We start from the raw sequence: 72,089 nt of genomic DNA, 5'->3' as shown, positions 1-72,089 counted from the left end.
GTTGATATACTTAATTCACTATAAACAATGCTTTGATACCAAGCTGTCACACCCCAAAACCGAGGACGGCGGAAACGTTCTGGGGCGGAGGACGTCATGTACAGTATCACAACAATGTAAAGTAGTAAACAAGCAAGAACATCATCCATTGCATTAATAATATAGTTATTATACAAATGTGTTCTGTCAAATTTTGATAAACACTAAAGCATAAATCAAAATGAAATATGGGTCTTCAACGAGTTCAATCTTCCCAAATCCTTGCATCTGTACCTGTCTATGATGACCGGGTTCTAAGTTTGTTCACATGACGATGCGATTACTCATAGGCTTAGGCAGTTCTCCATCCTGAAGTTCATATTAGAATTCATACATGTTTTCACAATCACAATCTCGTGTATACGAGTCGTATATAATCAAGATTGAAAAGGTATTCGAATAACTGATTCTTCTTTAAGCTCACATCCCATCGGGGAAAAAGAGGTTAAAGTGGAATCATCAATTCTAAACCTGTAGAACCTTGATTATATATCACTCTTATACATGCATTCCTCAGTGATAGATCAATCGTATGAATCCTTGGATTGAACTTGACGTACTGCACGAGTGGTAGAATAAGAAGACTAAGTTTCTCACCCTGGAGAACCCCCAGTATTATTCTCCCATAGATCGACGGATTGCATCGTATGTGCCTCGGATATCGAGGACTCCGTCAAGATTTTTCTTTAAGAATCGTTATCTCTGCCTCGCATATATGAAATGGTTGAGCAAACGCAAGGAAAGAATTACTTTCAGAAATGGATCGGAGATCCGAATATCACTAGTTCGAGTGTTAGGGAAGGATGTCCGAAAGACTATCTTCTGAACTCAATATGGACACTTCATATCCGTAGTGATACCCTTCCGATAGGACCAACGCACCCATAGCTTTCATGAGCTAAATGAGTAGGGTACGTTTTTCTTACTTGGATCAGTTCGTCATTTCCCCATGTAATGACTTACTTATCGACCCTCGTGGTAACAATGAACCTCTGGAAACATTACCTTCGGAGATACTTTTCGCAAAGATCTATGAACTCGAGTTTTGGAATTGAAGAGTCAAAAATTCCTAAAGACACACTATTAGTGATGTGGAAATTCTTGAGTACTCTGGCAATTATCCGAAATCGTTGAGAGTTTGTCGACACCGGAGTCGCCGACAGAAATTCACCAAAATTCTAGGTCTTACAGATCTACTGTCATAGTTCATCCAGAACTCCTCGTAAATCACAGAAACCTTTTCGACTCTTACCCATCAAGGGGTCGCCTTTGACTGGGAAGTTAAACAAGAAAAAGAAACCTTGGAGATTCCAAGTGAGTGACCAAGTTCGTTAGGAGAACTCACTCTGGGAATGGCTTAATACGCTTCGTATCGCGTGAAAAGCTAAATCCAATATAGTTAGGACCTCCGAGATTCTTATCAAAATCGATCCTGTGCCTCCCACAAACTAGACCTACTCCGTGAACTCAGTAGCGTACATTCTACTCTTCACGTCTCGATCGTGAAACCGTACCTTTCTGTTAGGACTCTTATAAGTCCACTTGTCGAGATCCACGCCTTCGTATATGAACCGTAGTGACCCTCAACCGAGAGGTCAAGCGGACGAAGCATCGCCACCGCCCGTTAGTGAAGGTTCGTTGGGATACCAACCGAGAACCCTATTTCACTTAGGAGCGCTAGAACTAATCGATTAGAAAGTTCCGTGCTCATGACTCGATCATTCGTACCTACTCCTTGTCTAAATTCTAATTTCGGGACGAAATTCCCTTTAACGGGGGGATGATGTGACAACCCGAAAATTTCTAGCTTGCATTCTTCCTTTCTTATCAATAATAGACTCGTTTTACTATATTGTAGTACCATTTAGGGTCTATTGGAGCATTCTAAACGTGTTATAATCAAGGTAGGAGGGTGGAAATGGGTTAACTCAAAGTGTAGGATTCAAAAAGAGGCCAAACACTCCAACACATGGAGTGTGCGGCCACACACATGTTTTTGCGACCTCACACCCTTCCCAACCGCACACTCCACCTTTATATACCACACTTAGTCATTTTTGAACACTTCTTTCACCTCTTCAAGCATAGAACTCGAAATCCTCTCAAGTATCATTCAAATCTCCTTGAAGATCTTCATAAAAGGTACCAAGAACACCAAGAACACCAAGAACACCATCTGGTCGTAAACATGGCAGCACACACCACATGGCCGTACACATGTGCTGGCAGCACACTAGGCCGCACACCTGGCCGCACACACACATATAGTGTGTATTTTGGCCATACACTCCTTTGTAAAGCCTTATACCCCTTCATACAATCATATATGGTTGTAACACTTCAATATAAGTATTTACTAGTCCCTAAGGTGGCCCCAATTCATTAATTAGTTGTTCATATCACTAATTGTATTCATATATGTGTCAATATATGCTAAATAGGATTCGCGTGTGTACTCAAATCACCACTTGATACTTAGCAACTGATCCAACATTTTCATCAGAACCAATCACTATAGGTGAGTTCATACCCCTTAAATAATGTTTTAAACTACTTTAAATTTTTTATGGGGTGGGATACAAGTAGAATTATGCTAGTTATTATATCAATCACATGTGATTAATAAGCAGCATTCAAATGATTGGCTACTCATTAGCCGTTTTACTAAACATTTTCCTTCAAATGTCTTTCATAAACACTATATGTGTTTAAAACTCCTTATTTCTCTGTACATTTTACTCTGTATATTACTTTTCAAACTTATTTACAATTGTGTTTCAAACAAACGTTTCTTGATGCTAAACTGCTTTATCAAACCCATGCCTTCAAAACCATTTTATAGATCGACACCAAGTCGGTCTTTTCTTAGAAAATATTTATGTTCAAAGGTTTTACAAATCTTATTTTATGCCTTTAAATTATAAATTGCATGCCTCTATATGTATAGTTATATAAGAAATGTTTAAAAGACTTAGGAAGGCTATCCACCCTATTTCCTTTTTCTCGATTTGGATGTGGTCTGGTGGGATATCGGGTATTCGTCCGAAGGTCGTTTAAACATTAGTTATATATCACATGTACATATAAAGTCATAAAGGTCCTTCCATTTCATCCCATGCCCTTGGGTAACTAGGGTATACATCCATGTCCATACGTACCAGTTAGAGTACTAGTAAACTACCATGCGGGTAGTTTAGGAAGATACTAGAACTATTACTAGAATATGATACCATACAATGAGTCAGTTCAGTCATGAGTCAATACTTGCTAGAACATTACAGTACATTACTATACTTGCTAGATAGAGAGCACGTACACTACAGCTAGAACATTACAGTACATTACTATACTTACTAGATAAAGAGCACGTACACTACATATAGAACATTACAGTACATTACTATATTATTAAATAGATAAGTTTTCATGGTCACACTTACATGAGTACAATTACATGGTCACGTTTACACGAGTACAATTACATGATCACACTTACACGAGTACACTTACATATACATAGAACAGATGTCACTAGGTGCTATAGCATGGACCCAGTTCAGGATCTAACTATATTGATGAATCACAACACAATTGTGATATTTATATCGAGTATACATGATCATAGAAATACGGATGCTCACGGCTTGCAGATATGCAGGGGTCGTAGGTAGGTCCCAAAATCCCTTTGATAGGGGAGCGTACAACCTGGGATCTAGACAGCACATTATACCTTATCCCTCAAATAAGGCAGCTGAGTACCGATGTAGTTATTTTCTATGATAATGAAGGAGCGGTTGCCTTGACCAAGGAACCGAGGGATCATGGTAGAGCTCGTCATATCGACAGAAAATATCACTTTATTAGACATTGTGTAGAAGAAGGACACCTCGTGGTTAGGAGGATATCATTAGAAGATAACCCAACAGATCCGCTTACGAAGGGATTGAGTAGGGTTAAGCATTTGCAGCATGCTAGGAGTATTGGACTGAGAGATGATATTAGATTAGATTAGATAATTTTTGAAACTTGTAATAGATAAATGTAATTGACATTTGATGATTAAATAAAGGAGTATTATTTATAAGAAAAGTTACTGTCATATGTTGATTGTTTAACTATTGTTTCACTTTTCATGTTTTGACTTCCAGAATAATTGAGTTTATTAAGAATAATCGAATTATTCAAATAGTCCACAATCGTTCATATGTTGGAAGTAGGTATGAATAAAGATTGTCGTGAATCGGTGTGTAGATTGTCTAAATGGTGTTAGACATAGCAAAAGTTTGTTGCAACTTTCATGAGTGCTTATGAACTAGTTTTGAGCATTGGAACAAACCCACGCTTGCTGGAATCACCTTATGGAATGTGACAAAACGGTGATCGCAAGACGATAATATCATATGGTCTTAAAACCTAGATATATGGTTTGTTATTTGTTAATTGGTTGTACATTGATAATGCGAAACTACATCAGTAAATTGATGTAATAAAACACATTGTTGTGTATAATTGATTAATGAATAAGTAAATGCATATAAGTCGAAGTTTATCTGTTACTTTTATCCTAAGAGGGTAAAAGCAATATCTCGGCCGCTCGATGATTTGATTTGACTTATGTGCCGGGCCTGGTCAGAACTAAATTGATGTGTTTGATTAAGTTCTATGTCGAATAAATCTAAGATCGAGAAAGCAACTACTGGACAATTGATTCCATAGAATTGCCCGCGTAATATCTAAACAAAGGACTATACGATCCCTTATCTAAAGGACAGGACTGATAAGATCAGAGTTTGACAACGTCTTTGAGAGCTACGATTGCTAACCGGATTATGCTTATATAGTTACTAGACTTATCCAAGTGGGAGACCGTTGGAGTAGTGTCTAAGGCTCCAACTATATTTAGCAAGTATTTGACCCGATTGTGCATGGTCCTTTTGGGTTGCCTTTACCATAGCGACTTGATAGGATGTTTTATAATGAGAGAAGAAATATTATTAATATATTATGAGTATAATATAAGGAATAATAATATTGTTATTTGATTAATATAAGTCATAAATTAATTAGGAATTAATTTGGTGACTTAAAGAGATTAATTGAATAAAGGGGCATAAACTGTCAAATGTGTGATAGTTATGTTTTAGGCTATGAATCCTTAAGGATAAGAGGGTGGACGATTTTAGGGTTTGGAAGAGCCTAGAAATCATCCAAGGCCTAGTCCATAAGGATCATTGGATTGCTTAGGGCATAAGTTATTCAATTAGGGTTTAAGGTGTAACCCTAGTAGCCAATAGTATATATAGACCCTTTGGGAGGAGGAAATCGGCACTCTTGCATCTCAAAAAACCCTAGAGCCGATTTTCTCATCCTTTTCTCTCCCTTTCTCTCTCTATTATCATCCTCTTGCTAGTTGGTGTTTGTGAGCCATTAGAGGAGTGATAATTGTGAGTCTAAGCTCCAAGGACAAGAAGATTCAAGCAAGCAACTCAAGGTAATCCTTTAGATCTGTTTTCATATGTTATGATAGATTGCATGTTCAATTAGAGAAACCTAGATCCAAGAATTAGGGTTTGTATGTGCACCTAGGAATATTCTTATGGATAAAACCCATCAGATACATCTTATCAGAACCTGGGTAGACGGACTATCGAGTATTGTGTGCTTCTTCCATGACTAAGTCTCTGAACCCACCATGTTTCGATGTCCATATCTGATCCATGAGATATAAGGCTCCGCCACCTTTGACTTCCAAGTTCTTATCCATCCCTCTCACGAATTCATCCGACACATTTTCAGATTTTAAGGCTTCGAGCAGAGCCTCCTTAATTTGTGTGGACAGATGTGAATGGATAGTCATAGTCAATGATTTGACTCTACGACCAGAGTATTCTTTCCGACTTAAGGCGTCAGCTACTATGTTGGCTTTACTGGGATGATAACGAATTTCACAATCGTAGTCATTGAGTAGCTCGATCCACCGTCTTTGTTTCATATTGAGCTCTTTCTGGTCGAATATATGTTGTAGGCTCTTGTGGCTTGTAAAGATAGTGCTTTTTGTTCCATACAGGTAGTGTCTCCAGATCTTCAGAGCAAACATAACTGCTCCTAACTCAAGATCATGCATGGTGTAGTTGACCTAGTGTGTCTGTAGCTGCCTTGAGGCATAGACGATGAACTTACGGCGTTGCATGAGAACACAACCGAGTCCTTGGTTGGATGCATCACAATAAACTACGAAGTGTTCTATCCCTTCTGGGCGGGATAGTATCGGTGCGGTACATGAGGCTCGTTTTAGCGTTTGGAATGCCTTATCTTGTTTCTCTTCCCAGTCAAAGGTCACGCCTTTCTGGGTTAATGTAGTAAGCGGCTTCGCAATCCTAGAGAAGTTCTGAATGAACCTACGCTAATAGCCAACGAGGCCTTGAAATTGGCGAATTTCTGTAGGCGTCTCCGGTACTAACCAGTTCTCAATGGGCTTTATTTTTTTAATGGTCCACATGAATTCCCTCTCTACTAACAATGTTGTAACGCCCGCAAATCTGGGCTAGTCAAATTAGAGGCAATAGGGGTCGAAAACGACTTTTCGACAAAAGATTATTTAGAATAAATAATCTTAACCAAGTTGTAGAGTATGTTACAAGGTTTTCGTACATATAAAGAACGCCGAAAACCGAGTTATAACGAAAAAGTTATGACCCGTTGAAGTTTCGCGATAGAACCGGCACGATACCGGGAAGCGTAAATAGTGAATTTACGATAGATCGAGATTTAGCCAACGAGGTCTAAATGAGAGTTGAAGATCTCATTAATAGGAACTCAATGGTAAAAAGACAGACAAAAATGGAGCTCGTATGCGAAAGTTATGGACGAAGCTTAGTCCCTACTTTTCGAGCGCGGCGAATTCGATACAGTTTTGTAAATACGAGATAGAATGAGAATTAGCCAACGAGGTCTAAATGAGAGTTGAAGATCTCATTAATAGGAACTCAACAGTAAAAAGACAGACAAAAATGGAGCTCGTATGCGAAAGTTATGGACGAAGCTTAGTCCCTACTTTTCGAGCGCGGCGAATTCGATACAGTTTTGTAAATACGAGATAGAATGAGAATTAGCCAACGAGGTCTAAATGAGAGTTGAAGATCTCATTAATAGGAACTCAACGGTAAAAGGACAAACAAAAATGGAGCTCGTATGCGAAAGTTATGGACGAAGCTTAGTCCCTACTTTTCGAGCGCGGCAAATTCGATATAGTTTTGTAAATCCGAGATAGAATGAGAATTAGCCAACGAGGTCTAAATGAAAGTTGAAGATCTCATTAATAGGAACTCAACGGTAAAAAGACAGACAAAAACGGAGCTCGTATGCAAAAGTTACGGACGAAGCTTAGAGACTACTTTACTATAAAACTCCTATAAATACAAGGGTGAACTCCTCATATTTTCTTCACACCATAAGCCTCTCTTTCTCTCTCTAACTTCTCTCTAGCCTCCCTAAACCCCTCCCAAGTCTACGGAACCTCCCTAGCACGAGAAGAAAGCCCCGGAGCGCCCGACGACTCCGAGAAGAAAAGCTTTCGGCTTGGAAACGCTACTCCAGCGAAGCCCGATTTTTAATAAAAACTCGCTGTAAGTGAGCTACGCCTATACTATATTTAATATAGATTTTATTTAATTATAGTAACATTATTAGGACCTTAAAATAATTATTTGGGCTATTATTATGAGTTATATTGAGTGTTATTTAACGCTTATATAATAGTAATAATAGCTAGACTATTAATTAGTCGTGGTTAACGTTAAAAACTAAACCCTAGTGGTATTGATACTAGGTTTTGTCAAGGAAAATTGTTTTGAGATAACGAAGTGCTGTCTGAGTTCGGAATCACCACCTAATCAGGTGAGTGCATGGTCTCTTTCATCTTACACATAGATATGAAGTATTTTAATATAAATTACGTGTTATGTGTGCATATTGTCTGAATACTTGTTGTCTATGCTGGTCAAAGATTTTTATACATGTTTTAAATGATGTAAACTGTATAAATTATTTATATCTACAAAATATGTTGGGTAAAACATGGGTAGATGAATGTTGATGGATAAAAGCTGAAATAGAGGAACATTAGTAGTACGGACCTAGTGCCCTATAGGTATACATTGGCAACAGTGGACCTAGTACCCTATAGATGAGCACTGGCAGCTGCGCCACAACCCGTAGATGATTTAGATCTACGGTAAACATCCTAGCAGCTGCGCTCTAAGGATAGTATCGGCAGTTGCGCCTAATAGGGAGCCTTATGACCATGAAAGTAGTGTTTAAAGGTCAGTACCGGCAGAAGCGCCTCATAGAAAATGTCCTAATTCTGGCAGCTGAGCCTAAGTGACAATATTAGCAGCTGCGCTTGACCAATGTGTCATTGGCAACAATGGACTTCATGTTGTTTCCTTAGGATGATCCTTAGGAATGAATGAATGAGAAATAGCTGATTCTTAGGGTAGATCCTTAAGAATAAAGAAGATAATGGGGATGGGTAATTGGGTTGATTGTTTGATTGTTTAAACATAATAATTATATTATTGTGGGTTGAAAACCCTATGTACTCACCAGGTTTCCCAACCTGACCCACTCAGTTTATTTATATCACAGGTGTTGATATGTAGTGACATTACACTGAGAGATTTAAAGAGATGTAGATCACTAGTGTAAATAATTGTAAGTTCTATTTATGCTTATGTTTCTGTATTAACGATGACATCCCAAACGTTTTAAAATGAAATAAATACGTTTCTTCGAAAATGTTTTAATAACGTATTTACCATGTTTTTCTGGGAACAAATTCCGCAACATTTTTATAAAATGAAGTACTCTGATTTTTATAAAGCATAAACAACATCGGTCTTTTTTGGCCGTGAAAATGGGGATGTCACAGTTGGTATCAGAGCATTAGTTTAAGCGAACTAGGAATATGGATTTATTTCTAGACTTAAACTTAGAATGTTAAGCGATGATTGTGAGGTGTGAGCACTAGATTATTTTAGGAATTGTGCCTAAAATGCTTTTATGTGCTAAATGCTTGTGCCTGATACGCTATTATTTGTTCGGATCTATGGTCTGTTGCCGACCGGATCTGGAAAGCTTATGTGTTTAGGATTCTAAGCGTTTAACTACGATATTAGAACTAGCATATAAACGTTTCGGAGTGACAATAATGATTTAAACGTCAATCATAAGTAAAGGTCTAGATTCACCTTATTCGGTGTATAGATCAAGATGGCAAGAACCCGTAGCGGAAACGTGAATGCAAATGGGAACCGAGGTCAACCCCCAGCGATTGAGCAAATACCGGTTGTGGTAGCCGCTGTTGAGCCAATAACGATGGCCGGAGTGCAAGCGATGATCCAAGCGATGTTGGATCGTCAAATGGAGGAAACCAGACGTTTGCTCCAGCAAAATCGAGAGGAAGCGACTATTCAGATCGAACAGCCCAAGTTGAACCGAAGGGAAGACTAAGGAAGGAAACTACAGTGGGACTGTTGGTCAAGTCAACCCACCAATAGTTCGACAAAACAACCAAGATGACGAAGTCGAGAGGAATGGATGCAAGTACAAGGATTTTCTGACTTGCAAGCCATCGACTTTCACTGGAAAAGAGGATCCGATCGGGGTCATGGATTGGATCTCGGAGATGGAATTAGCTTTCATGACGTGCGGTTGCAAGCGAAAACAACAGACCACGTTTGCAGTGCGTCAGTTTCGAGGAGGTGTTGTACGATGGTGGAATACCTTGGGAAAGACGTTGAGCCCCAATGAGCCCCTGCAACTAACATGCGTAGAATTTCTGGTGCATTTCAAACGTAGGTACTGCTCAGCCCAAAATCTGCTCGAGCTAGAAAACCAATTCCTTACCTTAAAGAAAGGAAGCATGTCTATTGATGAATACACCAACAACTTCACAGAGAAGATGGAGTTCGCCTTACGTCTTGTTCCGGATGAGCTGACAAAAATTGACAAGTACGCAAAAGGACTTCCATGGGAATATGCAGTGCCAGTGCGTCAGGCACCTACTTTGGAGGCAGCTATCTGGGCTGCCAAGTCGGTTGAGGAGATGATCAAGGGAAGAGCCGCCAACAAGACCGAGGTTGGCGAAAAGAGGAAGTTTGAGGGGTCTGCGAAGCCCGATGAGAGAAGCAAATCAAGTACCAGGTAGTTTAGAGGAGGAGGGAGTGAAGAAAGATGGTGTGAGAAGTGCAAAAAGAAACACTCTGGAAAATGCAGTGAGGAAGTAACTTGTTTCAAGTGTGGGAAGCATGGGCATTATGCCAACGAGTGTAAATTCAATAAAAGGGTGTGTTACGAATGTAATGAGGAAGGACACTTCAAGCAAGATTGCCCAAAGAGAGAGGGGGCTACAAAGCCAAATGTGCCGCCAAAGCCAAAGGCGAGAGCATTTCAAATGATCCTTGACGAAGCAGATGACAATGCGAGGATTCAGGAGTGACAACTTGACATCCAAAGATCGAGTTATGAAGTAGCCATAGAATCGTATGATGTAGCCTGTTAGAGGCATAGTCTAGGGTGAACTTGAACACCTATGTAATAGTTTCAAGGAATAATAAAAAAAACCTTCGTTTTGATATCTGATGTGTTAAGCTGTTATATGATTTTCTTGTGTGGTGACTTGGAAAACTGTGGGACAATACCTGAGACGAGTATGAGTAGGTGTGAATGGTAGTAGAGGCCTATACTACCGGAAGCACAGGACTTACAATTGGATCAGGGAAAGTCACAAGGTTACCAAGAAGCTAGTAATTGATCTCGTTTTATTCAAGTGTGTTGTTACCATCGTTTCGGTAATGACTAAGAAGATTGTTGATATTCCGACCCTAGTGGTCATATCGAATCAAGTCCGACTACGATGAGTATGTTGTGTGGTTCAGAGAACCAAGTTTGATGTAGCGTCCGACTTAAACCAAACGGTTGAAATCAAAGCGATCAATAGAAGTATCGCACTCGTTGTTAAAGAAGTTGGTGGCTAGAAATGCCTAATGTTAATGTGTGATTATATCACATTAGAACATGAAGGAAGGCATAGTCTGTTTTAGAATTTAACTCTAAGAGACCTAAGTCTAAGTGTTGCAACATACGATGATAGGTCATTAGAATATGATACATCGATCTATATTAGTAATAAAAGAACTTATCTCAAGTCCCTATCCAGCAGGGATCGAGATTGTGACTTGAAGGTCATAATTTGGAGTCTAACCTGAGGTAGAGAGCAGGTGCACGATCGAGTACACTTACAGTCAATGAGTTTAAGAGATAGAATTGAAGGAATGTAGAAGTTATAATTATTACCTAGGATGAAGAGATGACGTATGGAGTCATTATACGACCCTGTTTTGTTGATGATTCCGGGACGTAATCATCCTAAGGGGGAGATAATTGTAACGCCCGCAAATCTGGGCTAGTCAAATTAGAGGCAATAGGGGTCGAAAACGAATTTTCGACAAAAGATTATTTAGAATAAATAATCTTAACCAAGTTGTAGAGTATGTTACAAGGTTTTCGTACATATAAAGAACGCCGAAAACCGAGTTATAACGAAAAAGTTATGACCCGTTGAAGTTTCGCGATAGAACCGGCACGATACCGGGAAGCGTAAATAGTGAATTTACGATAGAGCGAGATTTAGCCAACGAGGTCTAAATGAGAGTTGAAGATCTCATTAATAGGAACTCAACGGTAAAAAGACAGACAAAAATGGAGCTCGTATGCGAAAGTTATGGACGAAGCTTAGTCCCTACTTTTCGAGCGCGGCGAATTCGATACAGTTTAGTAAATACGAGATAGAATGAGAATTAGCCAACGAGGTCTAAATGAGAGTTGAAGATCTCATTAATAGGAACTCAACGGTAAAAAGACAGACAAAAATGGAGCTCGTATGCGAAAGTTATGGACGAAGCTTAGTCCCTACTTTTCGAGCGCGGCGAATTCGATACAGTTTTGTAAATCCGAGATAGAATGAGAATTAGCCAACGAGGTCTAAATGAAAGTTGAAGATCTCATTAATAGGAACTCAACGGTAAAAAGACAGACAAAAACGGAGCTCGTATGCAAAAGTTACGGACGAAGCTTAGAGACTACTTTCTCTCATAAGCCTCTCTTTCTCTCTCTAACTTCTCTCTAGCCTCCCTAAACCCCTCCCAAGTCTACGGAAGCCTCTCTTTCTCTCTCTAACTTCTCTCTAGCCTCCCTAAACCCCTCCCAAGTCTACGGAACCTCCCTAGCACGACAAGAAAGTCCCGGAGCGCCCGACGGCTCCGAGAAGAAAAGCTTTCGGCTTGGAAACGCTACTCCAGCGAAGCCCGATTTTTAATAAAAACTCGTTGTAAGTGAGCTACGCCTATACTATATTTAATATAGATTTTATTTAATTATAGTAACATTATTAGGACCTTAAAATAATTATTTGGGCTATTATTATGAGTTATATTGAGTGTTATTTAACGCTTATATAATAGTAATAATAGCTAGACTATTAATTAGTCGTGGTTAACGTTAAAAACTAAACCCTAGTGCTATTGATACTAGGTTTTGTCAAGGAAAATTGTTTTGAGATAACGAAGTGCTGTCTGAGTTCGGAATCACCACCTAATCAGGTGAGTGCATGGTCTCTTTCATCTTACACATAGATATGAAGTATTTTAATATAAATTACGTGTTATGTGTGCATATTGTCTGAATACTTGTTGTCTATGATGGTGAAAGATTTTTATACATGTTTTAAATGATGTAAACTGTATAAAGTATTTTATATCTACAAAATATGTTGGGTAAAACATGGGTAGATGAATGATGATGGATAAAAGCTGAAATACAGGAACATTAGTAGTACGGACCTAGTGCCCTATAGGTATACATTGGCAGCAGTGGACCTAGTACCCTATAGATGAGCACTGGCAGCTGCGCCACAACCCGTAGATGATTTAGATCTACGGTAAACATCCTAGCAGCTGCGCTCTAAGGATAGTATCGGCAGCTGCGCCTAATAGGGAGCCTTATGACCATGAAAGTAGTGTTTAAAGGTCAGTACCGGCAGAAGCGCCTCATAGAAAATGTCCTAATTCTGGCAGCTGAGCCTAAGTGACAATATTAGCAGTTGCGCTTGACCAATGTGTCATTGGCAACAATGGACTTCATGTTGTTTCCTTAGGATGATCCTTAGGAATGAATGAATGAGAAATAGCTGATTCTTAGGGTAGATCCTTAAGAATAAAGAAGATAATGGGGATGGGTAATTGGGTTGATTGTTTGATTGTTTAAACATAATAATTATATTACTGTGGGTTGAAAACCCTATGTACTCACCAGGTTTCCCAACCTGACCCACTCAGTTTATTTATTTCACAGGTGTTGATATGAAGTGACATTACACTGAGAGATTTAAAGAGATGTAGATCACTAGTGTAAATAATTTTAAGTTCTATTTATGCTTATGTTTCTGTATTAACGATGACATCCCAAACGTTTTAAAATGAAATAAATACGTTTCTTCGAAAATGTTTTAATAACGTATTTACCATGTTTTTCTGGGAACAAATTCCGCAACATTTTTATAAAATGAAGTACTCTGATTTTTATAAAGCATAAACAACATCGGTCTTTTTTGGCCGTGAAAATGGGGATGTCACAAATGTGACCCAGGAATATGAATCTTTGAATCCAAAAATCGCATTTAGAAAACTTCGTGTAGAGCTTCTCTAATTGTAATGTTTCCAAGATGTGATGCAAATGCTTACTATGGTCCTCCTTACTACGAGAGTAGATAATTATGTCATCAATGAATACAATGACGAACTAATCCAAGTAAGGACGACATACCTTATTCATTAAGTCCATGAACACTGTGGGCGCATTAGTCAATCCGAATGGCATCACTACAAACTCATATTGTCCATAACGAGTTCGGAAGGCTGTCTTCGGAACATCCTCCTCAAGCACTCGTAACTGCAGATACCCAGATCTCAGATCTATCTATGAAATGTAACTCTCCCCTTGTAGTTGGTCGAACGAATCGTCTATGCGAGGCAGAGGGTCACGATTCTTGACGGTAAGCTTGTTTAGCTCTCTGTAGTCGATGCACATACGAAACGATCCATCTTTTTTCTTCGCGAATAAGACCGGTGCTCCCCAGGGTGAGAAGCTGGGTCTAATAAAACCCTTGATGAGCAATTCGTTTAGTTAACCATATAGTTCCTGCATCTCAGCTGGTGCTAGATGATAGGGCGATTTGGCTACGGGGGTAGCCCCTGGAACTAAGTCGATTCTGAACTCGACTTGACGTTGTGGGGGTAATCCTGGTAGTTCTTCTGGAAAAATCTCAGGAAAATCGCTTACCACTGGGATGTTCTTTAATTCTTCGCCTCTTGGCTCACATCGACAACATGAGAAAGGAATGTGTGACATTCCTTTCGCAAGTACTTCTGGGCTTCAACACTCGAGATAATATGTAGGTTTGTGTCGGGTTTGTCGCCTTAGAAAACTAGAGTTTTGCTGGACGACAACGACCTTTTCATAACACGTGATGCCGGCACGATGTAGACTCAACCAATCCATGCCGATAATCACGTCGAAACTTTTAATTGAGACCGGCATGAGGTCGATTGAAAATGAATGGCTATCTATATGTAGAGTACATCCTATGTATATACTGTAAGTGCTCTCAGTCTTTCCGTTAGCCATTTCTACAGTGAACGGTTCTTTAAGTGCACATGATTTTTGCTTAAGTAAGTGAGAAAATTTTTGGTTCACGAAACTCCTCTCCGCTCCACTATCAAACAGTATGCATGCATATGAGTTATCGAGGAAAAACATACCAGTGACCACTGTAGGGTCGACAACCGCTTCCACGTGGCCTATAGCCAAAACTCTTCCCATTTCGCCAGTTTACCCTGCCTTCGGGCAATTCCTCTTGTAGTTACCCACCTCTCCAAATCCATAGCAAGCATAGCCCACACCAACGTCGGGGACTTGGTTGATCAGACTTGTTGGAGCTTTGCATAAATTGGCTGTGTAGCCCTTCCTGTTGCAGTTAGTGCACTGCATTTCCCAGTAGGGTCCATTGTGGTGGAAGCTGTACTTGTTGCACTTGGGCAAGCTTCCATGATACTGCTTCATTGGTGCAGTAGCAGTAGGGGTTATCACAGCATGAATGGCTATAACTTCCTGGTTTTGGGAAGAGATCCGCACCGCATTCTTCTTCTTGTTATCCCAGAAATTCCGCTTGTTGCCGGCGGCTTTGGAGGGTTCTGGGATGGCGAGGGTTGTTGTTGTAGTTGGGGCACGGACTGCATGATCAATGATCCGTTGTGCCAATTGCTTGGCACTATCGAAGGTAGTGGGGTTTGAAGCTTAAAAATTCCCCTGAAATGGATGCACCAGCCCCCAGATATGCCTTTCTATCTTCTTTCCCTCAGTACGGACCATTCCCGGACATAGTGCCACCAGATCACTGAATTTGGCAGTATAGGCCACTATATCAGAGCCCTTAATGGTTAGGCTCCAGAGTTCTTGTTCAAGATTCTGAACTTCGCCCCTCGGGAAGTATTCTTCGATCATGAGCTCCTTAAGATCTTCCCAGCCCATAACATTAGCCAATATCAGAGTTAGTGACTTCACATGGCTATTCCACCACGTCAAGGCTCTGTCCGCGAAGGTGCAAGTAGCAAATTTGAATTTGCTTCCTTCTGGACAGGAACAAATCTCGAAGATCGATTCTGTCTTTTCGAACCATTGCGAGAGGGAAATGATTCCGCCAGTTACATTGAAGGACCTGGGCTTGCAGTTAGAAGTCTTTATACGAGCACTCCTAGAGCGCGCTTGAGCATCACCTTGAGTGGAATGCACAGTTGTTCCACTCCTGCTAGTTCCACTAGCACTGAACGGAGCTAGGGCTGCCGTTATAGCGGCATTCACTGGAACTTGGATATTCGCCAGATTGTATTGTGGAGGGGGTGGAGGTTACGTAGGAGTTATCGAAGGGTTACTCCTTGTCACTCTCCGTGGAGGAATAGTTCGACTAAAAGTTTACGATGACGAAGATGATTGTAAGAATCAATTGTAAGTATAATGAGAGTGGTTCATGGACTAACTCTCTAAAGTCTAACAAAGCAAATGAGAGTATGGTTGATATGGAGATCGAGCAGTAGAAATTGAAAGTACTTGGATATGGATTTCTCAAAAGATTTGATGGTTGTCAATAATATTGGCATTGATGATGTAATAAGTTCGGGAGAATGACCTAGAAGTAGGTCTTACATCAAACTATAATAAGAAATTTTGACAACATAGGGACCTAGCAACAGTACTAGATGGATATGAATATTTATAGGTAAAAGTGCTACATAGAGCATAGATACGAAGGCTATTCCTTAACTCTAAAGAAAGGCAGGTGAAGCATCTTCTACCGGCGATGGGTACCCCTTGGGCGAACCCTCAAGTCAGCCAGCTAACGTTCCACATCAAGGAGGTGTTGCTCATAGACCCTTTGGCGTACTCGGAGCTCTATAACTTCAGCCTGAGTTTCAGCCGGTTATTGTTGTAGAGCTTCGTTGTTTCTCTCAGCTCTCTCACGAGCATCTTCCAGATGACGAATGCAGACTATACCAACTGCTGCATTGGCGTCAACCTCCATGATTCGGTGGATGGCTGTCCTACCCTGCTCTTCATTACGAGCAGCTCTGCGAACCAGAATGGGCAGGACCCTATCTGTTCAGCCTCCCTCGCTCAGGTTTAGGGCTGTTCACTATTTGGATAAACCGAATTGTCCAATTGGTCAATTTGGACCAGACTATTTGGTTTGGTTATTCAGATTTATGGATTGGTTTTTAGCAAAACCGAATTATTATTTTGGATTTCGGAATGGTTTTGGTTTACATTATAAAAACCGAATAGTCCAAAAAACCGAATTGCAATTTATTATTTTGTTCTTTCTAATATATATCTTTAATAATTTATAAATTTACAAAATTATTCTATTAGTATATTAAAAATTTTCATCATTTATAATACTTCACTATCTACTTGTTATAAAAAAAATATCTATAAGATAGTAATATATAATATATTTTTCTTGATAGTAATTTATAAGTTTTAATCCAAAACTAATTAAACAATATTTCTTTAGTTTATATTATAGAGTAAGTTAATACTAAAGTTATATATTTGTTGAAATGCCTTGATTCTTGAAAACCGAAATGTAAAAAACCAATCCAACCGAATTATAACTCGGTTGGATCGGATCGGATTTGAATTTAGTTTGGACTATATGGATCTACGTTTTGAAAACTGAAATTATTTTGGATTCACTTGATCGGATCGTATAAACCGATCCATCCAAACGAACACCCCTACTCAGGTTGCAGAAGCTTCGGTCACCATTGTATGGGATAGGCTAACCTTGATCTTCACTGCATGCTCCAAAGTATTCCACCCATAGAGGCGTCGGGCCTTGACAAGCTAGACGAGGGTTAGGATTCGGGATTGGAGCCAATAGAGGTACATCATTTCCTTCTGGTTCGGAGTCGGAATCCTTCGGAAAAGTCTTTGTGAATTCATCATCCAAAGGGATTGGATGATTCTCTTATGGCTCATCGTCGAGCGATCCATCATTGCCTGGGTTGGGGAAGTACGGGTCGCCAGGGAGATTCAATCCAACCATGCTATCTACGCGAGAATAGGGGTAAAAGAAATAATTAATAGACGCACTAATTAAGATAATTATAGGATGATCGTTATCAGTTACTTCAATACTTGCATAGTGCATATCAGTTACATGAAATCAAAACAGGATATACCTTCGAATAAGTGACCCTAACTCCAAATCCACAACCAAACAAGGAATAGGAAATAAAGCAAAGATCACATATTCTAAGTCTATGACACCTTAGTCACATATAACCTTAGCATATCCACCAAGCAACTATTGACCTACTAATAAATACCTTTAGTTCTCAAATAAGTAATTGTAGTAACACAAAATACTCCTATAGTATTTTAAGTTTATGTTATGTTATAATGTTTTCATTGTAGTGGTGTTGGTATGTTTTTAAACTTGCTGCAACACCACAACGATTTCTAGGCACATGCTAATCATTTGTCGGAAAGATATAGTTGATCAAGCTATATCACTCCCAGATCTGATCATATGTCCCTAGGCCTACTTATGTTGTCCAATAACCACAATACTTTGGTTCTGTCCGAATGACACTGATTTTAGTATGAATGCAGGTATGTATACTTCGGTTAAATATTTTATTATTTAAAAGTATAAACTCTTGGTTAGAGTATTTTAATCTCGATGTGTTTATAGTTTATATGTCTTTTATGGGTTGATCTACTCAATTCACTATAAACAAAGCTCTGATATCTATCTGTCACGCCCCAAAACCATAACGGCAGAAACATTCTGGGCGGAGGACGTCATGTACAGTATCATAACAATGCATAACAGTAAACAAGCAACAACATCATCCACTGCATGAATAATATAATTTTAATACAAGTGTGTTCTGTGTATAGTTAATAAGACACCAAAAATAAATAATCAAAATAAAGATGAGTCTTGAAAGCTCCGTCTTCTCAAAAACCTGGTCATCGGTACCTGTCAACTGGTGACCTGAGAATACAAGTTATTTTGAAAGAGTAGATAACCATTAAAGCTGGTGAGCTCATAAGTAATTTAATGTCATGGCATGTATGAAAGTGTTTGAATATGTTTGAGATAAATGTTTATAAGTGTTTGTAGAAAGTGTTTGTATCTCCTAGAAAACTCTATATTTTCTACTAAAAAGGTAGCCTTCTACCAAGGCCCGAATGTTCTGTGTGTTGTTTATTTGTAAAAGTGTGTACCTTTCCCAAGTATGACTATCATTACCAAAATATAGTTCATATTCTCGTTTATGTGTGAAGATCACAATGTGAATGCGAAGGGAAAATAACGATGTACCGTAGTATTGTATATAAGTAACTACCAATGTACTGACTACCTTAAACATGTTTGTTAATTAAGGTAAAATGTGATATGATTGTAACCATACTTGATTGACTAGTAAACCACGATGCTCAAAGACGTCGAAATGTGTGACAACCCAAAATTTGTAGCTTGTGTAAACATTCAAATTTATCAGTGTTAGACTCGTTTTGCTTCCAGTTATCACTGGTGATCTATTGTGAGTGTTCTAACTCTAGTGCATCAAAGGAATTTGTATTTGGAAGTGTCAGTTTAAGTTCTAAACTACCTAACAACCGTAAAGCTCATCAAAAAGGAGTTTACGGTCAAGACCTTGAGTTTAAAGTGAAGGTGCCGTAAACCCATCCATATATATATTGTGGATGATCATTTCGATCATTCTTTTCCCTTTTCAAGCAAACGAGTCGATTTCGCTCTCAAAAATCATAAAATTTAGTCTTCCAAATCATCAAACAAGTAACAAATTCCTTCCTTTGAGTGTTAACCTTCCTATATCCATGAATCACTCTTGATTCATCCATGGATTCATCTTTTTATCTAGATCTTCAAGAATCCTCAAGAACACCTTAGTGTTTTGCACCGAAACACCTTTCTTTGCCTTCAAATCATAAGTATCATCCTATTATACCTATATCTAGTTAGGGTTCTTGTGTTTGGCCTTGAAATCTTCACTTTTCCATAAACAAAAGGTGTTTACGGTCTAGTGTATCTCCTTAGATCGTAAACCCTATGACCGCAAGGTCATTAGACCATAAACACATGTGACCGTGAACCCATGGGACCATAAACACATGGGACCGTGAACCCATGGAACCGTAAACACATGGGACCGTGAACCCATGCAACCGTAAACACATAGGACCGTGAACCACTTTGACCGTAAACCCTTATGGTCATGTCACATGGACCGTAAACTCAATAGGGTGGCCATACACCCTAGTTATGCAATCATATGTGATTGTATCCCTTAAATTTTAGAGTTTCCTAGTCTATAAGGGTTTTACCGTTCTTAATTAGTTGTTTAGACACTAATTACCTACACATTCATGTCTTTATACGTTTATTAGGATCTTTGTGTGCACAACATTACACCTGACACTCTGCAATCATCTTTCAACCATACTCCAGTGTCACTCACTACAGGTGAGTTCATACCCCTTAATCTACCTTTGAAATGATTTTCAAAACGTTTATGAGGGGAATAAAAGTTGAAACACTCTAGTTATTATATCAATCACATGTGATTAATAACTAGAAGAAACAAAAAGATTTTCTATTACTTTCAAGATATTATCAATCTTATAGATTTCAAATACTTCAAAACATTTTATTAAACTCTTTTATGCTAAAACTCTTTATTAAACTCTTTTAAACTTATATATTGTCAAAATTGTGTCTATATAGATATAGTTATATAAATAAGGTTGAAAGGACTTAGGACTGATAGTTTGCTTTATTTCTTGTTCCTTGTTTGGTTGTGGACTTAGAGTATTCGGTTGTTTCTCCGAGTGTCGTTTGAACCTTAGTTGTATATTATGTATATGTATATAGATATAAAAGATTTTATTTCAATTCAATACACATGTGGTCATTCAAACAGTAACACTAGTAAACTATAATAGGTATAGTTTAAGAGATTACTACACACTATTTCTAGTACAATGAAACATACAAGAGTCAGTCCATTTATGAGTGTATACAAACTTACATTTATGAGAAACAAAAAGAACATACTGAGACGAGAAACTAAGAGAGCATACACTATACTATACAAGAAACATACTATATACTAGTACAGTGAGAACATTCAATTCACTATAGCATACCATATAAGGACTAGAATACGATCAATAGAATGTGAACTACTACTTCATGATACAACCATACATTGTTGTATCACATTGTAACCAGAGTCTCCTGGAGGGAGAGCGGGCATCGTGTGTATAGATCTATACGGGACAGACACTCCCACACCTCGACTGCTAGCTACAGTCCCAGCCGGTAAGGCCTAGGGGTGACAAATTGTCGCCTTACTATTTTATGACGCTAGAAGGTCGTCAGGTATTCATCCGTCAATCAACATGGTTACAAACTAATTCACATCTAAACCTGTAATTAACCAAATAGAAATTAAAGTAAATAAGACTCACCAAGGAGTATGCTACATTTAATACGACCTTGAGACTTCATTTTTATCATTTAATACTCAGTAGTGTCACTGTTGAGATAAAATGTTCTATTTTCCCTAATAGATGATAGTGATAAATGGGAGAAAACCTACTTATTACACAGTAACAAAGTACTATTATATTTGTCCTACCATTACAAACACATGTACAAATATTACATTTTTATACACGAACAAACATGTAAAACAGCCGGGCCTCGGGTAGAGGGTTACGTTACGTATAATCAGAATATATAGGATTTTCTATGAAAACATTATAAACTTTTCAAGGTTTTAATACAAACATTTTGTGGCTTTTAACTACTAAATGACACTAAATACTTATGAACTCACCAGCATTTTTATGTTGACACTTTCTTTCAAAATAACTTGTATTCTCAGGGAACCAGTAAGAGAGTTACACCCACGCAACTTTTGAAGGACGGAGTGCATCCAAGACTCGCCTTTATTTTGATTTTACATTTTTGGTGTCATTTAAACCTTACAAAAGAACACACATGTAAATAATTATTCTATTAATGCAATGGATGTTGTTGCTTGTTTTACTATTATGCATTGTTATGATATTGTATGTCACAAAACGACGGAAACGTCCGGGGGCTCGCGTGACTTAAATTGAATACCATCACAATGAATATACATGAATCATAACATAAACATCACCATGAATCAATACATAACAACTGATATTGTTTACATCCAGTACAATGTTTTCAAATATTAAACATTCATAACACAAGTTGTTTCAGAGTTTTCAAAACAAAACATTCTAACGCACTTGGTATTACCCTTCAGCTTATTTGTTACCTGAGAATACAAGTTATTTTGGAAAACGTCAACATATGAAATGTTGGTGAGTTCATAAGCAAGGTTGTGAATAAAATGATTTGTATAGTTTGTAAAACCCAGAAAATCTGATATTTTCTGAAAAGGCATTAGTTTATCAAAGTGTGAAGATCCATACGTTGATGCATGAATTATTTCAAACCATATATATGAAGGGTATTTTGTATTATAGTTATGGAATTTCCGAATGAATAGTATTGATTTCCCCGGAAAACCCGATGTTTTCCGATGTCGAAAGATATACGTGATTACTAACTTTTGTACCGTCATATCGAATAACTATTGATTACTCCACCTTGATTACTATTGAATAACGTCCTAATTCCGTCTACTTTGATTACTCGTAAGCCTTAGCGAACGAAGATAAGAGGAGCACTATGTCCTACTACTATCATAAGTACCTTAGGTTGTCGGGGATGTGAAAGACACGATGGTCCTACTCGCATTTGATTACTTTGACCTTACTAGCAATACTAACTGGCCACTAGGGCCCAAAAGCATATAAAAGCTATTGAATGTCGTTTTATATGGAATTGGGTCATAGGAGGCCCAATAAAATATAAGCGTTATCCCTTCGGGCCCAAATATCACGTTAATGGACTTGCAAGGTCCAACGAGCATGATTTAAAACTTATAAGCCCAAATTTTGAATATCTACTCATCTTAGGTTTCGCATATCTATTGGAGGGTTCGATTTTATGGTTGTTGTAATAGTATCGATTCGAGACCGATCGATTCGTTTGTAACGATATTTGGGGTTATATGTATATTCGTCTTTTGATTTTTCGGCAGTCGTGGTTTTTGTATTTTGACTCAATGATATAATTTGTTTAAAAGTAGACGTTTGACCATTTTCACACTTTTCTTTTTATAAAAATACAAGTTTAGTCCTTTATACAAAGAAAAGACATTTTTAGCCCATTAAGCATTTTCTTGACACTTTTGTATCATAAATTTGTTGAAATGATGGTTTTAACTCAAAATTTATTTTGTTAACTGTTTTACCCCTTTTAGAATACTAATTTTCAGTTCAAACCCAAGTTTTTACAATTTTTACAGTTTTGGCCCGAAATCCAAAAACTTTACATTTTCGATCCTTTTTGGAAATAAAAAGTATTTTTAACCCTTGAAATAGTTTTGTAACAATTTTTATCCCCTGTTTCGAAGAAAGTTTCATTTCAGGCCCTTTAATTGTCATTTTTCGGAATTTTGGAATTATTGGGCCGAAAAGCCCAAAATTAGCGCATAAAGCTAAAACTTTACATTTTTAGTCCTTTGAAAATTTTAATATTCAGAAAAACAATTTATAGAAATTGTTTTGACTCTTTTGACCCTTAAGAAACCGTGATTTGGCAACTTTTATCCCAAGTTTAGTATATTTGTCATTTTAAGCCTAAAAAATGGGTTTTATGTTGAAGTATGTTTAACACAACCTTATAGGTTATTATTCTTGACTTGTTTGGTGTAAAATAACTTAGATCATGTTTTTTTACTTTCTCATGTCATAGATCTCGACATATCACTCCTTTTTGGTTACATGTTCATCACAAAAATACAAAAAATCATAAATACAAACCTAAAATCACACATAACATACACATACACATAGATCTACACATTTTATTGTATTCTCCCCCATAAAATTATTAAAAACCGAAAAGAGAGGGGTATGAAGCTCACCTTGAGTTGTGGGTTCGGTTTTTTAAGAGAGACATGAAGAAGATTTGATCGTAGCAAGTTTTTCTTGAAAGATTTTGAATTACATGTGTTCTAAGATGCAAGATCACGGGTTTGATTAGATTTAGAAGAGAGTTTTGATAAAATGAAGTAGTTAGATCATGGATTAAACATCAACTTACCTTAGATGATGAGTTTTGTGGTTTGATTTCCTTGAAAAGCCTCCTAAATTTCGAGAATTTGATGAAGGATGAAGGGAGTTTCTTTGAGAGAGTTTGATTGAAATGTGTGTGTGAGTTCTTGTTGTTTCGGCCAAGAGAAAAAGAGAGAGGAAGAGAGAGATCTTGATGGGATGTTTGCATGGACATATGAGATGAATGCATTGAGATCTAAGGGGTAAATATGTGCCCCTTTCTCTCTTGGGTTGTTGGGTCGAGAAAGGAGAGGGGAAAAGGAAGAAAATTGGGTTTTTTGCCCTTAGGCCCATCTTGTTCTTTACTTAGATGATTTTTGGCGCAATTAAATCAAAGCATGATTTTTATGACCCATTAGGACTAATTATAATTGGATGTGACCCAATAAGGCCCAGAACATTAAGTTTCATGCATGTGGGTCCATTTTGGGCCCATTTAAGAGTTCTAAGTTCAATATAGTCAAATTGGAAGCTAATAGGTCCATTGGGCCCAATAAGGGAATCCTAGTCCAAAATGGTCTTAAACCGGGATTTCAAGGTTTTCCAATTCTTTATTAACTATTTGTAGTGCTTGAATGAAGTGTTTGATGAAGTTTTGTTGTTATTGAATAAGCATCATACATGCTTTCATACTGTTGGTTCATAATTGATATAATTGTTGTAGTTACAAAGCATCAAAATTTCTAGTTGTGACATTGTACATGATGTCCACCACCAACGAATGTTTCTACCAATTCGGTTTGGGGGTGAGACAAAATGGTATGAAATTTGTCACCCGTAGACCTGTACGAACCACTATAGCTAGCAACAATGTGTAGGACGGTCAGTCCCGTATAGATCTATATACAAACTCACGCTCTCCTTCCAAGAGACTATGGTTACAAAACATGACACAATAGTAGGTTCCCTTGCCATGAAATAGTGCTTCACATTAATGTTATAGTATTATAGTGTAGGTATAGTATGTCCTAGTGTATTGTATGTTTTTTCTGTTGTAGTGTATGGTATGTTCACTTTGTGTATTGTAGTGTATGTTCTCTTAGTTTCTCATCATAGTATGTTCTTTCTGTTTCTCATAATAGTAAGCTTGTATTGACTCATGAATGCACAGACTCTTGTATGTTTCATTGTACTAGAAGGAGTGAGTAGTAAATCCCTAAACTATACCTATTATAGTTTACTAGTAACTTTGTTTGAATGTATAAGCATGTTTGTACACCTTTGCTACTCAAAGGTGCTGAACTAATGGAAGAACTTTCATATCTATGCATATATACATAATATATAACTAAGATTCAAATGACACTCGGAGAAATAACTAGATACTCTAAGTCCACAACCAAACAAGGAACAAGAAATAAAGTGAACTATCAGTCCTAAGTCCTTTCAATCTTACTTATATAACTACATCAATATAGACACGATTTTGACAATATAAATAAGTTTAACAGAGCTTAATAAGGAATCATAAAATATAAAAGATTTTGAACCATTTGAATGGAAACCGATGATTGATGTCAATTTATAAAATGTTTTGAAGAGTTGTTTGATAAAACAGTTTGATGTAGAAGCAAATCCACTTGCTTGATAGTTATTAATCACATGTGAGTGATATAATAACTATAATAGTTCTACTTGTATCCTCCCCCCATAAAATCATATAAAATCATTTAACAGATAAGTTAAGGACTATGAACTCACCTATAGTGAGTGATGTGTATGAAAGATCGGTTATAGGATGTTTAAGTGCTAAGTGAAATCTCGGGCACAAACAGATCCTATAAGGCATATGATGATACATATATGCATATAATTAGTTTTTATACAACTAATCATGCAAGGAAACATCTTAGGGACTCGGAAACGCTTGAATGGAAGTGCAACAATCACATGTGATTGCACTTAAATGGAGTTTACGGCCACACTTGGTGTTCACAACCATGATGTTCACGGCTCAAGGTGTTTACGACCAATGGGTTTACGGCCCTATGAGTTTACGGTCGTAAACTCATGAAGCCTTGTGCCAAAGGTTGTTTTAAGGTCCTATCAAGCATCAAGGAAGTGTTTGTTGGATTAGTGTCTAAGTCCATAACTATTTTGGTATGTACTTGACTCGATTATGACCATGGTCCTTTTGGGTTGCCTTCACCATAGCAATATGTAGGATGAATTATGGAGAGAAAGGTTTAATTATTATTTATTAATATATTATGAGAATAATATATTAAAGGAGAAATCATATTGTTTAGTTAATATTAGTCAAGAATTAATTTTGTGGTTAAAACTGATTAATTAAACTTAGGGGACTAGATTTGTAATTATAAGATAATTGCAATTGGGCTATGGATTACCTAAATAATGTAGGTTACACGAATTCTATGGGAAGCCCATTAAGAATTCGTCCAAGGGATATGGTAAAGGAGTCCATGGGCTGCATAGGGCTTAAGCAGCCTGATTAGGGTTTCCTAGTTGTAAACCCTGATAGCCTACATGTATATAAAGGCCCTCTATGCACCAAAAACGTGGTAAACTATGTGATTAGGATTTCTGGATGATTTTGGCAGCCTCCTCTCTTCTCTTCTTCATTTTGTTGCTTAGTGGTGTTTGTGACTCCATTAGAGGAGCAACACTTGAGGCACTAAGCTTTCTGAGGCCAATAAAAGCAAGGAATTGATTGTTACTACAATATAACAATCAATGGTAATTACTAAACCCTTATTTCAGTTCTTATATGATAGATCTAGGTTTTATAGCTTTAAATATTCAATTTCATGATCACTAGACAAACTAGAACCAAAATCTATTAGGGTTTACATGCACACCGTAGGATTGATGTATTGCTCATAACCCATCAGTGGTATCAAATACTAGGGCTATTTGTTAGTGAATTTGATGCTTCTTTGATATGAAAATCGAATTTTTAGCTGACTATTTGATGAACTCGTCGAGTTTTCTCTAAGAACTCGACGAGTAGCATGAACTCGACGAGTTCCAAAGAGGACTCGACGAGTTACATGTTCTATTGCCGGGATTTTCGATTTTCTGGCCAGATTTTGATGGGGATAATTACCAAAACTCGTTTTTCTTGCCTAAAATCGATTTTTTATGTTTGGAATGTTTGCCCTTGTCAAACGTTATTGGAGCGTGTGTGGTTAACCTACACACTAATTTGGGGATGACATTGGTAGCGAAGGGTGAGTCGATGTTTTTCATAGATCAATGGAGCGTGTGTGGCTAACCGGCACATTGATTAGGTGATAGTAGCATTGGATGCACCACGTGATTCGTATGGTTATTCACACCCTGTTTCTGATCCTCGGTATCCCAGTCACAAATAGTATGGCATAATCAAGATTAAACATGCCATTGAAAAGTTCAATGAATCTCAAAAGATCTAGGAGTTTCAATTCATTTAAAACTTAAACTTCCTTTTCGTTTTTCACGGTGGAAATTGGTAAATCGTCATTTACCTACCTTCAAATATTCTGCAACTAGATTACGAAATCCCTCTTCTAGGTTGTAGAGTATTGTGTTGGATCCTAGCCTTGATGTTTCATTTGGGTGTTACATCAAGAATTCTAATCAACTTAACTTGAATTTTTTCCCGTTTTGTAGAAGTCTAGTTCTGACAGTCATGGTCTTCCTAATTCCCATGGAACAAGCTTTCCAAATGAAGATGATAGTCCACGATATGATCGAGGAACAAGAAATCATGCTTCATTTCCTCCATTTGTTCTCCCTAACCCACAAGTTCGAAGGCTTGAAAATTTCAAGCTCACTCAAGCCCTTTTGGCAAGTAAACACGAAGATGGGAAACCTGTGTGTGCACACGTCTTACAGATGAAGTCACACATTGATAGGTTAAGCATGTTGGGTGTCGAGATTTCAAGTGAGTTGGCTGTTGACTGGGTTCTTTAGTCACTTCCTGAATCATATTGTGAGTTCGTTAGAGAGTACTATATGATGGATCACGATGTGACCCTCATTGATCTCACCTATTTGGTTATAACTGCTGAATCAGCAATGATTTGGCGTGTTGGTCAAGCAAATTTGTCTTGTGAATCAAACTCCCAAACTTCAGTGGATACTGACAACATTGGAAGTCCAGAAAGGACTACGTCTGCGATTGTCCGATGTGCAGTGCCAAAAGAAGGGGCATTGGAGACGAAGCTGCCTAAACTACCTCAGAGATCTAAGAGATGGGAGAGTTAAGACGTATGGATCTACTTCAGGTAAAATCCATTAACTAAATATTTTAAGGTCATATTCCAGATTCTTAATACCTGATGTGATAAGATTACATTTTGATGTTTTGTAGGATCGAATAAAAGAGAGGAAACTTAAGGGAAGAAGTGAGCTGAATCTAATTGTGAAGAAATGGATTTCGGTCGCATTGCTTGAAGATTGGATTCTTGAGCTACTACTTGGAGTTAGAATAGATTGCTAAGAAATATGTAATAACATAGTTTTTCAATTGAATTGCATTGTAAGGACAAATTTTTCTGCAATAAAATAAATTTTAATTTTATCTTATTTATTTATCCTTGCAATGGCGTGTATGAAAAATTGATGTTTGAAGATTTCTATTGTTAGCAATAATGGATTTGATTCTTAATTATGTTATTTATGGAGATGTCAAGAATTCACCAAATAGGGAGAGTTTCTCATCCCCTAAGTTTCCATTAGACAAAAACTTGGAATCATACAATTTGGTTGTGTGATGGATGAGAAACTTTATAATTGGAAATTCAAGACTAATTCATTGACTAAGAGTCAAGTGAAGGACTAGGAGATCGAGTTCGCAATGTTGTGCATCAATCGAGTCCACCACAAGAGTGATAAAGATATCCGTCACGATTTACTAAAGATTAGGAAATATGATTATACTTATAAGATTAAGTGTACCTCTGAGTTAATTGAAAAGGTTTGAATGAATGGAAGAACGAATAAGACGAATCAAGAAGGCAGAAAGATGAACGTTTCTCTTTACTAAAAAGAAGGGAGAATACCTTTTATTGTGTTTTATGATAAAGTCTTAATGATTAAGAACCATATCTCAATTGGGCCTCTAAGTGAGTCTTAGTATATTTGTATGTCTAAGAAGAGGAATCGAGAATTGTGGAAATGGTTAAATCAAGAAGTCAATCATACTTCGTTCCAATATCAAGTCTTAGAGTCAAGATTGTGACTTGAGTGAAAAGTATTAACTAGGTTTGTAACACTTATCAAATGTAGAATAAGAAAGTTTCTTATTCTTGTGCCTTTGAAATTGGTAAGTTGTGATGTCTTGGATAAGACAAAGACCAACTAGGACCTATTATGTGAACTGTTTTGTCTTGAAAATAACTACACAAACTCATGAATATTTAGAAATGTTTCTTGACAAGAGAACTTTATATGTCAAGGAGTCAGTGGGAGTTTTAATGATCTTGGAAATGTTTTAAGAACAGATAAAGAATAAACTTTGTTGATCACCACTAGCACACGACTTGAGGTTTACAACCTATCGTGTTGACATTATTTTGTTTATGTGCCATTCCAATTGAGTTAATTATGCATGTGAGTTCTATGATTTGTCATTTGAATGCATAAAGACAAAGTACCTTGATCGACGGAAACTACATTGATATGTAAGGATAAGTTGCTAAACTGTCACACCCCCAAACCAGAACGGCAGAAACTTTCGGGGGCGGAGGACGTCATATTCAGTATCATAACAGTTCATAGAATGGAAAGTACACACCACCATACATATATAAAGGTTTTAAAAAAATGTTTACATCATTGTATTCATTACATGTTCAAAAGATAAATGCATAAACATCTTTCAAAAGAAATAATTAACGCCAGCGCGTTAATCCCCAAAAGTTGATTTCCAAACCTGCTTAACGGTTCCCTGAGAATACAAGTTATTTTAAAGAAAAAGTGTCAACAATGAAGTTGGTGAGTTCATAAGTGAATTAGAAACATTGAATGCCATTCTAAAATGAGTATGTATTTTCCAAGAAAATCCCTTATTTTCTTATAAAAGTGTGAGATGCATGTGAATGTATGTATTGAATAATATAGCTAGTTGAATCAAGAAAATCCCTGATTTTCCTATTAGTCGTTTGTTTTGTATAGAAGGAAAATCCCATATTTTCCTAAAGTAATAGTTAGCCTAATGTCCCAGACTAAAAACCGAAAGCAAAAGACATGCTTTAGAAAGTTGAAGCATAGTTTTATATAATAAAACCCATTAGAAGATTTCAGTTTGTTAGATGAAGAATAGTTTTAATAACTACCCATTCATCAATCAGAAGTACTATAATAATTGTATATCCGATGAGTTTTATAACCATACTAAACATAATATGCCTGTAGCGACGTTCTTCAGGCGTCGTAGCGTTATGACAAACTGTCACCCCAAAAGACGGACTGTAGCTAACAGTCAGGGCGCGGGATCATGACTTCCCGTATAGATCTATACACATTTGACACGTTCTCCGAACGAGAGACTTTGGTTATAGACAGGACTTGTAGCGATACCTTTTAGCAAAAGATAGTATTTGAAGATGTACACGTCTCATGGATTCTCAACTAAGTCTGTATTAAAGTAATAGTTTGTATGCAAAGTTTATCCTTTTTTTTCACAATGTTTGACAAAGCATAAATCATAAGTTTTTAGAATGTATAAAACAGTTTAGCAATGATGAATACTTTGGAATTACTAAATACTTTGTATAAATCTAGTGCATGCGAAGTATGACAAGAGTTTTCACATAGTAGTACTGAATCACAAGTGATTCATTTGATAAAAACGAGTACAGTGAAATTTTATGAAATACACGATAATAACCGAATGTTTACTTGTATTCCTCCCCTAAAAGAGTATAAAAGCATTAAAAATGTATTTAAAGTGTGTTTGAAGGGGATATGAACTCACCTGAAAGTTTGAAGATAGCGAGATGGAAAACCCGGCAGAGTTTCGTCTCGGAAAACGGATTTTTCTCGGGATTCTCAGGAATCTCGGGAGTAAAAATCGACCCTCGGGACTTGAGCAAAAAGACCAGAGCTTCGGGGTAGTGCGGGCACGGAAATCGAGGCAATATCGTGAGAGAAACGAGAGAAATGGGGTAAATTTTCCGGAATTCTCGCACCTCTATTTATAGGGGCTGAGAGGCCTCGGTACGCGGGTCGTACGGGCGTACGTAGCGCGTACCCATGCGTCATGCATGAGCGAGTCCTCGACTACCCCGGAGCTCGGACGGGACGGAAAGGGTGTAGCTTCGCATAGGGGCGACGTGGACGGACCGAGACCAAGGCCCTCGCATACGTGGGGCGTACGAGGGTACGCAGCGCATAACCCGGATGAGGACGCTGACTCCTCCTTCGGATATTACCCGATTTTTGATTTAAATTTATATATAATTTATATAATGAACTTCAAAAAATCATATCTCCTTCATACGAACTCCGTTTTCGATGGTCTTTATATCCATGCGTAGGTGAGACTATGCTCTACAACTTTCGTTTAGACTCCGTTGGCAAATTATGAAATTATTTTTATTAATTATTTATAAAATATTGTGATTAAGGAATTTCTTTAAAAATTCATAACTTCTTTATCTGACGTCGGTTTTTGCCAGACTTTTTACCGCTGAAATACCATTGTCGAGACCTTCGATTCTCGTTTAGGTCGTTTCGGCCAAAAGTCGCTCGATCTCCGATTCGAGTTTTTAGGTGTCTCCTGCTAAGCCGTACTTGAAAAAATCTTAACTTCAATATACGAAGTCGGATTTGGGCATTCTTTTTACGTGCGATCCTGGTTTAATGATATTAAACATAGTAGGAATTTAAATAGATACTTTTTGGTCATTTTATTATCAAAGTTAATTTTATTAACTCCAAGGCGGTTACAATACTTGACTTTTTAGGTCATTACAAAGAGTTGAAATATCGGGTTGTTACATAAACTACTTGGAAGACATGGTGGGCACTCGTTTTACCATAAGGCAAGAAATCAAGATTAAGAAAGTTCAGTCCATATGAGTTTGGATTTGTCGCAAACTTGGTTTTGGCAAATTCACATGGATAGGAACTCATACACCATAAAATCTAAGTGTCATAAGATTCCGTCCTTCATGTAAATGACTGTGAGGAAATGCTTTCACTAAGTGAGATTTTAAGAAGATAGCAATTGTGAAAATTGTATTCTCAAATTCGATTATGGTTACGGAATCGCTTTCCATAGTTTGAATTGTGATATTTGGCAATTAGTCTAATGTTTGGGACTTATTGATATATGTTCTGAATTGTTTAGACACACATATGAGCTATCTAAGGCAAAGGTGTATAAGTTTAAGAAGCTTAGATAAAGGCTTATCGAAGCATCTAGTATTAGAAATATGAATTTCAGAAATTCAATAGGCATTGTGTTAGAAATATGAATTTCTGAATACATGTCAAAGCTAGTGGGAGCATAAGTGTTATGCTTATATGATAATAAGCATCATGATAGTGGGAGCATAAGTGTTATGCTTATATGATTATCATGGCAAGTATTGCAAGTTAGCAATATTAATTATAGAAAAACAAACATTCAATTTGCAAAGTTGCATGGGTTGAAAAGTTGTTTTTGCTTTAATTAAGGGAGAGAATGTTATACTTCGTTTCAAAATCTATAGCTTAGATTGAGAAATTTTAATAAATAAAGTCAAAGGATACATAATGTGTTCTCAAATTTCGATTAAGATTACGACATCCCTCTTCGTAGTTCGAATTGTGAGAACGTGACACAAAAAATATTATGGCAGAAGATTGATATAGTATCATATCTTTATGTAAGACAGTATGCATCGTGTCCTATATGCTTCGGGTATAGGATCGATTGAAAATGCTATAATATTTGACCATTCTAAAATTTTTCCAAATGTCTAGCGCATTAGGAGGGAAAAAGGACTAGAATCGGTTTTGACTAAAATAATTAAACAACTATCAAAGGATGATCCAATGTTCACTGAGGATTGGTCACTTGTGAGTAGTTGAAAGTATGGTATTGGATGGACCATATCGACATTATTATGAATAGATAAGATTCCATTAAGAATGAGTTGTCTTATCGCAAATGTGGAAATGTTTCCATATTGGGAGTTAGATATTGAGAGTCTATGTCTAGATTAGAATCATTTATGCAAGAAGGATGTTCAAAGGAATGTACTTTGAATGTGAGACTTCGCATCTACGGAATTGTCTTGTAACAATTTCTGAATGAGTACTTTCTAATTTCATTGGCCAAGTCTTGGTAACTTTTGTGCTATGACTTTGTGGAAAGATTGTTCCATAAAATGTTAAAATCTAGCATATTCTAGTAGTGGCAAGAACCTTGTGTTCTAACACTAATGATAAGGATTGGGAATTGTGAAATGGGCATCATTGGAAAACTTTTCAATTGATCTATTTCACAATGTAAGGACCATAGGAAACATAGTGTGCATGGGACAACTATTGTTGTAATTTGAGTAATAAGTTGATTTTCTGAAATAGTAAACAATGAATAATGAGTAATCAATATGGTGTTTAAACAAAAGTGTTTTATTTACTCCCACAAGTTTATGTCCATATAAGATTAAGTATTATTATTGTGCTTCAGTTTGCATGTTTTGACTTCCAGAATAACTGGGTTATTCGAACCTCCACAGTCGGTCATACGTTGGAAGTAAGTATCAAGGAAGACTATCATGAAGAGTCTGTAGATTGTCTGAAGAGTTTAGACATAGCACAAGTTAGTTGCAGGGTTCATAAGTACTTTGATAAGATTAGAATATTGGATTAAGCCCACGCTCACTTGGATCACTTCATGGATTTATCTCCAGTGATTGTGAGTCGATAATATTGTATATTGACTATCATGAAGAGTTTGTAGATTGTCTGAAGAGTTTAGATATAGCACAAGTTAGCTGCAGGGTTCATGAGTGCTTTGATAAGATTAGAGTATTGGATTAAACCCACGCTCACTTGGATCACTTCATGGATTTATCTCAAGTGATTGTGAGTCGATAATATTGTATATTCTTAAAACCAAGACATGTGAGTTGTTATTTATTGGTGGGTTGCACATTGATAATAAGAAAACGCACCAGTAAATTGGTGTTATAAAACTTATTGTTGTGTGTGATTCGATCAGTGAATGCGAGCGAGCATTTGAGTCGAAGTTTATCCATTACTTTTACCCAAAGTGGGATAAAAGCGATATGTGTGGGCCCCTCGATGATTTACTGATGACATCTAAGTGCTTGGCCAACCCGAGACTAAGTTGATGTGTTCGATTGTAGTCTATTATCTGTCGTCACAAATCGGAAATCGGGAAACAGTATAGGGAGAATGATTAAAATTCTTTCCTTGTGTTTACACGATATCTTGAGAATGGAGGAATATATAATCCCTTATCTAACGGACATGCTATCTGATAAGATCAGAGTTGACATCGGCTTTTGAAAGCTACGATTGCTGATCAGGTTTCGAAGTCATACGAAAAATAGTTATTAGATTTGTCCAAGTGGGAGACTGTTGTATTAGTGTCTAAGTCCATAACTATTTTGGTATGTACTTGACCCGATTATGAGGATGGTCCTTTTGGGTTGCCTTCACCATAGCAACATGTTGGATGAATTAAGGAGAGAAAGGTTTAATTATGAGTTATTAATATATTATGAGAATAACATATTAAATGTAAGTCCCCAAATCTGCTTGTGTATCAATCCGATCCAACTGATGGTGTGGAATCCCAATCAATTGGATGATGTCAGATCAAAATAGAAGAGAAGGGGGAAAAGAGGATGATGAATCTATGATGTATTAATGAAATTGAGTGATGCTCCATACAATAGATTATCTTTCACACACACTTCTTCTCTCTAACTTTGTCTCTCTTCTAGCCTTACACTCCCACATGCACTCCTCTATTTATATCACTCCCAGCAGTACACGAGTGTACAGCTGCACACGCGTGTGCGGCCGCACACACATGTGCAGCCGTACATAGCCACAAAATTACAGAAAAATATATTTTCATAGAAAAGCAAAGTATAAACCATATTTTTGATCCAACAATCTCCCCCTTGGTTTATAGCTTTCTTTTGTAATGGGCCCAACAAACTCCCTCTAAAAAGTAGCTGGCTTTTCTTGTTAATCTTCATTGGGAGCTTGGCTTCAGCATCAATCTTTAAATTTCTTCATAGCATCAAGATGAACATATGAATCTTCAATAAATGAAATCATCTTGAGCAGTTGGGATTTCTGCAGAATTTGACATTGAATGAACATTGGATGAGGAGGCTTCTTGTAGAGATTCATGAAAGATGGCACTTTCAGGTTGAGAATCTTTAGAGAGAACAGAGAGAACGAATCTTATGGATCACTTCAGTAGGTTTATAGATAGCAGCAGATTGATTGAAGAGGCTTCAATGCAATCTGTCACATAATCTTCAATCGCAGCTTGACCTTGCTTCTGGGGTTGACAGATTGAATGTTGAAAGAGTAATCTTCATTTTTTGTTCCTTCGAATGAGAATTCTTCGATGAACACAGATGAAACTTTGGCTTAAAAATCTCGATACAAACTTCGTTAGTCTCATCTAGATCTGAATTCATTTTTCCAGACAAAACAAACCTAAAAGAAAAATTATCACACAAAAAATATTTTTGGATTTTTGATATTTTTTGAAAAAATTAAAACATAAATAACACTATTTCTTTATATTTTTAATTTTCTATTTTTTTTATGTTTGAATTTTTCTGATTTTTGTTTGATTTTTTTAATTTTTTTTAATTCTCCCCCTAAATTTGTGCATAGAGGAAAACTATGAACAAATTGTGACAAATTTTGGGATCAAAGTTGTTAGACAATCTTAATCTGTTTGTTAGTACCTTCCCCTTCATGAATAGATCTGGTCGATCGCCGGAATTGTGGTCCACTTAAACACAAAAAATTGTGACAAATTTTGGACATGCTATAAGTGACAAGACAAGTTGATCCTATGTTCCTACATAAAACTTCCTAAGGACCATTCATCTGACGACGACCAAGGATATTGTTGTCCACCTAAGTTAAGCAGCGACATCTACAGAAAATCTATAATTGTTCAGTTTTAATTGTATTAGAACGTGTTTCCCGCTTCTTGACATACCCCAATAATCAAGAACTTCCGAGATACTCCTTACTTTAGGTGAGCAGACTATTATTCATAGACATAATAGATTTAGACTATTATTAATTATAGTTTTTAGAGAGATTGAGAAGTAGCAGGTTGCATATGCTGTGAACCAGGTCGGATTGTTAATCACACAAAGGAGACAACATATGGCTAATAGATAGGAAGAATTCATCGATATAACATGCAGAGAAATAGATTTGCATATGTTGCAGTCCAGGTCGGATTTCTTCCAATCACGTAAAGGAGGCAACATATGACTAACAATAAGAAAGAAAGATGACCAATTGTAAGTCCCCAAATATGCTTGTGTATCAATCAGATCCAGTTGATGGTGCGGAATCCCAATCAAATGGATGATGCTAGATCAAACTAGAAGTGAAGGGGGAGAAGACGATGATGAATCTATGATGTATTAATGAAATTGAGTGATGCTCCTTACAATAGATTCCCTCTTACACACACTTCTTATCTCTAACTTTCTCTCTCTTCTAGCCTTACACTCCTACATGCACTCCTCTATTTATAGTATTCCTAGCAGTACACGAGTGTACAACTGCACACGCGTGTGTGGCCGTACATAGGGTGTGCGGCCACACACACATGTGCAGCCGTACACAACCACAAAATTACAGAAAAATATATTGTCGTAGAAAAAGCAAAGTATAAACCTTATTTTTGACCCAACATTAAAGGAGAAATCATATTGTTTAGTTAATATTAGTCAAGAAATAATTTTGTGGCTAAAAGAGATTAATTAAATTTAGGGGACTGGATTTGTAATTATCAGATAATTGCAATTGGGCTATGGATTACCTAAATAATATAGGTTGGATGAATTCTATGGGAAGCCCATTAAGAATTCGTCCAAGGGATATGTTGAAGGAGTCCATGGGCTGCTTAGGGCTTAAGCAACCAGATTAGGGTTTCCTAGTTGTAAACCCTAATAGCCTACATGTATATAAAGGCCCTCTATGCACCAAAAACGTGGTAAACTCTGGGATTAGGGTATCTGGACGATTTTGGTAGCTTCCTCTCTTCTCATCTTCATCTTGTTGCTTAGTGGTGATTGTGACTCCATTAGAGGTGCAAAACTTGAGGCATTAAGCTTTCTGAAGCCAATAAAAGAAAGGAATTGATTGTTATTACAATATAACAATCAAAGGTAATTACTAAACCCATATTTCAGTTCTTATATGATAGATCTAGGGTTTATAACTTTAGATATTGAGTTGCAAGTTCATTAGACGAACTAGATCCAAAAGCTATTAGGGTTTGCATGCACACCATAGGATTGATGTATTACTCATAACCCATTAGTGTTCTAGACCCATTCCAAGCCTTAAGAAGAGTTTATGGCCAAACTAGGAAACTTAACATGGGTTTACGGGCATGGGAGATGCTCATGGCCGTAAAATCTCATTGTTCTTGGGAAATGGTTGCTTTCAAGGGTGTAAATCAAGAGCTTCTACTACATAATAAGTATATGGAAAGGATACTTACGATATAGAAGCTAAAAGGGTTGCTTTCGGCCCAAAGACCTAGTGTGTTCTTGGTGTTGTTGATTTCTAACCCAAAAGATGAATTTCATGGACGAAAATCAAAAGGTGATACTCGTTAAGGAGATGTATCAACCAAACAAAGGATGAAAACCTTACATTTTTGAAGATAAAAATGAAGATCCTTATGATACTTGAGAGATAATACGAGTTTCTTGATTTGAAATGGTGAATGATGAGGAAAAGTGAAGGAATATCATACTTAAGGCCATGAGTTTACGGACACCTTGAGTTTACGGCCGTAAACTCATGTGATATGGAGTTTATGGCTTGTTCGATGGTTTTGTACTTCAGCAAATACTTCCTAACACTCATTCCTTGGATGTACTAGGCTTAGAACGCTTAAAGAGACCCTAGATAATGCTAAAAGATAGCATAAACAAGTCTGACTTTGATTGAGTTGAATGGTTGTACATGATAGAAATTTCGGGTTGTCACATACAAGGTTCTAAACGTTTCATTACTATATTAGAGTTGTCATGTAACCTTTTGAGGAGATAAGAAGATTTATGATAGTTAACATCGGTAACTTCGTATATATGATAGTACCTTCGGAACGTATCGTATTCTTAAAATACATTAAAAAGTGATGGGAATATAAGAATTTGGAGAGATCCATAAAGTCGCCCTACCACCTGGCGATTCTGCCACCTACTAGTTTGAAGGAGTGATGGCTTATGGATTTAGAGGTATTGAAGATTGTGATAATCACTTTGACGACGTAGAAGATAAAGTTATATGAGATGATATGAAGAATTCAGAGAAATTTAGTAAGACAAAATGAAAGGCCGACAAAGTTTTCAGCCTCATTAGGCCAAGACTTCGCATATCACTACAATGTAGTGTGCAGTTCGGGTGATGTGTTAGGAGTTGATTTGTACCATATACATGATGCTCTTACTTGGTATTCAATAATACTCATTGACAATTGACTGCTATCACATCCTTATGAGAATTCCACAATGTGTTAAGTCGATTTCAACATACATGACTAGGATGGTGAAATTAATTATTGGTTTGTGATGTAGTAAAATGACTTACTTGTTTATTAAAGATAGATAATTTAGCTAAAATGGCAATACACCCATTGTATTGCACAAGGAGAAACACTAATTTCAGGATATGACAAAGAACAAAGTGGAAGGTAGTAGAACATGTTAAGATACAACTAAAATACATACTTCTTAGGATTGAATCCTATGAACTAGACATGAAATACATGCAACTGAGAAGCATATTTTTTTTGGACTGACACCTACAAAGTAAAGGATAATGAAGAGTAGAGATAAGAAAATATGCATGATGACTTTCATATGTTAACACGCGTTACAAGTAAGTTGAAGAGTGTTTATCTCCATACCACCAGAGTAAATTTAGGTTTATATGCCATGTAGATCAGGCACTATGCTGGAAAGAATAAGGAGAGTTCGAAAATGGAAATTTCTAGTGACCTAGGAAATTTTTAGAATATAGTAGATCGGGCACATATGCGAGATGAATCCTAGAAAAGAAGTCTAAAAACTTTAATACATGCTCAGTAAAGCACGTGGCTATTCTTAGAGCACTTAAAAGAGAAGCGAAGATCCTAGTGGAGTCTAAGAAATTGTTTATGTGCTTTTACGGACACACTTGTGTGTTCTAAATTGTCTAGTGGTTATCATATATAATGATTTGGGGACTATGATTCAATTCTTGGGAAAAGTGTGCGTAGGTGTGAAAGCTATTATAGGCAAGTACTAACGAAAGCACAAGATCTGTACTTGAATCAAGATGACTTGTAAGGTTACTAAGGGACTAGTATTTGAATTCTTTTGTTTGTGTCCATTATTACATGTGTTATCGTGATGACTAGGAAAGTAATTTTAGTTTAGACCAACGTGGTCATAAAGGATCATGTTCGAATAAAATAAATTTATATATGTGAGTTAATTTGTTTAGTGAACCATGTCTGGCATAGTGACTAACATTAGTCAGGAGATTAAAAAAGGATATGATCGAAGCAATTGACAAAACTGTTGAAGCCTTTGTTAGGGCTAAGTAGCCAATAGCTAGAGATGTCATCTGCTATGCTGTGGTTGTAGATCCTTCTTACTTGACAAGAAGAGGAACGATTAGGTTGTAAACATAGGACCGAGGGTATCTTCCATGTTAATGTCTTTTGTAGACTCAAGAATTTAGTTCATTATATATATATATATATATATATATATATATATATATATATATATATATATATATATATGTTGTGTCATGCAATGGAATATACTTAGAATGTGACCATTTGGTCTGTTACTATAGCCAAAGTAAACACCTTATCTCGGGTTGAGTTTACGACCTAATTTAGAAAGGAGCAGTAGTCTCGTATGAAAATCGAGTTGTGATTTAGGAATTAGGACTAAAGGGCCATTGGTGGATAAAAGAACAAGTCCAAGTTCAAGCACAAACATGAACATATATGTTCAAACCCATGTAAGGGAGAACAAACCCTTAAGGAAAAACTGAGAAAGGAAAACTAACTTCGGATTCAACATCAATATCCATAAGAGTTGCAGCACAAGATGCTCAGAGAAGAGTTATTTGCTTTGATTGTTGTTATGTATATCATAGAATGGATGTTTTGGTTGTAAAGTAAGAAAACAACATCGAATATCTTGAGGGAACTAGAGATTTTTACCTTAGCCTATGTGTAAATTGAATGATCTTACCTTAGATCTCAACATCAATTGTCCTAGGCTTGTGTAGAATTATAATATGTTATGGGTTAGAATTGACGAAGTGATAAAAGTATACATTCATAAGTCTCACATATGTAGTGAATTGGTCTCTAGAAAATGTCTTCATAGACTCGTTATTTGGAATAAACAAAGATTTTGGTCTAAGACCGTTCTCTTACCATCTTAAAAATATCTATGGTGGTGATAATGTGAAAACTATTATAGTCTGACAAGGTCGAAACCTGAAAGGGGCATGTAACAGTTAAGTTCAGGAACTTTTTCATTTTTGTATAAGGAAAAATGGTCGCGAGAGGATCTTCACGTAAGAAGGTCTCTTAAATGAAACCTTAACATAATAAACTTAATGCTAGTGAATTAGGTGATGGGTTTTACATGCAATGACATGGATAAATCCTTATACACTTAAGGGTACATGCAACCTATTACATCTAGTCATAACATTAATGAAGTAACATTCTATTGAAAAATAAGAACCTTACAAGCCCAAGTTATTTTCAAAATTGATAACAAGTTAAGGATTACATACCTTTTTGATTGTTGTAGTAAACAATCAAACCAATATTACTTCAAATACTCTTGGAAGCAAGCACCATAAATACCGCGCCTCTGATGTTTCACACCCAAACCCTATCAACCATAGTGATTTGAAGAGATAGAAGATAAGAAGGTAACTTTCAGCCATCCTTCTAAAGGAATGATTGGTTAAAAACATGAACACAACAGATCTTATTTATAGATGATAAGAAAACCCTAGATAACAATTGGTTGATTAAAATCATAATATCTTAAATCAGATAATTATCTAGTTTCCTAATTATCTCCATGGGATAGTGTAGAACCCAAGAATTCCCTCCAAACCGTCAACCTCTGGTTGAAGGTTCTGGAATGCCTTTTGTTACACAATCGAACAATTACAACTTAGGTCCTTGCACTTTTAATTAATCCAATTAATGCCAAAATTAATTCAAATTATTTTCTGATTAATTCTTAATTAAATAATCATATTTCTAATTAATTGTAATATTCCAAAAATCACAACAAATTTAAACTTTTAAAAACAACCCATATTCATCATATGTTTACAAAATCATTAGTTCTATATTGTTTATCCATATAAGACAATCCCAAAATCATAAAGCCATAAATAGAGGATGTGTACGGTCAGGCCTTTGCCTTTCCGCGATCATCAAAAGTACCTGAAACAACAACTAAAAACCATATGCCAAAGCTTAGTGAGCTCCCCTAAAGTTCAACCACATACAACATATCAAACAATAACTTGCATAACCGAGCATTCAACTTGACTAGATGGACTCACAGGGCCTACAACCTACCGCTCCTAAGACTTCAGCATGACTGGACTGCCTTGCAGGGCCTACATCCTATCAGGACCACTCGCCGGGCCTCCGGTCTGACAGGACCGCCTTGCGGGGCCTATAGTCTTTCCTGACCGCCCTGGGTATCTTGGATTTCAACTCAAAGTTGAACCGCCTCAACTCAAGCAACCATAACATGTCGGCATACACAAACACAAATAAACATATAACCAGACATTAGACAAACAGTTAGATTCATAGATCACTACCACATGCTACCATCCTATATACTAGGATATTGATTGAACAGATCTTTACAACATAACAACATACTATCATGTAACAAGATATATCATCCTTTGGTTCATGCTTGGTTCCATCGACCCGTAAGTACCAAAAATCCTCGACTCCCTCTGGAAGGGTCAACACCGGGCCTCACATAACTCCGCCAATGAGTCTCAAAGGCCAACTGCTACTCAGGCCTCATCATAAATCCATTCCCTTCCTCATCAAACGAGTGAGAGGTACCGTAATATTGAAGAAATCCTAAATAAATCTTCGATAGAATCTCGCCAAACCCAAGAAACTCCAAATCTCTAAGGGAGATCTCGGAACCTCCCACTGCATCTCAACCTCAATTTTGGCTAGATCGACCAAAATCCCATCTTGATTAATGAGATGTCCCCGGAAATGGACTTCTTGTAACCAAAACTCACACTTCGAGAACTTTGCATACAACCGTTCCCACCTCAACACTGCCAAAAGTTCTCGAAGGTGCTCCTCGTGTTGTTCTTGGAATACACAAAGATTTCATCGATAAATATAATGACATATCGGTTGGGCATCGACCTTCACACCCGATTCATCAAATCGTTAAACACAGAAGGCGCATTGCGGTGCCTAATGGAATCACCATGAACTAGTAATGCCCATAATGAGTCTGGAACACGGACTTCTCCATGTCATCCTCTCTCACTCTCACTTGATGATACCCGGGCCTCAGGTTGATCTTGGAGAACCAATATGCACCCTGCAACTGATCAAAGAGTTTATTAATCCATAGAAGGGGATAACAATTCTTCACCATTAACTTGTTAAACTCCCGATAATCAACGCACATCCGCTGTTAACCGTCCTTCTTCTTGACAAACAGTTTCGACGCTCCCCAGGGTAAACTGCTAGGTCTGATGAACTGCTTGCCTAACAACTCCTAAAGCTGAGAGGAAAACTCCTTCATCTAAGGCATTGCCAAGATGAATGACGCCTTGGTAATCAAAGCTACAACTGGCAATTGATCAATCATAAACTCAACCTGCCTCTCAGGAGGCACACCGGGAAACTCCTCGAGGAAAACATCGGTAAACTCCCTCACAACCAATACCTTTGATACTGAATTCTGCTCCCTGACCTGAGTGTCAGTCACATAAGGCAGATAACCCTCACACCCATGTTGAATATAGTATCACACCTTGGCTGCTAAACAAAACCCTGAACCAACCCTGGTACCCTCTCTATATATAACTATTTCTCCCCCACTTGGGGTTCGAACTACCACTCGCTGACCCTCACAATCGATCATAGCACTGAACCTACTCATAAAATCCATCCCCACTATCACGCAAACATCCCCCATGAGGATAAGGAGCAAATCAATCAGATAGGGCACCCCAAAAATCTCCAATACACAGCCACAATACACTATGGATGTAGAAACCCCTTGTTCATTGGCGATAGAAACTTGCAAGGGACACTCCAACTCATTAAGGGGCACACCAAAATACCTACTAAAAGATTAAGACACAAAGGACCAACTCGCACCCAAGTCAAATAACCCAAGAGCAGGAAAAGTGTTCACTAACAATGTACCTATTAGCAGTATAAACATAAGCATACCATAAAAAGAATTAACTGAACAATAAATAGAAACATACATGTTGAGAGAAAAACTCGAGACACACTTGAACAAATGTTAGAACAAGTATAGTTGCGGAATAGTTTATCTCAAAGGATCTAAAAGCTCAACAATAATAATAATAAGTTAGAGTAAGATAAATAGAGAGTTATATGCGGAAATGTAAGGAAATATAATGACAGCAAGTGTTATATCAAGTATACACGTAAGTTTATTCTTAACAAGGAATGCATTCAAACCAAGTTAGTAAATGAGATCAAGATTAGTGATTAAGTCAAGAATGACTTGCTCCGAAGAGAGATGATGTTTAGTTATGATATAGTGAGTTTGGAGAGTGAGAAAGAGATAAGAGTAATAACACAAGATATGAGATTTAGAATGCAAATTATTATCAGATGTTTATTAAGTTGAGAAAGATTGAGTTCTATATATAGAGACTCAAAGGTTACACTTGTTCAACTATCTAAATGTAGCCATGCAAGGTATACTGGATAAAAGAGAGTATTCTAAGAAAACTAGATTGTGAACTGCTGATGATGATGACTTAGGATGTGGTTGCTGAACTGACTTGAATGTGGATCTTCAAGGGGTTGCGGTAGGTCATGTTTCAGAGGGTCACTTTTATGATTCAACAATTTCCACCTAAGTGACCTCTTCAACTTTTTCTTCAGTTATCAAGTTTTAGGAACTTGATTAGGATCCACCAAAACTTTCTTATATTTTCTAACCAGGTGATCCTTCTTAAAATTTCGAACTTGATTTCAGCAGTTATGTGTTTGGACTTTTGAACTGCGGTTCGACAAATTTCAATTTGCTTCATTATGAGATGATTCATGGCAGTTATCGGGATGAAATACTTGGTTTCATTGAGTTTCCTTTTGAAAATGACTTCAAGATATGGAAAGTTTGTTGCACCCAGAGATCTCTCTTGATATCCTTTAGTTAACATTGGTGCAAGATCTAGTTGTGGTAGATCAAACTTTTTGGCCAGGACAGGGTGGATGTTTGCATCATTCTTTGCAAAGGCACAGATGATTTCCCTTAGGAATGTGCTTTCCCTTTCAAATTCTATCTTCATCTTTGGATAATTTTCTGCTGTGTTTTGGAACAACTTGGCTATCATGAAGACTTCTTCTGGATTCCTTCTTGTGAGAGTATACTAGATGAAGTCAGCTTTCATGAATTTCTAGGGTTTGAAGTTCTTGACTATGGATGGTTTGTCGTTAGACTAGATTTTCTCTATTGAGGAAGCATGTTTGGCATGGAATCGATTGAGTCTTTCAAAATACCATGGGTAGTCTCTTGTGATCAGCTAAGTTGCGGTCAAATTACTCAAATACAATGAAGTATTTTGCATTGGGGGATATTGGAACATCCCAGTAACCATAAGATGGGGGTTCAAAAAAGGTAAGGTTGGGTTTGTAGTCATCATCCATCAATCAGCAGTGAGGGTTGATCCAAGAATTGACTAAGGATTCATCCATGGTGATGTCGAATCCGTTTGCTCTCCAGATAAGCTCAGCAAATTTGGATGCTTTCCAGTATGCTTTCTTTCGTTTTCTTGTGGGAGAGTCATTTCAGTGTTCTAATGACGTGTTGGATGCTAAATATTTGAAGCGGGGAGGAGTTTCCGGTCGCTTAGGATCTTCTTCTTGAATGTTTTCCTGTTGCATTGGTGATTGATTGTGGTGGAGTTTGATGTTACGGTGAAGGAGTTCTTGCATTAATAACATGAGAGATTCTATGTTGATGAGAGATGCTCCCTGAATGATAGTCTTCTTCACTTCCCCCTCTTGAGGAATGCAGAGTCGGGGATTCCTGAAGCCATTGCTGAAGACCATCGACTTTAGCACACACATTGTCCAATTGATCTTTAAGTGCATCAGCCACTTGCTGATTGTTGGGAATGGTGGTGTTAAAAAGTAAGTGATGAATCTGTTTGGTAAGTTGAATGATCTTTGGACCATGAATGTTTTAAGATAGTGAACGTCAAAGACAGTTGATCATAGATTCAAGGACCTATATGGTGGAGTCATAGGTAGTATGAGTTTCATCTATCAGCTTCTTTGAGTGTGTTGGTTGATCCGCAATGGTAGTTTGAAGGTCTGCCTTGATTGTAGATACCTCAGAGATGAGGCGCTCCATAGTAGCCATAAATTGTTGATGGTTAGCCTTGTGACTTGTGTCTAAAGAACGAATCCCCATTTGAACATTCAGAGAAATTCGTTCAGCAGCCAGTCGTTCACGAGTTTCCAGTCATTTGATTCTTTCAATTAAGGATTGCGGTCCTGGAATGTCTTCAGCTTGCGGTTGAGTGGGCCTGACTGCAGCAAGAATCTATTCTACTTTGGCTTGTAGACTCATAAATTCATTCCTTGAGACAACCAGTTTCTTCTTTTTCTTCTTCTCTTTGGGCTTGGAGGTGGAGTGTTGAGAGCCACTTGAAGCTTCTTCTTCGTCAAATATCATTAAATTTTCATTAGAAGGAGCAGGTTGATTTACCTCATTGAGATCAAAGTCATCGAGCCCGAATGTAGGTGTGGAGTTGACTTCGATTGCGGTGCCATCGTCTTGAGAAGTTTGAGCATTTGGAGTTGGAGGGATTCTTGAAGTACCTTGATCACCGGGAGTGGTCTGAACGTTGCGGACTGTCTCAACCACGTTGGACATCCACTCCTGCACTTACAGAATAGTGGTAATGGTGTTGGCGTTGGCGTTGTTAATTGTGTCTGCCCAGTACTTCGCCATAGTTTGAATTTCTAGTTGTTTTTGTTGAAGCTGCTTTGTTTGACGGTCCTTTCTTGCTTGAAATGCCCTACAGAAAGTAGCATATTTCTTTGCTTCAACTTCGTTAGATGGTTTGTAAGTACTCAATGAGTCATTAAGATCAATATCGTCAATTCCTTGAAATTGCACCAAGGTGTCCCTCGGGTTCATGGATGTTAGGGCGACAACCAGTTCCATACCCTTGGGATTAAGCTGGGGGTGATTCTCCATGAATAGTTAAAACATACACACTTTCTGTGTTTGAGTGGTATTCGATGGATGAGTTCAATGGGTCTGCGGCCACCCCAAGGACTACCAGAGCCTTTTGAGAGGCTGTGGTATCTGTCCGGTCATGCATTTGGCTAGTGGATTTGGTTTTTTGTTTATTGAGGATTGCAATGGGTTGTGCGTCATCATCAGAATCATCATCAGATTCGTCAGTTGAAGGAACAATTGGTTTGAGCTTCCTTTTCTTTGATGGTTCAATGTGATTGAGACCATCTTTCTTCTTTGGGGTTCCATGTTTCTTAGAGATGTTGTGGGGGCTTTGTTTCGTTGAGCCAACCTTCTTTACCCTTTGCGATAAAGGTAAGTTTGATAGATTAGTAGAGGATGGGGCTTTGGTACTATCAGGATTGATAGGTGGGGTTGAGGTTTCTATGTTCTGACTATGTAGAGGTGGGGTAGCTAGGTATGGGTCAATACCTTCCGTAGCCTCTAAGTGATCTGTGACATTAGTGCTTTCAAGTCCAAGTGTGGACAAAATGTGGATTGGTAGTCGTGTAATGGATCTAAATATTGATTAATCTTTAGAGGGATTGTACCTTTTAAGATCTTTGGTGATGAAGAGGTTGACATCTTTTCCCATGCTCAGACCCGCATCAGCATTTAGATCGGAGATACATAGAGACCAGAATCTTGCAAATGTGAGTTCGGTAGGACTTTCTATTAGACTTTCTTTGGGAATGTACTGCATGAAGTAAACCCACAAAATTTGACCATAGTTGACATTGTTACTAGTGAAGATGCTCAATACCAACTCTAACAGTTTGAGGACCATGTTATCAGTGCCTCCCTTCCTGCCAGGCAGACTGCATATTACGAAGTGGCATACGAACTGCCATACCGCATACAACTGATTCTTCTTGAATTCGCCTACACTTTTGAGCTTGTTTTTGTAACCCATCTGGTAAAGTACAGACAAGATAGCGGTTGTGCTTGGGGTGAAGAACTTTGTTCAAGGATGAACTAATAGATTAATGGAGTTGAAAAAAATTCTTTGGTCAGAATAACCAATGAATCATTCACCAGATTCAGATGCACCTCCTGAAGGTTTTTGAGGGGGCAATATGTAGTGAAAGCACATTTGTAGAGTGTGGACAGTGGTACCACGTCTGTGAAAGCGTCAAAAGGACCGGACAATGGATGATTTAACAAGAACTTGATCATCAACTTGATTGAATCATTGTAAAAAGAATCCACATCAAACATTGCCCGAAAATTTCTTGACGCAATCGTTAGCATTTGGTTTCTTGAGGTAGAGTCTGGACCAATTGGGTGAACAGAGACAGACGTTTTGGAGTGTTTCTTGGAGATAACCGATTTCACCATTTTGAAAAAAGGTTCGAAGAATCTTGCTGAAAAACTGAGTGCAAGAAGATGAAGAAGATGAAGTTCTTCTTGAGAGATTTCAGAAAGCGTAAACCTTTCTTGGGAAGAAAAATAGAGTTTTATAGTGGCGGATTAAAACTTAATTGATTTTACCCTAAGTAGAGTCAGGTAAAATAAAACGTTTTGTTTTTTTTTTTTTTATTTCAAAGCAATCTCATCCACAGATCATTAAAAGATTTATTTTATTTTATTTTTTTATTTTTAAAATTTTCAAAAGCAGTTGCATTTAACGAAATGTCAGTCCCTAAACCATCATGTCTGAAGAACGTGTGGTAAGGGGGTTAATCTGTTGTATAAAGGAGGAATATGTAACGGATTTGACGTTTTGGGGTAACAGGAAGCGATAGTTTAGAGGAAAAGGATTTCTTAAAAAGAAATATTTATGGAAAACTGTTCTTTTTGTCATCATACCTAGAGTACGTCTGACACAAGGTTTATTTGAAAAGTAGAATTGAAACGATTGTATGCTACACCAAGAAAGTTTTTTTAGCATGTTTTTCTTATTTAATGAAGGATCAATAAATAGCACACAACGTTTCAAGAACTTATGAAGTTGATGAGAAATTGAGACTTCATTACGGATTGAGACTTCATTGCAGATTGAGACTTCATTGCCGATGGATCTTTTATCAATGTGGATGGATGGTTTGATAACTGCAGTAGAAGAGCTGAGGAGAACACTTGAACCAAAATTAGTAATAACAATCAATAAGGAACATTGAAAGATAGATATGATATATAGTTGCGGTGTAAGAGGGATACTACAATAGATAGAATATACTACGATACTTGGGATACACCAAAACTATCGATCATAAATAAATTTAATTAGCACCACAATCAGATACCAAGATTGGTCTATGGTACCTATTAATTCAAGAAGAATAGTTGGTCCGGATTCATCATTCCAAACATTTGTATGAAATTGTTGAGTTTTGTAGAGTCAATTGCCTTTGTGAATAAATCAGCAACCTCTTCATGAGTATGAACAAAAATTAGTTCAATGTTACCTTTTAGGATGTGGTCTTTGATGAAGTGATATTGTAGTTCAATATGCTTTGTCTTATAGTTATGAATAGGATTGTGAGAAATCGCTATGGCACTTTCAGAGTCACAATAAACTGGTATACACAACATTTTGTATCCATAATCCATAATTTGTGTTTTCATCCATAAGACTTGTGAACAACAGCTGCCTGCGGCCACATATTCAGCTTCTACGGTAGACAATGATACACAACTTTGTTTTCTTGATGACTAGTTGACGAGTCTTCCACCCATAAATTGACATCCACCTGAAGTGCTTTTTTGATCTAGTCTGCATCCAGCATGATCCGCATCAGTGAATGCTTTTAGGCTGAAGTCATTTCCTATGGGATACCATAGACCAAGGGTCTTACTACCCTTTAAGTATTGTAGAATCTGCTTTACTGCAGTCATGTGTGACAATTTTGGATCAGACTAGTACCTTGCACATACACCTGTTGCAAAGACAATATCTGGTCGGCTTGCGGTGAGGTACATCAATGAGCCAATTATTCCTCTACAAGTCTTGTGATCCACCGATTCATTGGAAGGATCAACAGATATCTTATATCTGAAGGCCATGAGAACCTTGGCCGAAGAGAAATTGTCCATCAAGTATTTCTTCAATAGTTATATGGTGTAGTTCTCCTGATGGATGAATATTCCTTGAGGGATTTCCTTTACTTGATGTCGTAGAAAGAAGTTAATCTCTTTATTCATGCTCATTTTGAACTTGTTGGTCGTGAGCTTAGCAAATTCATCCGCTAACCGTTGATCAGTTGATTCAAAGATGATATCATCCACATATATTTGTACAAGCATAAGGTGATTACCATTAGCCTTTCTAAATAAAGTTGGTTCAATCACTCCACTTTTGTATTTAGACGAGACAAGAAATTCAGAGAGTGTCTCGTACCATGCTCTTGGAGTTTGCTTTAGACCGTAGACAGTTTTTTCAAGCTTGAGGGAGTAGTTTGGGAATTCAAGACTTTCGAAGCCCATAGATTGCTGAAGGTAAACCTCCTCTTTTAATTCACCGTTGAGAAAAACACTTTTCACATCCATTTGATGTACTTTGATGTTCTTATGAGCTGCGTATGCTAAGAAGATTCGGATGGCTTCCATTCGTGCCACTGGAGCATACGTTTCATCATAGTCAATACTTTCAAGTTGACTATATCCCTTGGCAACTAGCCTTGCTTTGTTTTTGACGACCGCACTGGATTCATCCAACTTGTTTTTCTACACCCATCTAGTACCAACAATATTGTGACCTTGCAGCTTTGGAACGAGTTGCCAGACGTTGTTTCTTTTGAATTCTTCTAGTTCTTTGTAACATCCGGATTCCAAGGTATTATATTTTATTCTTTTATTTTTAGAAGTTTCGAGGAGACTCGGCGAGTAGGCGTCTAAACTCGCCGAGTATGGTCGCGGATTCATATCCAAGTTCACAGCTAGACTCGGTGAGTTCATGAGTGGACTCGGCGAGTCCACGCTATTTAATGAAACCCTAATTTCCAGGGTTTGAGACGTATTTAAAGGCCCTTAGGGCCGTTATTTGAGGCCACAAAACCCTAGAGAGAAACCCTAAGAGATCTAGAGTGTTGGTGAGGAAGGAGAGGCCATTCTTGATCCTTTTGTTAGTGTTTTGCAAGAAGGAGGTGACCAAGGCAAGAGGAGGCTGAAGTAGGTGTGATTTTGGTGATTTCTGAGTTCATAGAGATCGTATTGAGGTATTTTGCTCGGACCTTCTTCAGTTTTTGTGTTGATTCTTAGTGTTAGGGTTTTCTAACCCTTTTAGAGGTTGGATAAGTGGAGCATTTGGTCCCTTCTCGAGTTTATGTTTTGGATCTGGACCCAAAGAGGTCCAGAGACCTTAACCCGTGGAGCTTTATGAGTGATTTTGGGAGCCATGAGCTTGAGATGTCATTTTTGGGGCTAAATCACCAAGTTAGACCATTTAGATGTTATATGAGTGTTAAGGTCTGAACTTTACGTGTTTATCATGCTTGGGAAGGCCAGATCTATGAATGTATGGAATAGATTTGACCTCAGGAGGCCTGTAGAGTTTGTGCATGGCATGAACTCGCCGAGTTCGAGGAACAGACTCGACGAGTAGGATGAGGGTTTCCTATAAAGCACTCAGTGAGTAGACTTGCCGAGTTGGGGATTAACTCGGTGAGTCAGGGAGAGTTAGGGGGATTGGAGTTCAAGGCAAAACTCGCCGAGTTGAGTCGGGTTGGCCCCACGATTCATGCCAGGTGTAACTCTTCGAGTCAGGGAAGTACTCGACGTGCCAAGAGAGGGACTAAGAGAGTCGCTGGACACGTGTAGACTCGCCGAGTCGACCTAGTGCACTCGACGAGTCGGGTCAAAGTTTGACCGTTGACTTTGTTGACTTTTAGGGTTGACTATAGTTGTATTTATGAGAGTATTTACTTTATGTGATTAGGCGGAGGCTAGATCACATTTCTACCGAGTCAGAGACTTACCGAGACACCGAGGTGAGTCTTCTTACTATACGTTACCTAGAGTGGTATTATGTGTGGACCAAAGGGTCTTATGTGTTATGTATAAGATTATGTGCTATGTGATTATATGTGTGTTGTATGAGGTTATAGACCGGACCAAAGGGTCCAACGATACAGACCGAGCCGGAGGGCCCAACAAGCTATGACCGGACCAGAGGGTCCAACGAGCTACGGGACTGGAGGGTCCCGCTAAGACACATCGACCAGAGGGTCGTATTATAGCCTCAAGTGGCGTGTGTGTTGTATGCAGTATTTTGCGGAACTCACTAAGCATTTATGCTTACAGTTGTTGTGTGATGTGTTTCAGGTACCAGTGATGAGCGCGGGAAGGCGCCGACATGATTTGTACATACGCACATTGGCGTTTATATATATTGATCTCTTGGTTTTGTACTGATACAATGTTGATACAATGTTTTTAAAATGATTGTGAATGATATTCTATGGTTTTTCAAAAGTGAAAAATTGTTCAAATTTCATGGTGTTACATTCTTCTTGCATTGCGGATATCCAGTCTACTTCTAGTAATGCTTCTTTGATTGTTCGGGGCTCGACCGAGGACATAAATGTTGCATAGTTACAATCATCAGATAAATCCTTGGAAGATCGAGTTGGATACCTGCGCATGGGTTGCCGATGATTTGACCCGGTGGTGGTCCTTCGTCAATACGTGAAGACGGGGTTGCAGATGATCAGCAGCTGCGGTAGAGGGAATATCTTCAATATTGGAAGATCCTGTGGTTGGAGATAGTAGTCCCCCCTGGATTTGAGAGCACCCTGAGGAGTCATCTTGGACTGTTGGAGCGAGATTAGCATTTTCTATTGGAAGTGGTTCCCCCTGGATTGCTGCTTGAAAATCCTCTTGAGCGTGAGAAAGTTCCCCCTGAATTGTTGGAATTAAGAGAAATCTTGGGTTAGTTCTGGTGTCGATATTTTCTATGTTTTCCTCATCCTAGTCCGAAGAAACGTTTGGTGGTTGAGATCCTCTGTGGAGAGGCATTGGAGCTGCTTCTTCTAATACATCAACCTCGATGGTTGTAATACGATCTGGAGTTGAGTTTTCCCCCTCAACTGGCAAGGTGGAAGTATTTAGTGACACATCATTGGATGGCATAGGACTAGATAATTCAGCATGCTGCATTTGAGCTTCAGGAGACACAATAATTTCAGATAGTTTAGCAGTTTTGATGGGATTGAAGAGATCATCATAGTTAACTTCAACTATCTTTAGTGGACCCGCAGAGTCAAGAACATCACATTCCATGATTGATTTGGTATCGGTGGAAGGAGAAGTGTTGTGTACATAATAATCATCAAACTTCACATCAAAGCTTTCGATTATTAGTCTCGTACATCTTATGAGAACCCTATAGGCTACTTTGTTTCTTGAGTAACCAAGAAAGATGCCTTCATTAGATTTTGGTACGAACTTGTTGAGATGATCCTTATTGTTCATCACAAAACATCTGCATCCAAAGATGTGAAAGAAACGAACATTAGGCTTCCTGTTGTTGAGACCTTAATACGGTGTTTTGCTATGACATTTGCATATGATGCTTAAGTTCTGCAAAAAGCAGGTTGTGGCCACTGCTTTGGCCCAGAAGTAAAGAGGAAGGTTGGCAAAATTGAGCATAGATATGGCTGCTTGTACCAGAGCGTGGTTCCTTCGCTTTACTGCTCCATTCTGTTGTGGGGTGTATGGAGCTGAGAAATTGTGACTTATGCCCTCGGAAATCAGGAAACTATTGAGATGATGATTAGTGAACCCGGTTCCATTATCACTACGGATGCGACACACTGGTAGTTTGATTTGAAGTTCTATCTCCTTGATAAAATTTATGTGTGCATGCGGTGTTTCTGACTTGAGTTTAAGAAAGGAGACCAATGTGAAACGTGTGAAGTCATCTACTATAACCGGTATGAATTTCTTATGGTGAAGACTGGCTATGGTGGATGGACCGCAGAGATCAATATGGAGAAGTTCCAGTGGTTCTAAGATTGAGGAGTCGATCACCATAAGATGACTTGCTTTGGACTGTTTGCCACACTCACATGCAGGGTAGAGAGTGTCATTGTGATACTTAAGAATAGGGAGACCTCAGACAAGTTCCCTTGTGACCAGGTTCTTAATATGCCGGAAATTGAGATGAGCAGGCTTACGACGCCAGAGCCAACTAACTTCGAATATGGCTTTTGATAGGAAACAGAACTGCAGTTTGCCGATGATCAGGGAGACATCCAAAGGATAGATAGTACCTTCGGATCTGGATTTGATAAGACAAGTGCCCCAATCGCTTTTCATTATGTAGCAAAATTAGTTCTCAAATTCAACCCGATGGCTTGCCTTACATAGTTGGCCAACACTAATGAGATTGTGTTTGAGGCCTTCTACGTAGGCTACTTTTTCAAGTGAAAAGTTTCTAGTAGTAAGAACACTGTAACCTCAGATGATCCCGTTCGCGTTGTTGTCAAATGTGACATTACCCCTGTTACAAATTATCCTGAAATCCCGAAGGTATTCTAACCTTCCAGTCATGTGTAAGGAGCAGGCACTGTCGATCAACCATTCTTCTTCTCGGTCCTCCTTGCACAATGCCAGAGAATTAAACGGTCAGTTTAGGCACCCAAATGAGTTTGGAGCCTGGGGTAACATAAGAGTTTTTTATTGATGCATGATACGAGGTTGCAGGGATATGTTTTGTGTCAACTATTAGACCCAGTCCTGGGTGTTTGAGATTTTTTGGAGTTTTGTGAGATTGAGAAAAGATACGACGTTTTTTAAAAGATCGTGATTTGATATGAGAAGAAAACTTTTGACACTGACATTTGCAAACTGGACTTTTGACATTTGATTTGAACTTTTGTTTAGCCAGTGGTCTTTGTGAGGAAGTATGTTTGTGACCAGTCCGAGGGTTATGAGGTCTGACCGTAGGATTTGAAAAAGCAGATTTCACAGCTGTAAAAGCACGTGTAGACCTTTTGTGAAGTGATTTCTTAAAACTTTGATGTGACTTTAAGAGTGCTGGAGTTGGCAAAATAACCTTCCATTTTCGGTTATCTAAGGAATAGATTTGAAAACCGTTACTTCGAAAAGACTTTACTTTCTTTTGGGTTGTGTCAGATGGATTTGAAATGGATTTAGAAACTGTACATTCTTTTTCTTCGTTTTCTTGACTGCAGAGTTTTTGGTCAAATAATTTGCGAAAACAAGTTTTTCTGGACTTCTAGGCTTTGGAATTTCGACAAGTTGCTTTTGTTTTGAAATATTTTCCTGCTTTTGCACACGGGATCGAATTTCTTACTTTAAAGCCTTTCTCACCTTGGTTTTAGGAGAACCGCAGTCAGTGACATTTAGTTGCGGTTTCCTTGAGACATTTGGTAATTTTTAAAAACGAGGACTTGATTCATCCGAACTAGAGAGTTCAGGATTAAGGGAACATTAACCAACTTCAATGTTTTCGATTGGTAATTCATGATGAATTTGTTGGATGGTCACAATACTTTTGACTAAGGCCTACAGTTTAGAGCCTTGAACAATTGCATAATAAGTCTGAGTGGATACATTGGTGTGACAGTTGACGGAAGGTAAATGGACAAACTAAGGTTCATGACGGCAGTAAGGGATATTGTGGTTAGACGACAGAGACGGTAAGTCTAATGAGACTTCGGGACCTTCCCAGAAAATTTCCTCATCAACGATTGATGAAGTCTGAGAACTAGGAATAGTTGTGTTGTCTACAGGATTAGACAATTCAGGAAGAATTTCTTCGATAACACAATTGTTACTCAGATCATGAAGTCTAACAATGTGAAATTTGATATCTTCAGTAAATGTTTTTTCATTGACCGGAAACATAAACTCACGGCCAGGAGGGATGTAGGGACGGTCCTTATTGAATCGAGGTGATGAGTCCATTGTGGTAGTGTACCCATTGGACCAATGCTAATTGTAAGTATTATCAGTAATCCCATTGTTAACAAGATTCTCGATGGCTTCACTTTCATTAAACAGTTTTTGTATTAAAATATTTAAGCGTACAATTTCACTCTGAGCTAAATATCTCTGATTCAAAGCTATTTCTAACTGTGTTTAACTTAACATTGTTGCATCTTTCTCTAACGTTAAGTCCTTTTCTATCATAGCCATTTTTGAGTCTTTTGTTATCCAGTCGTCCTCTTACGTGAAACATTTCTTGGGACGCAATGTTCTTCTCGTCTAATGCTTTCTCATAGTCTGTAAGGATGGCAACACATGTGTCATTATGGTTGTCTATGAAGGGCTGACAATCATACATGCTATAATTTAGAGTTTGGATCATAATTTTTACCTATTCGACGATGTTGAGTGTCCCATCTTTAGCCATATAGCAGTAATTCTTCTCCGTCTTTGTGGAGCCATCCTCATCAGCAATTGCAAGCGTACATTTATTTCCCTTTCCTTTGATGTTGTTGATGTCCTCATCTTCATCCCCCGAGGACCAAACTTGATGGTCTCTTTTAACTTGAGCAACATATGCTCTTCCTTTTTCCTTTTCTTCCATCTCTTGAGCCATCCTTAGATAGAATGCTCTATCTTTAACAACATTTCCCTTGTAGACTTTGGCAAAATGATTTTCTTTGTTGCACTTGTGACATATCACAATATCACTTTTATCTTCTAAAGGAGTACTAGCGTCTATAGTTTGGATGGACTGCGGTGCCTCCTCGGGTTGAGTATTTTGAGACTGTGGTGATGGGTAAGTTTTTTTAGTGAAACGAGAGTGATTTTTTTGAGAGTTAAGATTACGGTTAAAAGGTGGTTTGTTGTATTGCTGGTTCTTTCGGAATGAAGGTGGTAATTGGTTGAACTGTTGGCTGACAAGAGCAATTGCATTCTAAAATTCTTCTTCAGCATCATACTCTGAGTCTGCTTCATATGACTGCAGAGGGTTGTCATACACAGCGGAGTATGACTGAGAGTGAGGGGATTATGCCATGAGAGCAAGTGGACCACCGAAGTCTGCATAGTCTTTGAGTACTGTAGACTCGTGAGCTTGCAGTTCACCATATAGCTTGTAGAGAGAAAGAGAGTGGATTTTTCTATCCCCTTGAACAGTCATTATAGCAGTTGTCTAGTATCTTCCTAAACCATTAAGAAACTGAAGATTTGTTTCATGGTTGCTTCGGATCAGACCAGTATTGGATAACTTGGTGACTATCAGATCAAACCTTTTAAAGGAATCCTCCAAACTTTCACACACATGAGTTTTAAAGTTGTTAAACTCATTGAGTACAGTAGTAAGCTCTTTGTCTTGAGCTTGTTTAGTTCTTTCATACAGACTTTTTGAGAACATCCCAAATCTCCTTTGCAGATTTGCAATTTATGATTATGTCGAAGTTGTTAGGCGCAACTCCACTAGAAATCTCATAAAATGCAATAGCATCATTTTCCATTTTTTCAAGATTGTCCTTGGTGGGACGATTCAATGTTGGTTGACCTCCTCCTAGTCTGGCTGTTGCTCCATCGGTTTGTATTGGAGTAAGAACAGGAACATGGGGTCCTTCTTCTACAAATCTCCATATGTCTCTTCCAAGTCTCCTTAAGTATATTTCCATTCTTAGAGACCAGTGATGATATTCATTTGCCACAAGTATTGGTGCTCTATTCGAACCACCAACATTGTTTGATACATTAAGAGATAATGCATATGCCATATTTCCTTGTTTTGAAAAGTTTTTTTTTTATTTAAAAGATATGAGCATCAGTGGTATATGAGGCTTTTTGAAAATCAGAGTTTTGCTTCAAAAGGCAACCACCTTGGCTCTGATACCAATTGTTGAGAGAAAAACTCGAGCCACACTTGAACAAATGTTAGAAAAAGTATAGTTGTGGAATAGTTTATCTCAAAGGATCTAAAAAGTCAACAATAATAACAGTAAGTTAGAGTTAGATAATTAGTGAGTTAGATGCGAAAATGTAAGGAAATATAATGACAGCAAATATTATATCAAGTATACACGTAAGTTGATCCTTAACAAGGATTGCATTCAAACCAAGTTAGTAAATGAGATCAAACTTAGAGATTAAGTCAAGAATGACTTGCTCCGAAGAGAGATGATGTTCAATTATGATATAGTGAGTTTGGAGAGTAAGAAAGAGATGAGAGTAATAACACAATATATGAGATTTAGAATGCGAAGTGTTATCAGATGCTTATTAATTTGAGAAAGATTGAGTTCTATATATAGAGACTCAAAGGTTACACTTGTTCAACTATCTAAGCGTAGCCATGCAAGGCATACTGGATAAAAATGAGTATTCTAAGAAAACTAGATAGTGAACTGCTGATAATGATGACTTCCGATGCGGTTGCTGAACTGACTTGACTGCGGATCTTCAAGGGGCTGTCGTAGGTCAAGTTTAAGAGGGTCACTTTTATGATTCAATAGTACTGGTCACAACGTCTGGCACTAATATGGCCTCCTCAATAGTGAGCTAAACAACACAACCTCGAGCCTTCGGGGGCTCTACCTCCCCTGACGGCCATCGGTGATCCTCAAAGTGGCTGCCGCATGGTCTGTGTCGGCTTGGCGGCAAGCAATGGAAACTTGACCTTAATATGGCTAACTTGATCATAGTGGTAATAAATCCAGGTACTCGATATTGGGGCCGAATGGAGAAAATCCCTCGCAGAGTGGCCTTCCTATCACATTTGTGGCATCCAGAAACAAGTTGACAAGAAAACTCAAGCACATTGAATCGTAGACCTAACATCATTGCCCTTGAACCGCTTCGAAGAAGGATGCGACTGCGTCGGGGCCTGCATCTGCTCCCTCGCCTGGAGCTCCATCTCGATCTCACGTCGCCTCGCAATATCCTATAAATCAAGGAGTGATCTATAGCGCTAAGTAGATATGAACTAGCAGATGTCCGTCTTGAGCATGCTCAAGTACCGAGTCATCAGAGCTTGCTCAAAAGCAGCAAAATCATGGCAAAACATAACTCTCTCTGTAAATATCTTGGTGATCTCCATCACCGAGTCGGTCCTCTGCCTTAAATCCATCTACTCCTGGGCTAGCCTTTCCCGCTATACCAAAGGAACGTATCTGGATGGAACATATCAGAGAACTACTCCCATGAAACTGCAGTTCGTAACTCTGGGTTGTATAAACTAGTAACCAACATCCACCAATCCTTTGCTCCGGACCGAAGAAGGTTCAGAGTACACTTGACCTTCTTGTCGAAGTCCCAGTACTGGAAGTCTCTCCCAGTGCCAATCCCCAAGGCAGCAATGGTTGTGGTGGCTGTAGCAGTAGCAGTCTCAGAAAGTACAACATACAAATCGTCCACAAATACCATCATAGTGGTCTTTATAGAACCAAACAACTCTGGTATCTACATTTAGAAAATAGATACAACCTCCTTTCGAATGATCTCCCTAACTCGATCATCAGTGAATCCCGGCCTATCCTGGCTACCTGTCCCGACTCTTGATTTGGATATCGACTAAAATTGCCTTGAACCGCCATACTAAAAATAAAGCAGGGAGATATCATATAAACTCATATCATATCATGGGAAACAACTCCTAACCGTATTTGTCTTAGAGGATAATGACAACCACACTTACAACACTCACAGAAATGAACATATACCATATTCTCGCTTCTTAGAGAAAGGTTGGACATTCCACGACTAGTCGGCTAACCCCACATAACTCATCTGTGAAACTTCCACTAACACTACAACATTCGTGTATGCTAATCAGACATAACACTGGATCATATATACATTCGGATACTTGATTCTACCCTAATATAAAAACCAAAAAAGGAATAGGAAATAAGGCTAGAGCAAACAATCATCGGCTATAAAATCCTAGTTATCTATAATTTTGATGCTTACACTAAGCTACCACAGTAACGATGGCAATTTCATATAAGGAAAACCCTAAGCTATCATGCATCATATAATCTGCCAATTCTATCATGCAATTCCCAAAGACCCTATCCTATCATTAGCATGTTGTTCTAACATATCACAATATCAAATAATAGTGTGGCAATTTGGGGTCTACATACTATCCCCGACTGATCATACACATCACATCCTTTCTTGATTATTTTGAAAACAATTTTGAAAATCATTTTTAATCCTTTTCATTTCCTTAGTTTGAGACTGGATTCACACAGGTGTTCCTCCAGTTCACTCAAACCAAGGATCTGATACCAACTTGTAACATCCTAAAAATCACAACAAATATAAACTTTAAAAAACCACCCATAGTAAAAAAATATTTAAAAAATCATTTTTTCCAAATTGTTTATCCATATGAGAGTATTCCAATATCATAAAGCCATAAAAAGAAGATGTGTACAGTCACACCTTCGCCTTCCCGCGATCATCAAAAATACCTAAAACAACAACTAAAAATCGTAAGCCAATGCTTAGCGAGTTCTCCTAAATTACCACAAAATACAATATATCAAAAAAACATGCACAATCGAGCCTTTAGCCTGACTGGACCGCCTGGCAGGGCCTACAACCTATCTGGACCGCTCTTGACCCTTCGACATGACTGGACTACTGCACAGGGCCTAAAGCCTATCTAGACCGCTTGTCGGGACTTCGGCCTGGACTACTGGACGTCCTTGCGGGGCCTATAGTCCATCTGGACTGCCTTGGGTATCTTAGCCTTCAGCAGAAAGCAGGTCTGCCTCAACCCAACCAGCCATATCATGTTGGCATATACATAATAAATAAGCATATAACCATGCATCTAACAAACAGGCAGATTCACAGATCACTACCACATGCTAACTTCCTATATACAAGGATACTGATCTAACAGATCTATACATCATAACAACATACTATCATGTAACAGGATATACTATCCACTAGGCTAGCCTAGGTGCCTGCGACTCATAAGTACAATGAAGAAGACCTACTTCACATCCTGAAAAAGAAAATTAATCGATACTCTGATCCTGAATACTGGCTCCACCTAAGTCCTAAATGACCAAACATTTCCCATTGATAAAATAATCACAATTTCCTAAATTAGCCTTAGTGAAACATGGATAAAGCTAACTAGTCAACTGAGTCAACATAGTCGTGTCAACTTAGCCAAGTCGACATAGAACGCATACATGGGGCGTACTCCTAAGGTACGCTGGGCGTAATGAAGCCCTAACCATAAATGGGATGGTTGACCTGGTACATGTTGCATACTCCAAGTACGCAGGGTTTACACCCAAACCTCTCAAATTTCCATTACGAGCTTAATGCCTTATGTTCTCACGTCTATCTATCAGATCTAGTGCCAAAATATCGCTAGGAGTCATATGGTTTCCAACTTAATGACTTTGCATGTCTATTAGGTACTTAGCTCAACATCTTAATGCATTAAGACCTTCTAAGGAATGCATGGAGTGAAACTAATCCCTAATGCTACATTTTTTTTTGAATGAAGACCCCTCCAAAGATCTGAAAGGATGACTTACTAGGTCAAGAACATGCTAAGATGGTCTATACTTCCTTCCTTCTTCTTCAAAGGCTCAAAACATGCACACACGCTTAGAAATTCATCATAACATGGATTAGGGTTGTAAGGACTACTGAAAGGATGGAGGATGATAGAAGGAGCTAAGGTTAGGAGTTAATGATTAATAAATAGGATCCTTATGGTTTGGGACTTCACTGTGTACGCATTGCGTACGCATAGCATACGCACCGCGTACGTGGCTCCACCCTAACAATCCAAAAGTAGCAATAACAACCTCTCCCATCCACAAGTCTTACATTATAAGGACCAAACATGCAATAAATCTCAATATAAGGGTAAAAATGAAAGTAACTCAAAACACGATGTTACATTAACTTATCATTCTCATAATATAATAAATCATTGATTGCTATTTATTAATCATATAATAAATCAATAAATCAATCTCTATCTCTCTCTCTCTCCAAAAGTCATCCAATTCAGTTACTAGGTTTGAGGGAAACCTAAAAGGACTTTGTCAGTAGTTCAAGTATATACCAATTTAGTTCCTAGCTTGGACACCTAGTTCAACAGTCTCGTACTTGGATAAGTCTATAACTACAATTGCAGGTATAACTTCTAAACTAACAACAAAGGATGCTTCCTCGTGCAACTCCAGACTCTGATCTAATCAGCCATTAGTCCTAAGATTAGTGATCAAATATTCTTCCATTCTACAGGATTTCATATGAACACCATACATGGATTGAAATCAATCTTATTGTCCAAATTTTTGTTTCTCGATTTCTTTATTTATGACGACTAAAATTAGACTAGTAATTGAACACATCAATTATGTCCAGGCTTGCCCAAGATTTTCAGATGTCGACATCAAATCATCTAGGGGGCCAATGATATCACTTTTCTCGTTAGGGAAAAAGGAATGAATAAACTTCGACTTATATTCTCATATATTTTACTCATTAAATCATGCATGACACTATGTTTTATAACATCATGTTACTGATGTGTTTCTGCAATACGAATGCACAAACGACTTGTAAATTACAACTCATACATCACCATTTCAAGAGTATACGATATTATCGTCTCAAAATTACTCATGATAAAATTCATGAAGTAATTCTTTGAGCATTGGTTTATCCAATACTTAAAATCTCCATTTTCTAAGTACTCATGAATATTATAACAACCATTATAATGTCTAATCTCTATAGACAATCTAAAATTAGATTCATGACACCATTAATTCGTTACTTACTTCCAAAAGTATGAGTAACTGTGGAAATTCAAATAATCAAATCATTTATGAAGTAAAACATGCAAAGTGAAACAAAATAATAAATAAATTAACAATGGACTCAAACCTATTGAATTTAAATAAATATCTATTATTTAATCATCATGATAATGATGACATTATTCATTGTATAATGTTTTGAGTAACCAACTAACCACTTGAAATAAATAACATCAGTTATGCCATCTTATGAGCATGCATACTATGCCTCTCTATGGTCCTTCCGTTGTGAACAGATCGACTAGACACTATTCCAATGATGCTCATTTCATAATTGCAAATTCTTGTCATTGTCTAAAATGTATTGAAATTCCATCCTTACATGCGTTGACCTTCTTTTCACTGTCTAGAATGTTCCATTCAAACTTTTTTGCTAGAAACAATTCCATGATAATGAATGTTCAAATTCAAGGTATTCCTTGAATACTTCTTTTGCATTAAAGTTTCCAACTCACATGTAGATTTAATATTCAATTCCAATTATGGAAAAATTTTCATATTCTCATATGACCATCAATTCTAATCAAGAATCATTTCAATCTAAGACATGTCACTATGCTCCTCCCTAATAATGCCATACTTCCAAATATCCATAAGTAACCAATCTTCAGTAAACCTTAGAATGTTGTTGATAGTTGTTTAAAAACTCTAATCATACAAAAATTCTAATTCTTTTCCTCTCAATTCTCAAAGAACTTGGAAAAATCAGAATGTGTAAATGTTACGACATATGTAATCGATCAAATGTTTGAAGCATATGGGACTCGATTCATGATGGGTTTTGGTCATAAGACATCCTATGTGCTCATACAAACCCTAATGCTTGGATCTAGGTTTCTCTATTGTACATGCTTTGAATCCAAGACTATAAACCCTAATTCTAGCATATGGAAATCAATATTAACATATAATTAGGTTTAAGATAGTACCTTGATTGTTATGTAGCAATAACAATCCCAATTCCTCCTTGAATTGACTTTGGAAGGCTTAGAGTCACAAGTGTCACTCCTCTAATGGCTCACAAACACCATAAGCAAGAGGATGAAGAGGAGAGAGGTTAGAGGCTGCCCAAAACGTGTTCTAACCCTAGAAAAGAAGTTCCCCCACGTTTTTGAGCCTTAAGGGTTCTATATATAGTGAGGCTATTAGGGTTATCTAACAAGGAAACCCTAATTTGTTTGCTTAAGCCCTAAGCAACCCATAGACTACTTTAATCAAGCCCATGGGCAACTTCCTTATGGGTTTCCCCATAGAATTCGTCCACCCCTTAATTCAAGGCAATCCATGGCCCCAATTGCAATTATCTTATAATTACAATTCCAGTCCCTTTAGTTTAATTAATCTCTTTTAGTCACAAAACTAATTACCAATTGATTATTGACTAATATTAATTAAACAATATGATTTCTACTTTAATATATTATTCTCATAATATATTAATAAATCATATTTAATCCTTTCTCTCCATAATTCATCCTATCAAGTTGCTTTGGTGAAGGCAAGCCAAAAGGACCATGCACCATCGGGTCAAGTACATACCAAAATAGTTATGGACTTAGACACTAATCCAACAGTCTCCCACTTGGATAAGTCTAATAACTATTCTGCATATGACTTCAGATCCTGATCTGCAATCGTAGCTTTCCAAAGCCGCTGTCAACTCTAATCCTATCAGATACGCGTGTCCTTTAGATAAGGGATCATATATTCCTCCATTCTAGATATCGTATGAGACATGATTTCAAATCATTCTCTTTGTACTATATCTCGATTCTCGATTTATGACGACTGAATAATTGAACAAATCAAATTAGCCCTAGCCCGGCCGAGCATTTACGTTTGTCATCACAAAATCATAGAGGGGCCCAAAGATATCACTTTTATCCTACCTTGGATAAAAGGAACGGATAAACATTGATACAATGCTTGCTTGCACTCACTCACCGAATCACACACAACAATATGTTTTATAACACCAAGTTACTAGTGCGTTTACATATTATCAATGTGCAACCGATTTGCAAGATACAACTCACACATCTCGGTTTCAAGAATATAAGATGTTATCGTCTCACCAATCACTCGTGATACAATTCATGGAGTGATCCAAGTGAGCGTGGGTTTAATCCAATGCTCAAATCATATTCGTAAGCACTCATGAACGTTGCAGCAAACATTTGCTTATGTCTAATACTCTTTTAGACAATCCACACACCAATTCACAACAGTCTTCATTCATATCTACTTCCAACATATGAACGACTGTGGCCCGTTCGAATAATTCGATTATTCTTAATAAATTCAATTATTCTGGAAGTCAAAACATGCAAAGTGAAACTCCTTTTATTTATCACCATATCGATTACTCATTAATTGTCGTTTCGGGTAATCAACTTCTTACTTGAATTATTACACTTGTCCCATGCTCTTAGCATGCACACAATGTTGACCTATGGTTCTTACTTTTGTGAAATAGATCAAATTGAACACATTTCCAATCATTCTCATTCACAACTCCAAATCCTTTTTCATAAGTGTAAGAATATCAAATTCTTGCTACTTATAGAGTATGCTAGATTCTAACATTTTATGCAACGATCCTTTCGTAATGTCACTGCACCCAAGTCACAAAGACTATTGCCAATGATATTACAAAGTTCTCTAACGGAGATTGTTACAAGAAAATTCCTTAGATATGATGTCTCTCACTCAAAGTACATTCCTTTGAACATCCTTTTGCATAAAAGTTTCTAATCTAGACATAGATTTTCAATATTCAATTCCCAATATGGACACGCTTCCATATTTTCCATATGACAACTCATTCTTAATAGAATCTTATCTATTCGTAATGATGTCGATATGGTCCATTCAATATGGAAACATTTCCATAATTTCCATACGACAACTCATTCTTAATAGAATCTTTTCTATGTCGATATGGTCCATTCAATACCATGCTTCCAACTACTCACAAGCGACCAATCCTCGTCAAACTTTGGATTGTCCTTTGATAGTCGTTTAATTATTTTACTCAAAACCAATTCTAGTCCCTTTTCCAGGCCCTCTAAATGCGCTTGACATTTGGAAAATTTTAGAATGGTCAAACATTAAAGCATTTGCAATCGATCCTTTACCCGAAGCGTATGGGACAAGACGCATAATGTTTTATTTGCTATGTTCTCAAAATTCGAATTGTGAAGAGGAATGCCGTAATCATAATCGATATTTTAAGAACATACTATGTACCTTTGACTAAATTTATTAACATTTCTCAACCTAAGCCTTTAGATTTGAAATGAAGCATAATATTCTCTCCCTTAATTATAGCAAAACAACTTTTCAATTATTGCGACTTTGCAAAGTATGACTCTTGTTTTCTATAATTAATATTGCTAACCTTGCAATACTTTCCTTAATAATCATACAATCATAACATTTATGCTCCCACTATCATGATGATTATTATAAAACATAGCACTTATGCTCGCACTAGCTTCGACATGTATTCATAAACATCTTAACTTTCAGAAAAACAATACCTATTGAGTTTCTTAAGTCCATGTTTCTAATACTTAATGCTTTGATAATCTTTTATCAAGGCTTCTTGAACTTATACACCCTTGCCTTAGATAGTTCATATGTGTGTCTAAACAATTAAGACTAATTGCCAAACCTCACAATTCAAATTATGGAAAGGGATACCGTAACCATAATTGAATTCGAGAATGCAATTTTACAATCACTATCTTCTTAAAATCTTTCTTAGTGAAAGCATTTCCTCACAATCATTTTCATGAAGGAGGAAATGTTATGACACTTAGATTTAAATGGTGTATGTGTTCCTATCCATGTGAATTTGTTAAAACCAAAGTTCATGACAAATTCAAACTCATATGGATCGAACTTTCTTAATCTCGATTTCTTGTCTTATGGTAGCACAGCTGCCCACCATGTCTTCCAAGTAGTTAAGCAGCTCACCTTTTCTTATCAATGTATTTTCCATTGATCAAGGTCCTTGCCTTTTATGCATTCAAATGAGAACTCATAGGACTCACATGCATAATTAACTCGATTAGATTGGCACAGAAACAAAATAATGTCAACACGATAGGTTGTAAACCTCAACTCGTGTGCTAGTGATGATCGATAAGGTTTATTCGATTTGTTCTTGAAACCTTTCAAGACTAATAAGACTCCCACTGACTCCTTGACATATAAGATTCTCTTGTCAACAACCATTTTCTTGACAAACAAATATTCAAGAGTTGGTGTAGCTTTTATCAAAACACTTCATAAATTGGTCCTAGTTGGTCTTTGTCTTATCCAAGACATCACAACTTTCCACATTCAATGAATATTATAAACCTTCTTAATACTTATCACTCAATTTCACGATCTTAACTCTAAGACTTGTTTTTGGAACGAAGTATGATTGACTTCTTGATTTAACCATTTCTTCAATTCTTGATTCCTCTTCTTAGACATACAATTGTACTAAGACTCACTTAGAGGATCAATTGAGATATGGTTCTTAATCATTAAGACTTATCATAAAGTGTAAAAGATACTCTCCCTTCTTCTTAGAATGGAGAAACTTACTTGATTCTTCTTATTCGTTCTGCTATTGATTTAAAATTTTTCAATCAATTCAGAATTACACTTAATCTTGTAAGTATAATCATATTTACTAAACCTTTTCTAAATCATGACGAATATCTTCGTTACTCTTATGGTGGACTTGATCAACACGCAGCTTTGTGTATTCGATCTCCAAGTCCTTCACTTGACACTTTGTCAATGAATTAGTCTAATTTCCAAATATGAAATTTCTCATTCATCGTGCAACCAAGTTGCGCGATTCCAAATTTATGTCCAATTGAAACTTGGGCGATGAGAAACTCTCCCTATCCGGTAAATTCTCGACTTTCCATAAATAACATAAATAAGAACCAAATCCATTATTGCTAATATTCAAACATCAATTTTTCATATACGCCATTGCAAGGATAAATAAATAATATAAAATTAAAATTTATTTTATTGCGGAAAAATTTGTCCGTACAATGCAATTCATTGAAAAACTATGCTAATACATCTTTCTTAGCAATCTAATTCTAACTCTAAGTAGTAGCTCAAGAATCTAATCTTCGAGAAATGCGATCGAAATCCATTCCTTCATGGTTAGATTTTGCTCACTTCTTCCCTTAAACTTCCTTTCTTTTCTTCGATCCTACAAAACATCAATTGTAATCTTATCACATTATGTATTAAGAATCTAGAATAGAAGCTTAAAAGAGTTAGTTAATGGATTTTACCTATATTAGAGCCATACGTTTCGACTCTCCCATCTCTTAGATCTCTTAGGTAAATGGGGCAGCTTCATCTCCAATGACCTTTCTCTTGGCAATAAAAGCAGATTGACTATCTTGGAACAGGACATGGAACTACTTCAAACATTGCTTTTCTCTTACAATGAAACTTTTTGATCATAGAAAGTCTGTCATTGCCATTGTCAACTTTGCTTTTCTATTGCGCCAAACCATTGCTGATTCAGCAGCAATAAGCATATAGGTGAGATCTATAAGGGTCACGTTACGGTTCATCATATAGTACTCTCTTACAAACTCACTATATGAGTTAGGAAGTGACTGAAGAATCCAATCAACAACTATTTCCTCACAGACAATGGATCCCAACATTCTTAACCTATGAATGTGTGACTTCATCCCTAGGACGTGTGCACACACCGGCTTTCCTTCTTTATGTTTACTTGCCAAAAGGGCTTGAGTGATCTTGAACTTTTCAAGCCTTTGAACTTGTGGGTTAGGGAGAATAATTGGAGGAGGTGGAGAAAGTGAAGTATGATTTCTTATTCCTCGATCGAATCGTGGAATATCATCTTCATGTGGAAAGCTTGTTCTACGGGATTTGGGAAGATCATAGTTGTCAAACTTTGACATCTACAAAACGGGAGAAAACAAATTCAAGTTAGTTGATTGATTGAGTCTTTAGTAAATCACCCAAATGAGATACTAAGGCTAGGACCCAACACAGTATTCTACAACTCGGGAGAGGGATGCCGTAACCCAAATTGCAGAACATTTGAAGGTAAGTGAATGACGATTCACTAATTTCCACCATGAAAAACGAAAAAGAAATTTAAGTTTTTAATCTATGAAAACTCCTAGACCCTTTGAGATTCATTGAACTTTCAATGGCATGTTTAAATCTCGATATGCCCCTCTTGTTTGTGACTAGGATGCCGAGGATCACAAAGCGGGTGTGAATAACCATGCAAACGTACATGGTGCCCTCACATGTTACAGTCACCTATTCGATGTGCTGGTAAACCACACACGCTCCACCGAACTATGACAAACATTGAGTCACCCTTTGCTACCTTTGCTTAGAACCATTTAGTGTGCCGGTAAACCACACACGCTCCACTAACGTCTTTGCAAGGGCACAAAGTGTAATTTCATGGAATTGCATCAATTCACTTTTGCCTAAGTAACTAAGATTGGGAATTTTATGAAAACATTTAGTTACTTTAATAATTCATTATACTTATAATGGAAGGTTTCGTCCTATCCTACCCGTTCGGCTAACGACCCTCCACTAGTCAAGAGTGCGGTGGGTAAGAGTGGATACCCATTCAATCGCCATTTTATAGGCAATTTCCTTAAACACCCCTTATAGACCAGCTTCGTGAATGAGGCCTACTAACGGTAAGACTGACTTTTACTCATACATATATATAATTTTAGACTTTTAATGTTATATATATAGTATAGGGTGTATTTTACACTTTTAAAATATTAGGTGGTCAAATTTAACAATTATACTTTTAATTCAATTAAATTTTAAACCAAAACTTTTATGGATTTATTAAAACTCTTTTAATTATACTCCTTAACTAATTAATAAAACCATAAGGGTGAGATTTGAACTTTTTCAAAACTATACTAGAGTTTTAGAATTTAACATTCCTAATTAAACTTTTAATCAACTTTTAAATTCCAAAACTTGAGGGCAAGTTTTGAAACATTTCAACACATTTGGGGTTTAGAATTTAAATATACATCAAAATTAAACTATTAATCAAAATTTAAATTCCAAAACTTGAGGGCAAGTTTTTGAAACCTTTTTCAAAACATTAGGGTTTTAACTATTTAAATTTCAAAACAACAAAACCTTTGGGTTCATATTTAAACTATAAAACCCAAAAGGGCAAAATATGAAACTTTTCATAACAAGAAGGATCAAATAACAAATAATTCAAATTAACATTTAATCACATAATTATCCATATTTGATTTACGTAATGATTTCTTGCAAAACAATTTATCAATTTAGTCAAAATAATTAATCAATTATCACATAAGGAAACAATTATCTTATTAATTGATAAATATCTTCAATTAGATCAAAAATATAGTCATATATATCAAAAAATCGGATTTATATTGATCTCATATTATAAGGTAACTATCCATAAGCAAAAACAGCAAGAAATCGCGAAATACCCTCCATCTGACGAGTTGACTCGTCGAGTCAGGCTTGGACTCGGCGAGTTCAATCATGGACTCGGCGAGTCCAGCCTCCAGAAACCCAAAAAACGAATTTTCCAGTTATACAATGCATCAATACAATTGAAACCAAGCTAGGCTCTGATACCACTGATGGGTTTTGGTCATAAGACATCCTATGTGCTCATACAAACCCTAATGCTTGGATCTAGGTTTCTCTATTGTACATGCTTTGAATCCAAGACTATAAACCCTAATTCTAGCATATGGAAATCAATATTAACATATAATTAGGTTTAAGATAGTACCTTGATTGTTATGTAGCAATAACAATCCGAATTCCTCCTTGAATTGACTTTGGAAAGCTTAGAGTCACAAGTGTCACTCCTCTAATGGCTCACAAACACCATAAGCAAGAGGATGAAGAGGAGAGAGGTTAGAGGCTGCCCAAAACGTGTTCTAACCCTAGAAAAGAAGTTCCCCCACGTTTTTGAGCCTTAAGGGTTCTATATATAGTGAGGCTATTAGGGCTATCTAACAAGGAAACCCTAATTTGGTTGCTTAAGCCCTAAGCAACCCATAGACTCCTTTAATCAAGCACATGGACGATTTCCTTGTGGGTTTCCCCATAGAATTCGTCCACCCCTTGATTCAAGGCAATCCATGGCCCAAATTGCAATTATCTTATAATTACAATTCCAGTCCCTTAAGTTTAATTAATCTCTTTTAGTCACAAAACTAATTACCAATTAATTATTAACTAATATTAATTAAACAATATGATTTCTCCTTTAATATATTATTCTCATAATATATTAATAAATCATATTTAATCCTTTCTCTCCATAATTCATCCTATCAAGTTGCTTTGGTGAAGGCAACCCAAAAGGACCATGCACCATCGGGTCAAGTACATACCAAAATAGTTATGGACTTAGACACTAATCCAACAATTCATTATATCCAATATTTGTTCAATTTCTTGCTATAGTATTTTCATATACGGAAATTTCTATGTTGAACCATTTCAACATGATATTCACATATGTCTATGACTAAGTTCTACTAACTATTCGATCTAATCGTTCAGATTTGAAAAGAAGTACGAGTGCCCTCTCCCAGAAGCCTACTATAGTGAATCAATTCCCAGAATTTGCAATTTTCAAATTGAAAACTTTGTTTCCTACGAATATTATTGTCAAACATGTGATACTTGCATAATAGTATGCTCCCACTAGCTTTGACATGTACCCAAAAATTAACTGGACTTCTAAAAATCAATACTCTTGAATTTCTTACTGAACCAAAAATTTATGTTACACGATGCTTCCATAGGTTTACAACTAGACTTCTTAAGCATATACTGTTGGATTAATGTCTAACTCCATAACTATAATTGGTAAGACTTGACCCGACCCGGCATGGTCCATTTGGGTTGCATGGCATCATGCACTTGGATAGACTAAAATGAGAGAAATAACACTTAAGGTTTACTAATATATTATAAGTTATAATATATTAATAGAGATTATTTAATTAGTATTGATCAAGAATAAATCTAGAATTAATTAAGTGATCAAAAGAAGACTAATTAAATATATGGGTTGATTGTGTAAATCATCCATACTTATATAGTGGGCTAATGCTCCATGCATTATCAAATTGGGCTCAAACCCATTGGATGCTCCATGGTGTATTTGAACCCATGGATCCAAGGAAATGGAAAGCCATGACAATTAGGGTTTACCCTAATTGTAACAACTATATAAGCATCTTATTGATGTGAGAAATCGGCGACTAAGATATGCATGGAGGGCAAGTCAATTCTTGAAGTGTTCTAATTTCTCTCTAAGTTATTCCAAGTGCTTATGGTGTTGTGTGAACCATTTGAGGTGTCACACTTGGGGCACTAGGCACTCAAGCTTCATGAAGACAAGCACCAACAAAAGGTATGTTATTCTATCTTGTGTTATTCAAAGTTTTGTATGCTAGAATAGAACAATACCTTGGAAAGTTGATAGTTGCATGTATAATAGAGAAAACATAGATCCAAGGTATTTAGGGTTGCATGTACACTTAGGAGTGTTAGA

Source organism: Lactuca sativa, chromosome 1 (genome assembly GCF_002870075.4).
Source record: "Lactuca sativa cultivar Salinas chromosome 1, Lsat_Salinas_v11, whole genome shotgun sequence".
In the NCBI taxonomy this organism is placed as follows: domain Eukaryota; kingdom Viridiplantae; phylum Streptophyta; class Magnoliopsida; order Asterales; family Asteraceae; genus Lactuca; species Lactuca sativa.
This window is presented reverse-complemented; position numbering follows the sequence as displayed.